At 37.1% G+C, this 72,089-nt stretch overlaps 3 protein-coding genes and 2 pseudogenes across 4 annotated transcripts; 2 read left to right on the top strand and 3 right to left on the bottom strand.

The window, feature by feature from the left end:
• Positions 1-16,806: 16,806 nt before the first annotated feature.
• On the bottom strand, positions 16,807-22,160 carry LOC113117545 (dermatan-sulfate epimerase-like protein). The gene has a single exon (XM_026286302.1). The coding sequence runs from the start codon at positions 21,325-21,327 to the stop codon at positions 17,749-17,751; it is 3,579 nt and encodes a 1,192-aa protein (XP_026142087.1). The 5' UTR covers positions 21,328-22,160; the 3' UTR covers positions 16,807-17,748.
• An 808-nt stretch (positions 22,161-22,968) lies between these two features.
• LOC113040625 (protein disulfide-isomerase TMX3-like) lies at positions 22,969-28,943 on the bottom strand (annotated as a pseudogene).
• A 1,578-nt stretch (positions 28,944-30,521) lies between these two features.
• On the top strand, positions 30,522-53,911 carry LOC113117530 (dual specificity testis-specific protein kinase 2-like). 2 transcript variants are annotated; one of them, XM_026286275.1, is made up of 11 exons: positions 30,522-30,601; positions 33,631-33,926; positions 39,777-39,898; positions 41,998-42,046; positions 47,361-47,507; positions 48,301-48,383; positions 49,370-49,454; positions 49,560-49,643; positions 49,760-49,846; positions 50,034-50,175; positions 51,900-53,911. In XM_026286275.1, the coding sequence occupies exons 2-11, from the start codon at positions 33,702-33,704 to the stop codon at positions 52,802-52,804; spliced, it is 1,929 nt and encodes a 642-aa protein (XP_026142060.1). In that variant the 5' UTR covers positions 30,522-30,601; positions 33,631-33,701; the 3' UTR covers positions 52,805-53,911. The 2 variants fall into 2 exon arrangements, with proteins under 2 accessions (XP_026142060.1, XP_026142051.1); XM_026286266.1 differs by lacking the exon at positions 30,522-30,601 and adding an exon at positions 30,608-31,132.
• Positions 53,912-54,313: 402 nt separating this feature from the next.
• LOC113040617 (target of EGR1 protein 1-like) lies at positions 54,314-56,391 on the bottom strand (annotated as a pseudogene).
• Positions 56,392-62,686: 6,295 nt separating this feature from the next.
• On the top strand, positions 62,687-65,866 carry LOC113117539 (elongation of very long chain fatty acids protein 4-like). Its single transcript, XM_026286288.1, has 8 exons — positions 62,687-63,017; positions 63,174-63,240; positions 63,495-63,682; positions 63,758-63,838; positions 63,936-63,992; positions 64,088-64,202; positions 65,202-65,329; positions 65,426-65,866. The coding sequence occupies exons 1-8, from the start codon at positions 63,003-63,005 to the stop codon at positions 65,591-65,593; spliced, it is 819 nt and encodes a 272-aa protein (XP_026142073.1). The 5' UTR covers positions 62,687-63,002; the 3' UTR covers positions 65,594-65,866.
• Positions 65,867-72,089: the final 6,223 nt, after the last annotated feature.

Here is a 72,089-nt window from a genome sequence, read left to right as displayed (position 1 = left end):
AAAAAATGAGTTCTTTCATTTGTGCTGTTATGGTCAGTCTGCTGTTGATCTTCAGAAGTGTGTTAAATATTTCCACCCATTTGAGCCGTGACTCAGTTGTGACCTCCAGCGAAAACTGTCATCTCAGCAAGATGAGCTTGAGGGTCAGTATGACAATGAAGACTCACTCACACACACATGCACACAGTAGTTTTTGGATCACCCAGCCTCTTTTCGTAGAATAAGCCTTTGTTATGTGCTCCAATTCTGTTGTGTAGGTGGCTTGTTTTTTATTGCTTAGGTATTTTCATCTTCTATAAAGCAATTTGTCAAGAGCATGTGATAGAACTGTTTATGAATAGCAGATCAAATTAGTGTCATCAACCTTGCGGTTGCAACTCATCTATTTGTATTCATACGGTGGTTTATCTGTTGTTCATTGGGATGTGGCAGTGCTGCGAGGTTTGAAGTTCTCATGAATGGCAATGCATGCTTTATTTGTTGCTTAAACATTGCTAAGCTAAAGCCACAAACGTGTCTTACAAGCATATAGTATAGCACTCTTTCGCAAGTTTTTTTTGGGGAATACGTGGCCTAGTGAAATAGAGAGTTTAACTCTTAATCCTAGGGTTGTGGGTTCAAATCTCAGGCTGGCAATACCACAACTTAGGTGCCCGACAAGGCACCTAACCCCCAACTGCTCCCCGGGCGCCGCAGCATAAATGGCAGCCCACTGCTCCGGGTGTGTGTTCACGGTGTGTGTGTGTTCACTGCTGTGTGTGTGCACACTTTCACTTTTTTTTTCACTTTCACATTCTTCTGCACAACCAAACTGCAGTTTGTTTTATTAGAGTAATTTAAGAGTTCAAGCTGAATGAAAAGTAAAACCGTGCAGTAACTAGCACTTTGCAGTGGATATTTATTATTATGATTATTTTTTTCTGGAAACAAGAAGTGCATACATAATTACAAATAAAAAGGGCTATCATAAACACGGTGTGGTCTGTTTAACTTAATAAGCTTCCAGAGGGGGGAAAAAAATGAATAATGCATTACAGTTTTCTATTTCTCTTTGTCTCAAGGTATGATGGATAATGGATAATTCAATTACTCTGAAGAGACCAGACCCAAATAATGCAATTAGATTTTTATAAGCCACACAGAATACAAAACCTGTCATAAACTTGTAATTCTGTGCGATATGATATCAGATGCAAGTCCACTGCGAGGTCTAGTCTGAGAACTCTATGGAAAACATTATGGAATTAATCAGTCAATCGATGCACCTAGCTATTGGGGTGCATGACACACACGCAGCTCTTGTTGCTTTCATGTCTGAAGCCTGCAGAGATGAATCAATTGTGAAAGTCAGCTTTGTATTGTCTCCCTGAGATTTTTTCTATTTTATTATTTTATTTATTTTTAGTTTGAAAAAGTGCAGGTGTGAATTGAAAATGCTTGAGCAACAGTAGGGGGTGGAAACCAGTAAAGGTGTAAGTTGTGGCTGTGGGGCATTGGATTGCAGGCACAGGGATGTGAACTAGTCCTGGTGACACTAAGCAAATGTTACCCGGAACATATATGAATTAATGAGAGCTTCAAATCCCCATGATAGAATGTATAATGTTATATTAATAATCTATATTACTGAGTGGAAGGATTTAATAAATAATAATCAATAAAATCAATAATGACAAATGATAACAAATTTCACTATTCATTTGTCAGGTCGGTGTGCTGCAAGGGTTATTTAAGTATCATTAAGATAATGTAATTTATATTGATACTTCACATTAGTGTCTGTTTTAGTTTTGCATTTTTAGTAATTTTGTTGTGTGTTTTTGTCATTCAGGTTTTGTTTTTTAAATGTCTCTAAATAATTTTCATTCATTTTTATTTAAGTTTTAGTTTATGTACTAGTTTTGATTTAAATTGTAAATTTGATTTCATGCATTGAAGGTGTGTGTGTGTGCTCACATATGCTAAATTTGCTTCAAGATGTTAAAAACGGGTCATTTAATGTTGTATATTTACAGTAGGCTGTCAAGGAAAACATGGTTCTTTTATGGATCAAAAGGGAGATGTGGTCTGGCTCCTCAGCTCAATAGTTTGCTCGCCTCCCTCACATTCTGAAAGCTGTGAGGCTGACTCTTGATCAGTGAAAAACAGGATCCATCACAGTGGTGCTGAGACCTCAAATGATGTGCAGGGCAAGACGTGAGTTTGTCAGTCGGATTTTCCTGTGAGAATTAAGCATCACTCTAGTTAAAGAGCTGCACACTAGCCTTCACTGTCTAGTGCAACAAATTTAAGGGTCCCAAGTGAAAATGTTGTACAGAACAAAGACCAAATCTCTCATGCTACAGTAGTTCTTTCATGAGGATTAAGATTATTATTGATGATAATTGTGACGATTGGCATCTGCTGAGGGCATTGCACTCTGTTTTTCTGAAGAATGAGCTTAGATACTATAGCTGATGGATTGTATGGTAGGATATTGCTTGACTTTACAAATTACAGTTGAATTAATGCAGTAGGTATCATAAACTAGCCGTGCACAATAACTGATTAGTCATTTTATAACATTTATTAATCATGTGTACAGTGTATAGTGCATTTATGGATTTAAACATTTTTACTAATGCATTCTGAAGTCTAAAATAACAAAAAAGCTAATTCAAACTAAAAACTAAACACGCCATTTTGAACCTTAATTTAATATCCAAGAACAAATATTTAAGCAAAATTAACTATAATGCAGATCCGCTTGTAGGAGGACCACCCTCTGTGTACTTGTGAAAATTATTAACATTTACAGAAAAGTATATAAACTTACTATAACTTATGTACTGGGAAAAACACACCTCAAAGGCCTTAAAACAACACACACATCTGTAAAGCACCAGATAAGGCAAGCTGTGTTTTTATTTGTATTTGTTAAGTGATTTAGACTTAAAAATGTGTTCGTAAAAATGTTTCAATGCATAAGTACACTATACAATGTACACTAGATTAGTAAATTTATAAAATTACTGTTCAGTTATTGTTCACTGCTAGTTTATGATACCTACTGCATTAATTCAACTGTATTATAAAGTCAAGAAATAGCCTTACATACAATCCTTCAGTATCTCAGCTCAGTCTTCAGGAAAACACTGTAACAGAGTGCAATGCCCTCAGCAGATGCCAATCATCAAAAGTATTATTTATACTGATATGATCAGATAATCCTCAAAAAAAGAATTACTGTAGCATGAGAGATTTGGTCTTTGTTCTGTACAACATTTTCATTTGGGACCCTTAAATTTGTTGCACTAGACAGTGAACCAAAAGGCAAGTGTGCAGCTAGAGTGATGCTTAATTCTCACAGGAGAATCCGTCTACCATGACAGCTTATATACTGCAACTGACTAACTCACGTCTTGCCCTGCACATCATTTGATGTCTCAGCACCACTGTGATGGATCCTGTTTTTCACTGATCAAGAGTCAGCCTCACAGCTTTCAGAATGTGAGGGAGGCGAGCAAACTATTGAGCTGAGGAGCCAGACCACATCTCCCTTTTGATCCTTAAAAGAACCATGTTTTCCTTGACAGCCAATATCAGTAGATTATCAATTTTTAACATCTTGAAGCAAATTTAACATATGTCAGCATATGAACGTTCAAAAAATACATGAAATGTAAAAAAAAAAAAAAAAAAAAAAAAAAAAGCATTTAAAATCGGTTGTGGATGAAACCTTTTAAAGGAATAGTTCAACCAAAAATGAAAATGTGTTACAAATTTCCAAGATGTGGATGAGTTGGTTTCTTCACTGGAATATTTGGAGAAATTTAGCATTACATCACTTGCTCATCAATGGATCCTCTGCAGTTAATGGGTGCCACCAGAATAAGAGTCCAAACGGCTGGTAATGAATCACAAAAACCCACAAGTAATCCACACAACTCTACTGCATGTTTCTAAGAAGCAAAATGATAATTTCTGGTCAAACCATGAGTCCATAATCATTAATAATGCTCACTCCAGTGGAAAAGTGCATCTCCTGTTGTCCTCTCGATATCCATTGACATATATGTGTATAGCTGTCTTGGACTGTTTTACTTGTAAACAGTATTTGATCTGTGCATATTTCTTTACTGATTCATATGAGAACTTTTTTTTCTTTACTGTTTTTTTTTTTTTTTTAACAGAAAAAAAGCAACATTATAGACTGAGGACTTGTATTTCAGCCAGAAACGTAAAAAATTTTTTAATGATGGATCTCTTTATTATAAACACATAGCTTGTCACTTCACAAGATGTTAACTGATGGTCTGGAGTCTTGTGTATTATTTATTATTTTGATGCTTTTGTCAGCTTCTTGAAGTCTCATTCTGACAGCACTCATTCACTGCAGGGGATCCATTTGTGAACAAGTGATGTAATGTCAAATTTCTCAGAAATCTGTTGACTGGGGGTGCGTACATTTTCTGCAAATGTAAATTTTTGGTTGAATTATTTCTTTAAAGCTCTTAAACAGGGTAGTTCAGTGCAAATGGAAATTCTGTCATTATTTACTCACCCTTGTTTAATTCCAAACATGGCATTCTTTCTTTTCAGTCGTGTTAGAGAGTCAGACTTGCAACCTGAAAGTTGCAGGTTCGAGTATCATTTCTGGCAGGAATTGTCATGGATAACCAGTGCTCTCTTCCACCTTCAATACCATGACTGATGTGAGACACTTGAGCAAGACATCGAACCCCCAACTGCTCCACAGGCGCCCCAGCAATATAGCTGTTCCACTGCATCCGGGTGTGTGTTCACAGTGTGTGTGTGTGTACACTGCTGTATGTGTGCACTTGGACGGGTTAAATGCAAAGCACAAATTCCAAGTATGGATCACCATACTTGGCCGCACATCACTTCACTTTTCTTTCTTTCATTCTTTCCTCTGTGGTCATTATTAATTGAATAAAACTAGACATTTTTCAAAATATCTTCTTTTGCATTCTGCAGAAAAAAAAAAACTGAGAGATGCATTCATTGGGATGAATACATAATGACGGAGTTGTCATTTTTGACCCCACCCAATGAGAAGAAGATGTGCCACATTATTAAAAATAAATGAATAACTGAAATTTGAAAAATCTACTTATTGTTAATATTTGTTTGGTAGCAAGCTAATCCCCGCTGTCTATACTGCATGTTCCATTCACTTGTTGTGCATTATGCTCTAAGCAGCCTGCTGAAAGAGAAAGAAACACTTCATATGAAGGTGAAGGGAAAGGAGATGAAGAACAAGAGAGAGACTGCTCTCAAGAGAAGCAGAAAAGGAGGGGGTTGTATAGAAAACAGGAGGGAGAAAGAGGAGGGACACACACAACAGTGAGATCGCCCCTGGCCCCCTCCAAGCTCTTGCTGGCATCTCACGCTTCATTAGTTTTCAACCATTATGAACAATATTTGTCATCTTCTTTGTCCCCTAGAGCTGTTAGTTTACAAGCCACCTGATAGAAATAAGTACAAGACTTCACATGGAATTACATGTGGCGCGCTTTTCTCCTTTTTCCAAAGGCCTTTTCTCTGTTTCCGCCATTTTTTTACATTCTGTCTTCTGCATGAATATTTTGTACAGGGGATTTAGAGCATTTGCCCTGTGGTCTCATGGGGCAGCGTAACCTGAGCTGCACTTCATGCTCTGCAAAGGGGGGATGTGATGGCCCCATAGTAGCTCAATTACAGTATAATCTCTAATTAAAAGTGTAACCAGCATGAAAATCATCTCAGTTAAGGGTCAGTCGGACAAACACCAACCGCTTCTTCGCTGGTGCCACATCAGAATAATAAGCATTAATTCGCCAAATCTCACCACTGACATTTCTCGAGCGCTATTCATTAGCCTGCATCGAAATTCCACCCACAAAAGAGGCTAACAGAGCGTATAATGCCTTAAAACATAATTGATTTCATAAATAACCTTTCACTGTTAAAGGAACTCCGTCCTAAGCTCAGAGTTTCTCATGTAATGTGCCGAACTGTAAGACTGAGTGAACCAATGTGCCTGAGCTAACAGATGGAAACCACATGTTCTCTGTATTTACTCTCTAAGCCTGAACGTATCAGATGATCAATAAGACAGAAAAAGCATTATTATCATATCACAGTTCATAAAATTATGTTCTTCAGGATAATATCTTCTGCCTCTGCAAATTGATTGAGGATATCTTTTAACTTGTCGCTTGGAGCTGCTATGAACTTATGAAAATGTATTTATTAGAGTAGCAGCTTCTCCTCTGGGGTTTGTGAACCATCTTCCAATGCGATGGCACTTACTTGATTTACTCTGTGTGCTCACTGTTGATTCGAGGTGTGAGGAACGAGGCATTTTAAAGGGATGTCTGTACTAGCTCCATCTGCAAAATCACTTCAAACTATTCTTAAGGATGGATGTTATTTCGCTGCTGGACCAAATTTTATATTAAAAAAGGGAATAGAATGTATACAGGTATTTCAAAATGGACTAATCTGGGAGTCCAATACATATAGATGCATGTTTTCTTAGCAGAGCTCTGGAAGAGATGGGTAACAAAACAAAATGGAGAACAAATTGGTTAGAATGTTTAAAAAGATGAAGTGCTCTTTGAAAACCATCAGTCTAGAATCAAAATTCTCCTATTAGCAAGCCGAATAGTCCTCAGATTTCTAATCAAAATGCCATAATGCAACAGTTCCAGAGAGAGAAGCAATAATGTAAAATTCATGACATAGAGATCAGAAGACACATTAGGTTTTAATCTTCACTGTTTCACCACACAGCTATTTCATTCATTCGTTGTTGGGGATTTAAAAGCTGTCAACCTCAGATGTCTGTTTCTGAGTCGAATGAAAACCGAGCCTTAGCTCATGCTTTTACATTGCATAAATATATATTCTTATTTTGAGTTCTAGTAGTTTGCCTTTATATTAGGTGAGGTTTAGTTGTTCTAATGTACTTTTTCAGAAATCTGAAATAGATTATTAGTCACCTTGACATGCTAAGATGCTAAAATTCTAAAAACAATCCCAACCCAAGAAAGCACTTCAAACAATGTGGTTTACAAAATTCACTCATTTGAAAATGCATTTGCTTACATCAACAAAGTTACACAGTTGGCACATTTTGATATGAAAATGTCTTCAAAACGACAGAATAAAAACGAAACTGATGCCCTTCCACCATATGTGCACCTTATGCAGCAACTTTTCCGACACACAAAACTAAAGCACCTGTGCTAGCTCTCTGTGACAATAGGGCAGCTTGTGAAAAGATTTCATTTTCACAAGTTGGGTGAGTCATCACCTGGAGGGTCCTGAGTGCTGCAGAGCAGATAAAGTCCCAACCGTTACAGATGGGCTTTAAAGCATTGTATGAAACCACACAGCAGGTGAACTGCTGGGTTCTGCAGGAGACTCTGCTTTTTCCACAATATTTCTACGGCTCATAATACCTGCACAAATTGGTCGCAACTGCAGGCAACCTGTAAACAATCAGCAATTAAACATACGCTACAAAAACTTGAAATCAAGTGTGAAATCAGGTGAAATTATTCTCATTTTACCACTGAAGGATAAATAACCCAAAAAGCTCCGAAAATCTGTTCAAGCTCACACACACACAAAAAAGAAAAAGTTCTTTTTTTCTAATTAATTGTAATGTACGTCCACTGGAGGCAAGATGAATAAGAAGCCCATTTGCAGTTTAATAAAATCCAAAAGTGAGCAAAAAGACAATGAACAAGATTAGACTTGGCAAACATGTGAACAAGCTCACCAAATATTGGATTACACAAACAAAGCTAGACAAGAGACAATGGCAACATGAGGGCTATATACATATATACATATATATATATATATATATATATATATATATATATATATATATATATATATATATATATATATATATATATATATATATATATATATATATATATATATATACACCAAAATGGGTCACATGTCACAATCCAACCAATGAGAAGAAATAGGCTTGTTCACGGTGCATCGGCGCTGTGCAAACCGATCAAAGATCTGTGAGAGCAATTCAAAAGCATAGAGAGTCATCTGGTCTCCAATCACTTTTTTGATTTTGTAAACTGGTCAGTCTGGGCAGCACCTATGCATCTCAAACAAGCCTAATAACATTATGACACACTGACTAAGGGAGCACATGGCAAGAACACATGAGGGAACAGGAAATCACTCGACAATGACAAAAAATACAAATAAAAGACGAGAAACCTAAACCCAAAAACCAATACATTTGTTAGCCAAGCCCTCTATGATAACACAAAACAAACACTAAAAATCAATAGAAGAAAACAAATTATACACACAAAGATACACAAGATCAGTAGTGGTTAAGCACTTCAAAACAGTCAATCAATTATCAAAGCAATTTATACAACAGTTAAAAAAAACAAAAAAAACATTTACATTACAAATTTATATTAAAGTTGCAGTCCATAAGTTTTGCCTCTTTGTCGCCATCTCTGTTTGAAAACCTGGGATTGCAGCTGTGTGCAGAATTATCTCCCTTGCGTGGGTTGTGCTCTGGCACGCCTCCAGCATGGATGAATCGAATGTTTTGAGGAGTATGTGCGGCAGTCAGTTATTTACTGTACTTCGCAATCACAGATTCTAGTCTACGTCTTGGAATATATGACCCAAATAAGAAACAAGTAACAAGCCTGCCACATTTGGTCTGATCAACTAAGGAAAAATAGATTAAAATAAATTGCGCTACCAGTGGTGATTAAGCATAATGATCGGTTAGTATCATATCAAACAGTGCAAATTACTATTATTGTTAAATTTTATTCTTAAATTATTAATGTTAACAACATCAGCATTGCGTGAATATGAGTATATAGTGTGTATCAGTGTGTGATTTCAGGTTCTCTACAGTCTAATCTCTAATTGTGATGCAATGTCATGCTCGAATTTCCCACGAAAACCTACCCGTACCACTCAAATTAGAATTATAATCTTACCGCTGTGAATCAGGCTAAAGGCGATAGTTTTGAAAACTTACCAACTGCAGATTTAAGCAAACACCATTTAAAGTGACTTATGAACTCAAGCATTAAAGTAACATAAAATGTATAAATATCAGATTTCACACTATGTCACAAAATATTATGTAGTTTTATTTCACAAAACATATAATGCAATGCAACACAGTGATGACTGAGAGATGTAGAATTATTGTTGTCATATAAAATTTGATACTTGCTGATTTTTCTATAAAAATAAAAAAAGTATGGAAAATCGAGTAAACCTAAGTTGCTTTAGTCCAGTAAATGTCCATTTTGATATATTACTAACAATATAAAAGTCATTCTTAAGTTTAAATAAAAAAGAAATCTAGGAATATTTCATAGAAAAAAACAACCTGAATCAAAACAACCTGAAAATTAAATTTCTTTTTTTTAGATTAAAATGCCTTTTACTTAATACAGTATCAACTATAAATTACAAGAGTACAAGAGGCCATGTAGAAAACTGTGAAGGTTTTTCAGCAAAGTTTTGATCATGTTGATAATTTAGAGGCCTTAGTTAGAAATTCATCCATCAGATATGACATAATATGATTTACAGGATAAAATATATAAAAAGAATGAGCATTAAATGTAGAGTATCTACCAACAAGTATCAAAATATTCTAATATGTTCCTGTTGCATTGAAACTGGAAAGGTCGCCAATATTTCTGAAATCAGTAGGCAGGCTTATTGTGCATCGGCAAACTTGTAGAGCACGTCCTATAATTCTGTTCTCCGCAGCTTCCCGCTCAGCCACGCAGCAGGCCGAAGTTACGCTACCTGCAGAGACAGTGTAGAACACGCAGTCTCCGCTCTAAAGGAGAACAGAAACACACTGAGATAGTTTAAGATGTATATGTCAAGGGGTTCTCAGGCTATTATGTTGTTATCAACACCAGTACATGTTTTCCTGGTAGGGAAAGGCGCCTCAGGGAGGAGTAATAACTGTTTGAAAGCAAGGTTTAAAAGATAAATATGTAGTGTCCTCTTGTTTGTTTGGTCTCAGTTCTTCTTTATATCTCCTTTGTACGATGGGTAATTGCACCACATACTTAATATATAAAGGTGTTTTGATAAATGCTTCCTTTACATTCATCCTCATCACATTTCACTAGCATGGCTGCAAAGAGATACGGATCATACCATCTACTATACAACCAATGTTTCAATGGCAGCCACTACCAACATATGTGGTAAAAGTGGAGTACGACTGGCTGTGATTGATAGGTACACTGGAGTAGTTCTGGCCAACAGAGTGTGGCTCTCATTCAAACGACTGCCATACCACAGCATCTCTCTTTACTCTTAAGATTTACTAATGCTGTTTCTGCCACTAGCTCCCGGTGCACTGCTGAGACCCGACGCTCTCAAACGGAAAGCTTTCAGAGAGCTCAGTTTAGAGATCAAATGCTTGTGATCCCAAATTGCTTAGTGGTTACTGTATAAATAATACCAACCTGTGCCTCCTTGTCGTGACATTTTACATCTCGCCAAATGCTGAATAGTAGTCAGTGTGACTCATATCTGTGATTTACAAATGTGTAGACATTTATACCATTTATATATATATATATATATATAAAAGATACATTGATATCATCAATGTAGCTTTTTTTTTTTTTCTTACAAAGTCATTCTGGTTTGTACCATCATGAGGATAAATAAATGATAACAGAAATATCACACAAGTTAGGGTCCAATGAGACAGAATGGATCTTTGCATTCCACTGCACTGCTTTTTCGTTGTTTTTCTATTTAAAGTGTGATATTTCTTTAATACAACAGTTCATTGAAGAAGTTAACCATAAATTAGTCTACTGTTGAACGAAAATGGTTCCACAAAAAGTCAAAGGATAATTAACTAGTAATGGAAACAAAACATTGCTTCTTGAAGCTTAAAACATTTACAAATCTTTTGTTTCAAAACAGTGGTTCGGAGTCTGTTTCAAACACACCAAATCACGTGATTTCAGCATACGCTATACAAGTTTTACACAACCTTGATTTTTTTATATGTAGATTAAATTTTATACTTTCATAAAAACATTTGCAATTGGTTTGTTAAAGGTGTTTGAGCAGAGGTTTCGCTGTATTTTAGACTGTTAAGTCTACAAAAAATTAGCCACATTTACATGGATACTTTTTGTTTCAATCTGAATGAAATCATTCTGATGATTTCGACATGCTCACACTGCATGGATATATAGAGTTTATCGCTGAACCGCATACTTACCATCCTCCTTTTGTTTTTAAAAACTTAATATTTACATTTATTATATATTACACTTAATATTTATCTATTTCAGGTCTGAATTAGGAGATGACAAGCATAATAAGTTTTATGCAATGATGCTTATATTAATATTAAGCAATAAAAATGGCTATCCCCACAGACTTTTAATCTGTATTTTAAACTGATTGTAATAGGAATACAATGCTCCATGTAAACGCACATATGGATCATTTTGCAAAGTAATTTTTTTCAGTTGATTAAGAATGTCAAAAAGCTTTGTTTTTCCTATCACGATCAACCTTTGCCCGTCTCAGAGCAACTCATTGCAGTGGTGTTTCTCAAGAAATCAGTGTTGGGGAACAAATCATTTGAGTAAATCAATGATTCATTCAAAAATACATTCACTGCATCTGAAAATGTATTACCATATATTAGGCAAAAAACAGTACGTAAAAAGAGTAGTATGTCAGAATTCATAGCATTTGAAAAACGGTATGCTAAAACTACCCGGATGACCTACTTCTACTGAGATTCTGGATTTGTGAATGACAGTGAAACAAGTACCTACTGGACAGTATGTGATTTCGGATGCATATATACAGTATTGTTCAAAATAATAGCAGTACAATGTGACTAACCAGAATAATCAAGGTTTTTAGTATATTTTTTATTGCTACGTGGCAAACAAGTTACCAGTAGGTTCAGTAGATTGTCAGAAAACAAACAAGACCCAGCATTCATGATATGCACGCTCTTAAGGCTGTGCAATTGGGCAATTAGTTGAAAGGGGTGTGTTCAAAAAAATAGCAGTGTCTACCTTTGACTGTACAAACTCAAAACTATTTTGTACAAACATTTTTTTTTTCTGGGATTTAGCAATCCTGTGAATCACTAAACTAATATTTAGTTGTATGACCACAGTTTTTTAAAACTGCTTGACATCTGTGTGGCATGGAGTCAACCAACTTGTGGCACCTCTCAGCTGTTATTCCACTCCATGATTCTTTAACAACATTCCACAATTCATTCACATTTCTTGGTTTTGCTTCAGAAACAGCATTTTTGATATCACCCCACAAGTTCTCAATTGGATTAAGGTCTGGAGATTGGGCTGGCCACTCCATAACATTAATTTTGTTGGTTTGGAACCAAGACTTTGCCCGTTTACTAGTGTGTTTTGGGTCATTGTCTTGTTGAAACAACCATTTCAAGGGCATGTCCTCTTCAGCATAGGGCAACATGACCTCTTCAAGTATTTTAACATATGCAAACTGATCCATGATCCCTGTATGCGATAAATAGGCCCAACACCATAGTAGGAGAAACATGCCCATATCATGATGCTTGCACCTCCATGCTTCACTGTCTTCACTGTGTACTGTGGCTTGAATTCAGAGTTTGGGGGTCGTCTCACAAACTGCCTGTGGCCCTTGGACCCAAAAAGAACAATTTTACTCTCATCAGTCCACAAAATGTTCCTCCATTTCTCTTTAGGCCAGTTGATGTGTTCTTTGGCAAATTGTAACCTCTTCTGCACATGCCTTTTTTTTAACAGAGGGACTTTGCGGGGGATTCTTGAAAATAGATTAGCTTCACACAGATGTCTTCTAACTGTCACAGTACTTACAGGTAACTCCAGACTGTCTTTGATCATCCTGGAGGTGATCATTGGCTGAGCCTTTGCCATTCTGGTTATTCTTCTATCCATTTTGATGGTTGTCTTCCGTTTTATTCCACGTCTCTCTGGTTTTGCTCTCCATTTTAAGGCATTGGAGATCATTTTAGCTGAACAGCCTATCATTTTTTGCACCTCTTTATAGGTTTTCCCCTCTCTAATCAACTTTTTAATCAAAGTACGCTGTTCTTCTGAACAATGTCTTGAAAGACCCATTTTCCTCAGCTTTCAAATGCATGTTCAACAAGTGTTGGCTTCATCCTTAAATAGGGGCCACCTGATTCACACCTGTTTCTTCACAAAATTGATGACCTCAGTGATTGAATGCCACACTGCTATTTTTTTGAACACACCCCTTTCAACTAATTCAACTAATTGCCCAATTGCACAGCCTTAAGAGCGTGCATATCATGAATGCTGGGTCTCATTTGTTTTCTGACAATCTACTGAACCTACTGGTAACTTGTTTGCCACGTAGCAATAAAAAAATATATGAAAAACCTTGATTATTCTGGTTAGTCACATTGTACTGCTATTATTTTGAACAATACTGTATATATATATATATATATATATATATATATATGTGTGTGTGTGTGTGTGTGTGTGTGTGTGTGTGTGTGTGTGTGTGTATATATATATATATATATATATATATATATATATATAGATATATATATATATATAGATATATATATATATAGATATAGATATATATTATATTTATTTATAGTTGTTTTTTTTTTTTTTTTTTTTTAATGCTTCTATTGTCCTCATTTGTAAGTCGCTTTGGACAAAAGTGTCTGCTAAATGACTTAATGCAAGTGAATAATTCAGTGGGAACGTTAACTGTTAATTTTATTACCTTGTGAAACTCTCTCTTTTTGGATTGTGATTTTGTCATTGTAGTTTCTAGTTAGAAAGGTGTGTGCAGATGGGTGTAACAGGTAATTGCTGTCAGATTAGAGGGGTGTCAGACTGAATCTCTGGGGTCAAACCAATGGTTTTGAGAGAGTGATAGAGTAAAGCATTATTCTAGCATCTGCTAGAGTCTCTACGAGCACAGGTGAGAGCTGGAGAGATCTTGATGAAATATTAAAGGCCTGTGAGCTGACGCAGGGCCAGGACAAGGGCACTCAGGGGGCACTGTCTCCTTAATTACTGTGTGCTGTGTTTTCACTATTTCATTTGGGAAAAATCTCAGATTGAGGTTATGTTCAAATTGCCCTTCTTCTGCCACCGAGTGAACTGGACTACGGTGCCCGGAGGACACAGCTCGCGATTTAATTAATGCTTGGGTGTGTTATGCCCTATGCTAGTAGGGGGTTTGACAAGTCATTAGATGATAATAATGGCCCCAATCTCAATTAAACAGCATATTTAAGAAACAATGGACACTAATCGATGGAATAAAGTTATAGTCAAAAGTATTTACTGTACAGTGTAAACAGTTCTTCACAGTAACGTTCATTATTTGCACAGATGAAATTAAGACACAATCTGACAATCTGGTCTTTCAGTGTGCCGAGTTTTAGAGATTGGCATAGTTAAAGACCCAGCCATGGCTATTAGTGATATTTATCCCTCTCTTCTGGAGCATTAATCCTCCAAAATGGAGTATAGATCCCACTTTATCCACTGTCTTAGAACAGTGTTACCTCACATTGTGTGTTCTGTATATCTCTTAATAGACTCATACTCTAGGTACTGAATAAGTAACTAGTAAAATAGTTATGCTAAAATAATATGTTGGAAGTACATCTAGTGAAACTTTTTTCAGTCACAAGAGAAGGTTAAAGGTCCACTGATCTCAAACAAAGCCTCAACACTCCCGTCCCCTCGGACACCAGAGGATGCGGCAGGAAATCCGTCAGGTCTAGAAGAGCTTGTTGTTGAAATTGATTAGCATTTAAATTGTATCTAGTTTGCTTCAAAGGAGGAGAGCTGGCAGACTTTGTTTGAAAGAAGCAGATTTAGAAATAGATTTTGAAAACTGTCCGAAAATGGATGCATTTCCACGCAACTCATTTCATGTCTTCTTTTAGGCCTGTGTATCCTCCACCCCCGGAACCCGGTCTGTTGTCTGAAGTCCTCATTGGGCTGTCATTAATCACTTATCATATTTTTAGTTCATAGTATTCAACAGTGCATTCATCAACTTCATGAGGCTTCTCCTCTTTTAGGAGAAGCCTGAACTATGAGGTTTGATCTTATTTACTAATTTTATAATATGATCCATTTATCTGTGTAAATTGAACATCCACTAAAGCCGCATGACCATAAACTGAATGAACTTCGTTCATCTTCTCCTTTCCGAGACCATGTGCATTCTTCATTGTAATGGATAATGCTAAAACATGTTCCTATCAGTATGCTCTTTCCAAGGGCTTGACATTAAGAAGAATAAATAGCACTGGTTTCACAACACAATCTAATTCATCAAAGTCGCTGCCACGGGACATGCCCAGTGTGAATGATCAAACACTAGCTGGGCTTTTGGCAAATGCTGAAGGCACCGGTGCATTTCAAGGTACAAGAACTGTCTGCTAATCAGGAATACTATCAATCCATTTCATGAGACGCATTAGAAGGCCACGGTTCTAGGGTTTCAATACAATAATCTGAAACCAATTCAGTTTTTCTGGCAAAATCCAGTGAGCAAGGATCAAGGCATGATTTGTTCATTTGAATGCATGAGCTGTTGCTGTAACTCTGTATTTAACACACTATCACTGTTTGGTTCTTATGAATTAAACAGATTAGCAAGTATTAGGTTAGCACCTAGGAAACCACAGGAAGACTCAATACACTGTTTAAGGCCTTGTGCATCTCAGCCTTGTAAGTGCAAATGACAAGTATTTTGGAGTGTAAAAAGGAAATGTTTAGTTGACAACAATGAGCAAGGTTTTTTTCAAGTCCCTACATGATTTGCTGCTGATAGTAGTGAAATACTGGCTACTGATGATACATTTCTGCTCAAGAGCATGTTATAGGATCTTTATTTATCTGCTGCCCTCTGCTGACGATATTTTTTATTCTATGCTTTAAATCGTAGCAAGAATCCTTCATTCTCATCTTTTGTGATGTGACCTCTGTTACTGATTTACACAATTAATTTGTATCCCCAGAAGCCAGCTAACACTGTTTTAACTCCAATGTGCTAATTTAATTAATTAATTAACAAATGTGTTATGTAGCAATGGTGTTATCCACTTAAAAGCAAAAAGGAAGAAGTTTATGTACTGAAACAAGGAAAATAACATTTAAAGGAAAATACATTTCCCTTACCTGCCTTTATCAGTCAAATTTGTTTGAACAATATCAAATACAGCATCAAGTTTAATGTGTTTATACATTAATGTACATTTTCCTTTATGGTGCAAATAAAAAAGTTCATGTTACACTGTGTTTATGCCGTGCATCATATTTTTACTTCTTGTTTTCAGAAACTCCTTTATGCCAATCATATAAAATAATCATAATAATAATAATAATAATAATAGACACCATATGGTAGACATTCTGGGGAACTACACAGCAATATGGCGTTATGTACAAACTGGTTCTACTTGCATTTAGCATTTTACTTAATATTCTTCATGCAGACTATATTCTATGAAGAATTGCTTGCTGAGTTTAGTCCGAAAGCATGCTGGGCACCCCCCCCTCCCCCCCCCCCCCCACACACACAAACAGGGACAAACAAAAAAGCAGCCTTTGCAAATGTTTTAAAAAATATTATATAAATTGTCGTTATTTTCCTCCATTTCAGTTATCCCACAGTGATGATTACTCTCCATATGCATGTGGTACCATGGAAAATCCATTTGCATTGTGGCTTTTAAAACATTTCACATTAGTTGTCTCTTAAAACTGCATTAAAAATGTACCCATTAAGATGAGAAATATGACATTTCATGGTTTTACTTGTTTGGATTATTAGATGTTCTATTTATGATTACATCATAAGTGAAACATAACATTTTCAGAAAAGTAAGATGGATTTGCTACTGGTTTTTAATATATAGTTTATATAGGGATGCAAAGAAACAACAGAAAAACATACATTCACATACAAAAATATTCAATAGACAATTAATGTGTCAAGACACTTTTTCCCTTCAAGTCAATAAACTGATTTGATTGTACAGTCACAGAGTGAACACGTTTTGCACATTTATACACTGGTACCTCATCATATTAGGTCATACTTTTCTTATTTCAGCAAACTATTTATTTTCTGCATTCAGGCCCCATCTTCCTTGTTGGGCCATTGGAATCCTAACATTCCCCACCATTACAGCACCCCTTGGATGAGGCAGACTCACAACTATGGGATTTTTAAACATTACTCTTCTAAATACAAATAATAAGGTCTCTTGGTGGAAAAATGACTATGCAAATTACATTCAGTTTGCTTATAAAAACATGACTACAATAACATATCTCACAACGTAACACTGAAAAAATACTGTTAGCCAGCCATCTGGTGAGAAATACCATATTTTCGTCTCCCAGTCAAACTGGATGTTTTTGTGACCAAGTTTTGCATCTGTTCCCCATCTTCAATGGTGAGTAATCACTTTTTGTTCTTTAGAACATCTAAACATTCTAGCCCCAGTTTTGTCTGTAAAATTTAAATAATATATAAACATTGCCTAAATATACTCAGAGCACAAAACAATTGGTCATATGACTTTGCAGAAAAGGCAACACTTGTTATTTGTCATGCTGACAAAGCCTACTTCCCCCAAAAATATAACCTTCAGGCACAGTATGAAAAATGCAAAAACGTTTACAGAAATGAATGCCTGACTGTATGTCTTTTATAACCCAGCCTCTCCATCACAGGCCAGCATGTGTCTTCAATGAGTTTAATCTCATCTACAGCCATATTCTCCTTCCAAATGTTGATTTTGGCAGGTGATATATCCCCTTCATATATCAGATTATACAGATTTGTGGACGCGGCGAATGTCAGCTGGTTTAACGCAGCTGGTGCAACGGGGATTCCAAGAAAGTTATGTATTTTTCTCGCTGTCTCTTCAGGAAAATATACAACATCTTCAAATCTGACTATAAGGTAAGTGTGTGGGGGGAGGCCAGCGCTCACCTTGAGTCCTGCTGAATTGTGAGCCAGCCATAGCTGAGCTAGAAGCTGTACAGGGTTTGGATCTGGCTGGGAGAGGATCTTCTTTAAAGGAAGGAATTGTGAGTCCACTATAGCACAGCCCTGATCCACACCATCAGTGTTCTGCTTAAAAATGTTAACGATGTGTCTTTTAATGTTCTTACGTGAATACAGACTTGGCTTGCTGCTGTAGAGCATGAGATAAATCCATGCACGTGGGTCTCGTACCACATGAACTGAGCGAAGTGAGCGACCTATGACCTCTTGAAGATACGGCAGCTTCAAGAACCAGCCTTCACTGCCCATGTTCAGCACAGGCCGGGCATTTGGATACTTCACCAGGTGCTGCCTGAGCTCTTGTATGTATCCGATGTCCATATGGGTACTCTTGCCGCCCCTTGTCCTCATTTGCTCTGACAGCAGCATTCTTCTCTTTCTTTGTCCTTTTTCTTTGACATTATTTTCTATTTCATCATTGCTCTGGTGCAATTGAATATTTTGCAGGTGTAGTTTCACATTGTGAACTATGGAATGGAACCATCCCTGAATGACTCGAAATCGTCCATTTTGCGCATCTGCTTTGGACCACTCGCAAGCGTCCACCAGAGATACGAAAGGAGATATGGGGAACCTAAGGTAGGCCGAAGGGATCCGGAGGAATACAAAGTCAGAGCTATTATCGAAAAGGTGCTGGAGGATCTCCGCGCCCGAGCCTGGCATGGATGTGATGGTGATGATGGGGAGGAGGTCACGGACGCTAGAGTCTGTTCCATCATATATGTTGCGGTCTTTTGGTTTAACATTGCACAAGAGCTGATCGCAGCCATAAAAATGATACAAAAGTTCAGTCACCCACAATAACAGCATACAGACCAGAGTGCAATGAATTAGCTTATTGAACGACACATGAAACTTCCTTTTCTTCATTACGTAACCAAAAGCAAGACATAGAGTCAGTACCACAGAGATGTTAACCACCAATCCAAAGTCAAACACAGAATCTTTTGTGACTTGACTTGGCAAGGTTTGAATCCCCCGGCCAAACTGAACTATTCTTCTGTTGTCTTCTGTTTTAGCAAAGCCTGCAAAGCCCAAGTAGTCATGTCTAGCCTCAATGTCTTCGTAGTTTGTTACAATTGACACAACAGTTTCTGTGTCATTAAGAGTCACTGATATTTTTACTCCATTTTTACTGTTGTCTATGAATCTACAATCCGAGACCTTGGCGTATGGGCCATGCATCAAATAAGCCACTCTAGTGACAGGTTTCTCCATGGGAAAGGTCACGTTTATGTACTGCGTCCATCTCTTTTTGAATTCGGCAGCCTGTTCTGCCTCTTGTATCTGGGCAACGGGGCTGGATCCTTGAGCGTCCAGCCAGAACATTTTGTAATGTGCATCCCACACATCCATCAGAGCCCCATTGTATCTTCCAAATGATCTGTGAGGAACATACCTGAGATCAATGTCAAGGTTGTGAAAGAACGCACTGAGAGAATTGAGAGGGGAGTGCTCGTGTTTCTCAATGTGGTCCAGAACAAGTAATGTTTGAGAGTTGAGAAGCACAAGTGCCCGATACACACTCTTTAGCTTCATGGCAGATGAATAGGCCGACACAGATTCTCCACTCACAAACAAAATGTCCTGATGCGATGAAGCTGCAATGACCTCCCCAGCGGTATCCCCGACTTCCTTTTCTCCCCATCGTAACCACTTTGAACATTCCCCCAACTGTCCTTCCCATGGCTGATTACACTGGCTGGTGGGTGAGGGGGAAAACACCAGTACGTTGTTAAGATAGCTGTATTTAGGACCATACAAGGCCTCAGAGACAAACACCTGTCCATTTGGTGCAAAAGTAAATGAGTTTTGATCAGGGTGTTCATGCCCGGGGTTAAAGTTCGTCCAGCCTTCTAACCAAGAGTACGGTTGTGCATGGACAATATCATACACCGCTCGCCCTCCTAATTTTCCAGATTTAAATGACACAAAAGTATTACCCTTAGTTTGTGGTAACCCTGCTCCATACGTCACCACACCCCAGTTGGAGAAAATGTGCATGGTTGCTTTATTAAAGTTAGGTGGAGGCTGTTGAGTTAAATCAGAGTCATACCATATGTACTCTGTGTGTAAAGTTGCCCAGCGTTGGGCTGCTGATTGCACCATGGGTCCATCTTTAGGACGATGATTCCTAATCTGCTCTGCCAGCCAGTTTCCTGAGCCATTTCGGAGCACGTATGCATCCAAAAACACAAGCTGGCTCTCTGGCCCATAGAACCAGTTGTAATTGGAGTCTGCAATGCCAACTGTTCTTTGAAATCCAGGAAGCAGTGTAGCAAAGTAAAACATGAAGTGAGCTCTGAGCCAGTTGTTCTGTGTGTTGTCTATCTGAAAATGACGCAATGCTAAGTAAACATACTGGGTGATGGATTTTGCTGTGTAGCTACCGTATGCAACACCTTCATCGAGAGAGCCATCGACAATGTGGCTCAGAAGGAACATGGTCTTTTCCATATAGTTGACTGATATTTGTTTCCATATCATGGTCTCTGGGTCATTATGTTCCCCCACCACAAGAGCACCAATGAGAATGGCTAGTATGTTAGTTGTCTGGTGGTTCTGTAGAAATTGTTTCCCCCATCCTCTGTGCTTGGAAAGCTCGAATAGCTCCTCTGTAACAGATCGTATTTTCTTGAGATATCGCAGTCTTCTCCGGGTGTCAAGAAAGGTGTAAATGAAATCATACGCTGTGGCAAACCCAGTGAGAGAGTGGGCTATTGGGACCTCATCATTTGGTGCGCTGGACACCGTCCAATCTGGGTACTCCACCATTCGGTCCATGTACTCAATCAAAAATTGAGAGGCGGTAGCATCCTCAGGTTGAAGCAGACAGTATAGTGCAAGAGGGGGCAAATTGTTCCCATAGATCTCATTCCATTTCTTTCCGAAATCCTCATGGCTCACCGGAGGCTGGTAAACAGCTGCACTGGATAACATAATAGAAACAGCATTTCGAATAGCTTTAAATATGTGTCTATGCGTGGTGGTGGCCCTCTGTTTCATCAAACGCAATTCTGTCTGATCAAAGTATAGCTTGGGGTGAAGATGTGAGGACAAGGTGGTATTGTCTGTTTGGTGTTCATTCAAAGGCGCATATCTGTCTGAGGCAGACGAAATTCCACAGAAAGTCAGTCCCACAGCCAAGACACAGAGCAAAACCGCAGACCTCTGCATGTTCTCCATGACCACGATCCAAGAAACAGATGTGCTGCTTTTCTCTTCAAAAGCTCCTCCTCCAAAGCGACCAAAAATGTGTTATTAGTCCAACTTGTACTCACGTGAAGAGCTGCAGATATTTTTTTTTATTTATTTCAGGCAAAAATCCAAATGACAATGGCGGTTTTTATGTAGCCAGCAGGGAGCGTTCACATTTCCTTGAGAACACATTCTTTTAACTCCCATAGACGGTTATCCGTCTAAACTAAAACTTGATAAACCCACGCAAAACAAAATTATTTCGCCTTTATTTCCGTATTATTTAGACGGATGAAAATGATGTCAGTCTCGCTATTTGAAACGATGTCCGCACTAGATGTCATAACGGAAATATAATCAAATAAATGCAGACTCTGTGTCAAAGAAACTTCCGTTTTCAGAATCCGACATTACTAGTTTGATCCTTTGATCCAGCGGGTCTCATGGAAGACAGTTTTCCAGAAAGTTGCAGCGTTCGGCAGTAACGTTCCACAGAACCTTGTGAAGTGACTCTTAACGCCTTTTAATCATCTTGTGACACGAAAATGCGAGATAATCCATTAATCCACTTTAAGGTTAAGGAAATGTCCCGCTTACTGCGTCGTTTGTCTAAGTGCTGATGTTTTGTCATCTGAAGGAAAGACAGACAGAATCCAAAATGTCATTTCAATGTCACTTTTAAGGCTCTATGGTTACAATTCCTCCATTAACTTTGTCTTCTGTCAAAAAAAAAAAAAAAACTGTGTTACAAGGCAAGTCGCTTTTTCTAACTTCCAAGTTATGTAGTACAACTCTCACTGTCGGCTTTAGCATTTTTAATATGGTCGATAGATGGCGGCGTAATATCACATGAGTGGTTTTATTTAACATTGGCAGCATTCAGGTATTTGTTATACAAATATAAAGTACATTTTATATCAAATATTTAATATAGTAAACGCAGGATAGTCAGAATTTAGTTTGAGCCATTTTTACTTTTAAGAAGAAAGCTCAAAATGATGAGTTGAGAAGCATGCACACTCTTTCAAACTTACAAATGTATTGAAAAAAATACACAGGGAGCTCCAACGGAAAGTACAATAACAAAAGTATCATAAATATGAATAAAGGTGGAGTACATCATAGAGTGGGTATGTCTATATAGAAAAGATTCATTTAAAATAATCAAATTTAAGACTCATTTAAAATAATCAAATTTTGTTGCTTTGCAGCCAGAAATGAAGTTTTTGAAATGAAGAACACAGTTTTTATTTTATCACGCTGTATTTGCTATATTGCAACTTAACCATTACTATAACACCAACATGTCAGGAAAATAAATAAATAAATAAACAATCACTGAGTTGGAAAATGTTCACCCCCTTGTGTCCATATTTTGTTGAACCACCTTTTGCTTTAAATACAACAGATTTTAGTCTGTTGGGATCGGTCTCTGTCTCTACTAACTTTTGACATTTATGTACACTGGGAAGACAATTTATAAAAAATGGAAAAAACAATATTATATTTAATGATATGTTAAAGATTACCATGATCCTAAGTAAACAGTAAACATGTTAATCCTCTTTCTTTCTGAGGTTTTTCTATGTCGTCAGGCTGCATTTCTTTTGCCTTCCTCACATGTGCATCTTAAGCTGGACTTGCTGTAGCTCCTTCCACAGGTTTCTCATCATCTGCTGGCACAGCAGTACATGTACCCCAGGTAACCAGCACAACTATACCCACTGGTAGTCCAAACACAAAACAGGAGAAGAATAGAGCAGTCTGGAACATCGACTGAGATCAGGAAGATTTATATTAGTTACTAGGACAACAGTGACCTAAGCCTCAAGTAAATATTTGATGAGGATGTGATCAGACATGTGTTTTGGCTTTGGGGTGTAAAAAATGAAATAAGAATCAATCCTTCTTCAAAAATAATAAAGACTGTTAGTTAGTCCACCACAGTAGACCATGCTTTATTAAAAACTCATTTAGTGTGCTGCAGAAATCCATTTCCTCCGAGTAGCTGATTGGGGGGGATTACCAGTTAACCAAACTGGTAATCACTTGGAGAAATAAAATAATAATAATAAAAAAATTTATAATATATGTATACACACACACACACACACACACACACACACAATATATAACAAATGTTATATATATATATATATATATATATATATATATATATATATATATATATATATATATATATATATATATATATATATATATATATATATATATATATATATATATATATATATATACATTTACATTTGCCATGACTCTGTATTCAGTTGACAGCCTTTCCATCAGAGTTTTGTAACTAAAGAGATTGATTTTGAGTGTTAGAGTGGGAAATAGTGAGAATTTTTTTTTAAATAAACATATTTTCTAATGTTGCTTAATGAATGCATTTTTTCAGACGGATTGTTCTCATCTACTACTGCCAAAGCCACAAGTTTACCTTTGAGGGAAGAGTGAGAAGTGTACAACAATACACTAAATTATGTATGAACGCAAAGCTCACGTAATCATAATATGTTAAAGCATCATTTTCATACATAAATACTGGATCTTGACAGAAAGTCGTCATGCCAGTTATGTTTTTTCACCTAGTGGCAAAAAAATATAGCAATCACAAAAAATGGTGTTAATCAATGGTGCAGCTTGTTTACTATAAAGGGTATAGGAAATTAAGACACATATATATATATATATATATATATATATATACAGTATTGTTCAAAATAATAGCAGTACAATGTGACTAACCAGAATAATCAAGGTTTTTAGTATATTTTTTATTGCTACGTGGCAAACAAGTTACCAGTAGGTTCAGTAGATTGTCAGAAAACAAACAAGACCCAGCATTCATGATATGCACGCTCTTAAGGCTGTGCAATTGGGCAATTAGTTGAAAGGGGTGTGTTCAAAAAAATAGCAGTGTCTACCTTTGACTGTACAAACTCAAAACTATTTTGTACAAACATTTTTTTTTTTCTGGGATTTAGCAATCCTGTGAATCACTAAACTAATATTTAGTTGTATGACCACAGTTTTTTAAAACTGCTTGACATCTGTGTGGCATGGAGTCAACCAACTTGTGGCACCTCTCAGCTGTTATTCCACTCCATGATTCTTTAACAACATTCCACAATTCATTCACATTTCTTGGTTTTGCTTCAGAAACAGCATTTTTGATATCACCCCACAAGTTCTCAATTGGATTAAGGTCTGGAGATTGGGCTGGCCACTCCATAACATTAATTTTGTTGGTTTGGAACCAAGACTTTGCCCGTTTACTAGTGTGTTTTGGGTCATTGTCTTGTTGAAACAACCATTTCAAGGGCATGTCCTCTTCAGCATAGGGCAACATGACCTCTTCAAGTATTTTAACATATGCAAACTGATCCATGATCCCTGGTATGCGATAAATAGGCCCAACACCATAGTAGGAGAAACATGCCCATATCATGATGCTTGCACCTCCATGCTTCACTGTCTTCACTGTGTACTGTGGCTTGAATTCAGAGTTTGGGGGTCGTCTCACAAACTGCCTGTGGCCCTTGGACCCAAAAAGAAAAATGTTACTCTCATCAGTCCACAAAATGTTCCTCCATTTCTCTTTAGGCCAGTTGATGTGTTCTTTGGCAAATTGTAACCTCTTCTGCACATGCCTTTTTTTTAACAGAGGGACTTTGCGGGGGATTCTTGAAAATAGATTAGCTTCACACAGACGTCTTCTAACTGTCACAGTACTTACAGGTAACTCCAGACTGTCTTTGATCATCCTGGAGGTGATCATTGGCTGAGCCTTTGCCATTCTGGTTATTCTTCTATCCATTTTGATGGTTGTCTTCCGTTTTCTTCCACGTCTCTGGTTTTGCTCTCCATTTTAAGGCATTGGAGATCATTTTAGCTGAAAAGCCTATCATTTTTTGCACCTCTTTATAGGTTTTCCCCTCTCTAATCAACTTTTTAATCAAAGTTCGCTGTTCTTCTGAACAATGTCTTGAACGACCCATTTTCCTCAGCTTTCAAATGCATGTTCAACAAGTGTTGGCTTCATCCTTAAATAGGGGCCACCTGATTCACACCTGTTTCTTCACAAAATTGATGACCTCAGTGATTGAATGCCACACTGCTATTTTTTTGAACACACCCCTTTCAACTAATTCAACTAATTGCCCAATTGCACAGCCTTAAGAGCGTGCATATCATGAATGCTGGGTCTCATTTGTTTTCTGAGAATCTACTGAATCTACTGGTAACTTGTTTGCCACGTAGCAATAAAAAAATATACGAAAAACCTTGATTATTCTGGTTAGTCACATTGTACTGCTATTATTTTGAACAATACTGTATATATATATATATGTGTGTGTGTGTGTGTGTGTGTGTGTGTGTGTGTGTGCGTGTGTGCATGTGTGTGTGCTATTGTTTTTGAGACATATCAGGACACAACTCTGTATAATGACATGGGTATGACACAGGTATTACTAGGAGAGGGTGACTTATGAGGACATAACCCATTTCCTCTTTTTCAAAACGCTTATAAATCATACAGAATTAGTTTATTTGAGAAAGTAAAAATGCACAAAGTTTCCTGTGAGGCTTAGGGTTAGGTGTAGGGTTGTTGAAGGGCGATAGAATATACAGTTTGTACAGTATAAAAACCATTACACCTATGGGATGTCCCCACTTTTCACGAAAACAAACATGTGTGTGTGTGTGTGTTTATAAAGAAAAACAGGCTTACTTATTTCTCCCATGTGATACATCTGATACATCTGATTAATTGATAGCAATTTGGAAGTAAGAGGGAAAACGTTCTCGATTTAACGTTCTTGGTAACACTTTACTGTCTCTGTATTCTCTTCTTAGGATTATTATTATTACAATATTATGTGTTCCAAAGACGAATGGAGCTTTTATAGGTTAGTAACGACATGGGGGTAAGTGATTAATGACAAAATAATAATTTTAGGGTGGAGAATGCCTTTAATATATATATATATATATATATATATATATATATATATATATATATATATATATATATATATATATTATTTTTTTTTTTTAACAGTAACACCATAGCTGGCCATAATGTGCACTATACAAAAAAAACAAAAACAAATCCTAAGCCTTTAAATTGTACAATTATAATTACATTTGTATTTTAGGTAACCTGTAAGATGATGATACATAACATCTCCTGCAGATGCCACATTCTACACCTTGTCTTTTAACCCTGCTACATGGATGTGCTAACTATTCATATCATGGAGGACTCGTCCGACAGCGCAGTGTTTTGGGTCCAGGTTCAGTGTGCTGATCCCTTCCTGCTAAACTACTGGCTTCAAAAGACCTTCTTTAACAATGGTGAAGTCCAGCAGATCAACACCCTGAGGATAAATGGCTATCGTGGGTTAGTGTTTGTTTTGAGGGTGCTGCATCGTTTTTCACGCCTCCCTAATTCTCATTATTGGTGCCCTTTCCTAGTGACACTCTGCCTCGATGCCCTGGCATTTCACTACCACCTCCCCTTTGTTCCCCAGTGGAACGGCACCCTTCGAGAGGCGATGACAGGAAACAGCCTGGAGCTCAGACGCTGAGAGACTATGAGATTTTACTGCTTACAGATCCTATTAGTTTCAGATGTTTGCTTAATAAAGTGATGCACTGCAAGTAGTACATCAAACTATTGTAAAGGTAGTTAGTGCCGTCTTTGAACACAGCAATGCGGGAACATCCCGTAGAGTGACCGCCTATGGAGAAAATCAGTAATGAACTGAATCTGTTTTTTTATTTGTTTTTAAGAAGCTGATTATTTTACAGAGGTATTTTACTCAGATAAGTGAGATATCAGATAAGTGGGAGAACTTCCTCAGATGCTGTAAAAAAATATGTGTGGATAATAAACTCAGTAGCAGCTTTGTAGTATTCCTTCTGTTTGAAAAAGAAAAATAATGTACATTACATTTCACTAGTAGTATATTATACTAACCAAATCAAACCTATTCACAATGTTTAGAAAACAATAAAACTTTAAAATAAAATCCTATCCAGTAGCAGTGCTAGTTGTGAACTCATGCTCCAGTGTTCAATAGTTTGTGTTTCATTCCTATTCCATCATAATCAATTCGCTCTATGTAAATGTGACCGAAATTCATTTTACATAATGTTTATCTTAAGGAGCGACTCCCCTCCAATGTAAATGTAGATTAGATCATGATGACTCATAACATGCTGGAACAACTGAACACTAGAGAGTGGTCTTATCACAGGTCTTGATTAAAGAAAAAAAGGTCAAGGGGGTAACATGAGGAGAATTACAACCAGCAACGAGATGAGACTAAAATCTATGCAGCACACGAAAGACACAAGGCAGTTCATTATGGTGAAATTTACCACAAAATTACCCTGAAACTCTGTTTGTGAATTTAATAATAGCATCCTTTGTTCTAGAACGCTCCTTTGTAGTCAAAAGACAGATCTCCTTTTAACCTTATTAAAAGAACAGAACCGAGTCAAATACATCATACAGCATTAACAATTCTTGGCTATTAATAATATGTTTCTGTGTGTGTGTGTGTGTGTCTATATATATATATATATATATATATATATATATATATATATATATATATATATATATATATACATGATGATTTGGCATTAACTCACAGTTTTATGGTTGGATATCCATGAATATTAAACTGAAGCAATACCTAAATAGAGAGATTAAGCATTATAGTTTTTGCAAGCATTATTTCTGTTTATTGTATTTATAAATCAGTAAACAAACATTATATTGGAGGGAACAATAGCAGGTACTATTCATGTTATTAGCTAAAGCGTTATGTTAGCTATACCATTAGCAAATCACAATTAATAATTGTTAATTAGCTTTGATTAAAAAAAAAAAAAAAAAAAAAAAAAAAACAGTCTAGTCTAGTCTAATTAATAGCAGAGTGTATTCATGGCGGGGAGTAAAACACAAGACATGGGCTACATTTCATTTACCCAGAAAGCTTATGTGTAAACTTAAAATTAAGAAGATTATGCAGTCGGAAGACAATGGCAGCAAAAGGCAGACACTGAACAAGCTAATTCCAAGCAACTAAAGAGATTTCTAATTGCTGGAATGCAATACATGCCATATGGCCATCTGGTTAACAAGATACAGACTCAACGCAGACTATGTATACAATTCAACGATTTGAGTCTCATGAACTAATCCCATTAAACAGCAGGTAAGCCTATCCTGCAATTTAAGTAGCAAACTAATTGGTTGCTAAGCAATGGCCTGGTGCAGCATTACCATTACTGTCATCTCAAACCAAACTACAACAGGAGACATCTAGAGGGGGTACGGCACAACTGCAGTTTTTGCTAAGCTAATGTATGATTTTGGTATGCAATCAATGTAATTAAAGCTTTCCAACATGCACACTTTTACAGACATGTGAACTGAACACACTTGAGTGCACTGTAGTATCAATCTTGCCAACATTAACAGTAGAGCCCATACTCTTCAGCTCTGCACCAACTTCATACCATATTGACTCAAATGTGTGACAGTATCGCCACCATGGTGCATCAAAAAAGCATGATATCACACACCGGGCATGACACAAATTTACAAAGTAAACATATTACACAACATAAAACTGCATAGAATAAACTGCACTCTCACCTCCACCAGCCAGAATTAATTTTTTAGGTATTCCTTAAACCTGTAAAAGGGAAATGTTTAATGCAGTCAGTCACACACACACACACACACACACACACACACACACACACACACGTATATGTATGTATGTATGTATGTATGTATGTATATGCAATAAGTAATGACAAACCACAGGCCTTAACAAATTAGACCCTTTTAGCTGTTACTATTTACAAAGCAGCAGGGCTTGTGTGCCTTATTACTTTTAAAAAAATGGTTCCAACATAATAAATATAGTTGTGATAAAGAATATTAAAACACAAATTTCCATCAAACCCACTTTTCATCAAGTGGACTCATTAAGTGCAATTTCTTCCAGTAGATCTCCACACGTTGCTATGCAGCACAAATAACGACGCTGCACTGACAACTCTTTCACTACTAAAGCAATTTTTATCCATGTAGAACACTTACGTGTCATTGAGCTCCTCCATCCTGACACCATACAAAGTCCCTTACATCATAACATGTTCTGTGATAAAACTACTGTTAAATCTTTAAATAATTTGATCACTAACTAAAACTCTCCCATTATTTAATAGAAAATTTACATTTTAAATAAATTATTTCTCCCATTATTATTATTATTATTATTATTATTATTATTATTATTATTATTATTATTATATTGTTCTTGTTGTCATTACTCCCTTTTATTTAGATGTCTTTAACTGTACTTAAGTCAAAACAAATAAATTAATTATTGATTTGGCTTAAGGGTAAATTAAGGGGCAGGAATCAACAGTTTAATTCTAAGAAATGAATTAAGCAACATGTAGTTGCATCCAGGTAGCCTATATTTAAAAAAGATAATAGTGCATTGTAATATACATTGTATCAGTTGATTAATTTAAATGTTTGAACGTTTAATATAAAGTAGGTAAATTAGTGTTGTTGTTGTTTTTGTTGTTGTTGTTATACAATTGGCAACTCTATTGCAAACTGTTTTTAGTATGGTAATTTAATTTTAATTTTACCTGCTGTAGTATTCACTGGAAAGAAAAAAAGGATTATTTCTCTCCCGAAAGATGGCGCCATATTAATCCAGCTACCACATTTTTTATTAGAAAATAAGTGGGCGTCCTTACATTGATCCTGTGTTCAATACAATTTACGAACAGTGGATTTGTCGTTTGGTTTAACAATTTCTAACGAATTAAATGCTGTAAATGTTGTCAGTGAATTTGTTTTCCTCAGCTGTTTATTGTTCTTACAATTGTTTTCGATCCCATAATAGCATGTAATGCATTCAAAGCCTTCACAGACGTTTAGAAAACGGCCTTATAACTTTTTATTATTGTGAATCTATCTTTGTTGATGTATTTTAGTATGCCATACAAGCACGCTTGTCATTGGACAGCTGTTCCTTGAGGAAACATTTTTGATTCGAGCAAGATCAAGTCAATCAATCACAATACCCGCCCACAATCTAGTCTGCTTCCGGTGATTGGTTCAAAATAGTACCGTTTAAGGAGTCTCTTTTATCTCTATGGCTGACGTAGACGTCTATCTCCATCAAATGAAAACGTAAGTTTGGTCCGTGGGGAGAGGCAACTGTTATGGAAGTGGTTGTCTCTTGAATTTACTTTATTGTATTTTCACTCACCCTAAATGGAATAACGTCTTTGGGGATCCACTGCTTGTTAATTTAGTTCGGGAAATAGAAACCGAGCGAAAGGCCTTTCATGATATAGAAAGAACTCTCTGGAAAGAGCTCGCGCGTTATTTATTTTGTGGTGACCGCTTCGTGCTTGTGGACAGCGCGACAAAACATACGCACTTGTCTACTTGTGTTTGTTAAAATTGGGTTTCTACCGGAAAGTTTGTGATAGTCTCGGCAAATTAAGTTTTAAGAAGTGCACACGGTGGTTGTGTTGTTTAATTCGTCGTGGAGTTCAAATATAGCCGACGCTTGGTCAACACAAGCCGTAATATCTGCATGTAAATATATGGATTGTAGTATATGGCCCTCGTCTGCTCTTGCAAAATGCAATGGGACTAAGTGAGGCATTTCGACCGCCAGAATATATGTGCTTCACTTTCAAGCCTGATGAGCAGGTAAGACACGTAACTTTGTGTATGATAAGGTGTTATCTTTTTCGTTTTAAAGTGCGTTCAACTTGAGAACCAGGCGCATGTGTCAATCAACAATTAAAGTGCGCTTTGGTGTCCACCTGTGTGTAACAGTTTAATGACAGCATGCAGTTGCACCTGATCACTGTTCTCTGCGGTATGCAGGCGCATATTGTTTTACAGCAACCGAGTTCACTTTCGGTCAGCATCAATCATGCGATCTCCGATTGCAACACTTGCACTTCCGATATGTTTTTCGCGCCCGCTTTGAGCTGGCTTCCCTAGTAACTACGCAAACCGTGTTAAAAATACACACACACACACACACATATCAGCATGACTAGTTTATCATATACTCACAATTAGCGTGCAAAGCTGTCTGCAATTTCATAATGGATCGCTAGGAACCGTTACCATAGTTTCCTTAAAGTATTTGTTCCTGGCAATAAAAAATGAGGAAGGGTTTGTTTACATTAAACAAAATCAATTGTATAGTTCAGTTCTAAATAAATGGTTATTGTAATTTTATATAAGTGCATTATGTCTTTAACCTTTGTAAACTGTGGTCATTAATAGGCCTATTTGAGTCTAGGTTTTAAGTGTCAAGCAGATTCATGATAAACACAGCCCTACTGTAAAGTATGTTAAAAGGATGCATGCAAAAAAAAATGTCTGGTATGAGCTGAAAAATCTGTACAAGATGTTCAAGTTCTTATTTCTAATCTTTGGAATGCCCGACATACTGTTTGTTCACCTCATCAATGAGTAAATGGGGTTGCAATGTCTAATCACCTGATTTAAAATACCTGTGAATGACCTGTAGAATGTGAAGGCATTACAACCTCTTTTGGAATTTTTGTCTTTTTGGTTGCTAGAGATCATGAGATATCAGTTAAAAATGATAGTAGTGCTGCTAGATCAGAATAAGGTCTTATTGTGTAATGTTTGCAGTCAGCTTTCTGCCATTTCTGTTGTTTTGGTGAAACCCCTTTGTAGTAACCCAGTGCATAATTTTTGACCCTACGTGACATGCTTATTTCCAGGCGGAGTGTGTTATTTTGGGAAAATAGTGATTTGTATGTGGGTGCAATCATGCAGTAAGCTGAGCATTGAATGTTGGCTGGCCTTAAGGCTGTCCCAGCTGAGGGTCAAGCTTGAAATGAGCTCTATGGAATGTTGCCACTGGAATCATGACCTTAAACAGTAGTCCTGCCATTCTTACACTCTCTAAATCCCCTAGCTTTCTACTGTAAATCGCATAATTTATTGTATGTTTATAGAAATAAAAATACAGGGACCGTCCACCTTAACTGTTATTGAAGGGTAGACATATAGTATTGGCTCCTTCATTACAAGGGAGGATGGGGGGTGGGGGGTTTACAGATATGGACTGAGTTGATTCTGTAGTGAGTGAGTAGAACCAGCTATTGAGCAGCCTAAAGTTGATGATACATGGGGCAGCTTTTATGAGCAATGCTGCTTGAGGACTTTCCCATTGAGAATAGGCAACACATAGGCATCTGGATACTTTAGATGGGTTGTGGGCCCTGTGTCTCACCTGGTTACTCGTTGACGGCAACATTGCCCAGCAACATATCTTAAAAAGTTGCCTTATGTGTCATCACCTTTAGGCCTGAATGTTTGGCCCTTAAAGTGGCTTTTTACTGGGGTGTGTGGCACTCAAATGTAAGTGGGAGGCAGTGTTTAGATCCTGGCCGAGTTTTGTGTTATTTATTTATTTCCTTATTTCATTCCTAAGCTTACAACTGGAATGTTGCAGGGGACAGTTTATCCTGTATCCGTTCTGTTTCGTTTTTCACGTTTAGTTTTTTTTTTCCTAATGACTGAGGGGAAATGAATGTGAATGGTTTGATTCTGTCTTCATTTACAGAAAATATAGTCAAGATTTATTTTCATACCATTGGGTATTGTTTGTTTGGATACTGTAAGAAATGTAAATTTAACTCGCACTTGGCAGATGTTTACTATAGATGTTTACTATAGGGTTGCTATTTTCACATGTTTTCCTTAATTTTGTCTGAAACAATTGGGCAAAAAGTGTTAAATAATCAAATTAAAATCAAAAGTATAGTTGATAATGGTTAGTACATTAAAAGGTGTTTTTTAGAATTTCTTTCAAGGATTTAAAAGCTATTAAAGAAAATGTCTAAACAGTTTTTTTATTCTCAATTAAAGTTGGCATGGAATGAGTCTTTATTCCCTATTAAATATTTTTCTACTTCTGTTTTTTTTTTTTTTTTTTTTAAATAGGAATAGGATATTTTCTGGAACTTGGATCAAGAACATCCATTTTCATAATCAACTTTTAAAGTCTACCATTTATTTTAGTTTTTCCTTCATTGTTGTACGCATCAAATAGAAGCCATACAGATGTTCAGTTATTGTAAAAATGGGAACTATAATAGGACATGGTATTGTTAACAATGTTTTACTCTTCCATTTATCTGTTTATTCCTTTGTAGGTCTAGCAAAGACAGTCAAAAATGTGATCCGGTTATTGATACGCTACCAGATTAGTTGTGCACCAGTACCAATGGAGCGGAGCAAACGCAACTCCATTGCTGGGTTCCCCATGCGGTCAGATTGGCTGGAGGACCCGGATTTTGGCGGAGGAGGAGCAGAAACCGGTCCGGCTCCGCTGGACAGAGTGTGTCCCTCATCTTACCGAGCCCTCATCAGTGCCTTTTCTTGCCTGACCCGACTTGATGACTTCATCTGCGAGTGGATTGGCTCTGGGTTTTTTTCAGAGGTCTACAAGGTAAGATTGTGTGATGACTAAGTCATTTCAATTTCAGTTATTAGTCACTTGGTTTTACCAAATCACCCGCAGAGTTGAGTTCAGAGATAATTCTTCTTTAAAAGGGAACATGAAAACATTGATTATCTGATTCAACAGTTTGATAACTCCTACAGTTTTTGCACACCAGGAGGTGAGAGTTGTGTATTTTTTTTTTTCAAAGAAAGACAGAGATTTAGTGGAAAAGGTCCTAAAGGATTCAGTTGATGACTGTCATCTAGGTTTTAATGTCAGATAGGTGTTCTTATTTTGGCATGTAAAATTAAATTTTGTTGGCTTAAAAGTGATGATATTACAGTACTTGCTATTTGATTACAGCATGTCGTTAACTTGTGCAAAGGAAGAATAGTAGCCTATAGGCTAGTACAGATCGCCATAATGATGGTATATGCTTAAGAGAGTCTTTCAGTATTATATGATATCAAAGTTAGAAGTTAATGAAGATGAAACATTGTGGTTAACGCCTGGAAAGATTCAGGTTTGTGTCCAAGTTTAAATGCAGTAAATCTGGCTGCTTTTAGTCCATTTACATACTGTTGGGCCTGAAGTATTGCATAGCAATGTCTGCCATTGGCTGACAGTGACACAGTTTAAATCCGGCCTGATATCAGTTCATGTCCTGGTATCATTCCCTTCTCTCTAACCCAATAGTTTCCTGTTTTTCCGCACTTTATCCTATCAAATAAAGTCATTAAAAGTCCATTAAAAAGCCTGTTTAGATACTATTACCTATTACTATTGATTTGAGTGACAAATGTTCATTGAATCGATTGTAAAATCCATTTTGCATGTCTAAAGTTTTATACAGCAAATAACACCAAATATAGGTAAATCCACGGACAACAGGCAGGAGGAATGTAAAGATTCAATATATTGGTAAAGACCAATATTTCTGATGACTTATTGGCGTGAAGTTACGTGCGCAATGACAAACAGGAGTGCAACATTTTCGAAAGTAGTATCTGCTTTTCTCATCTTTCACCTTGTGTACGCACACCAGATGCGACGACGATGTATGTGCCATTGCATAATAAGGTTATGTTAGCCTATCCAGTTGAAGCCACTAAAAAAAAAAAAAAAAAAAAAAGAACAACAATGTGGAGAAGATCTTGTTTACATCAAAACTGAAACCAACCCATTCACACAGAACGCATACGCTATTTCGCGCATTTTCTAGAGGGACACCGTTGGACTCGCGTCTCGCACAAGAGAGCAGCATGTTTAGAAAGACATGTAAAATGAATGTATTTAATTTAATTTTCTAAAAATATCTCGAGACTTTATGTTGGGCTTTTGTTCCCCATCCCACTGCATCTCATGTTTTTCAATGAAAAATTGTATTCTGTGTGACTGGTTTTCTGCCCTTTTTATTTATTTAACAATCCATTCATGATGCTGTTTTGTTTATAGTTCTTTAAGCAACTTAATTAATAAAAATTGGCTCATAAACCTTTTTAAATATTATGTTTTTTTTCACAGTCATGTATACTGATGCTTTGAATAAACATGCAGTAGGCCTAATATTTTGCTCGATGCACTCTTGAGCCTCAGAAGAGAATCAAAAAGCTTTTCTTCAACCTAATTGAAATTATTAATTTAAAATTCAAATACAATTCGAATTTTGATCATATTTAAGTAAAAAATTTGAATGTAGTTTTTCAGCTATTTTGACAGCCCTAGGCGATTCTAACCCGAATCTGTATCTGTATGCATGAGACTGTCTGAATACCGGCAGAATTCACATTTCTGTTGTAAAAAGAGAAACGGTGTGCGTATTTGTCCGAAGCTGCAGTTGCTGTGTGACGCCTGTTAAAAAAAAAAAAAAAAAAAACACCTGGACGCGCTCCGAGAGAAGGTCGTTAAAATCAATTTCTTATTTTCGTTTTCTAAACTTGTGTTGGTTGATTCGTGCAATAGATTTTCGAACATAAAGTGACAGTCGACACGGTCACGGTTTTAGACTAGACGGGAGAAGGGATGGGAAAAGATCTGGGCACAGTTTTTCCAGAACTTCGGTGTCAAGCTGTTTTAATGATTTTTTTTTTTTGATGTATTATGGTGCCCGAACCCATATGACTTTGAACAGTGACCGCAAACATTTAGTTTACTGCAGCCGCAGCCATCATTACCAAGCGCGAACCGTTGACTCTGACAGTGAATGAGAGGAGACAAAGCGAACGCACAGGCCACGTGTAAACACAGATGACGTCAAGGTTTTTTTTTTTTTTTAATTAAAGAAGATAGCCTTTATTTGTATGTAGGCCAAGGCAATTTATATATTTACAATAGTTACTATAATTAATAGTATTTTATTGCATTTGTATTAGTTGTTTGAAGAGTTAAAAAAAAAAATTGGTCGGTCTTAACGCAAATTTACAATCGGCAAGTCTGTCGGACTAAAAGCAAAAAAAAAAAAAAAATTGAGTCGGTGCTAAATTAACAGGGTCGGTCGGGTTACAGCAAACAGGAATATTTTTAAGGATGGCCTTAACCTTTGTTTTTTACAGTAACATGCACAAAGTAGCTTTCAGAGTTTGTGAGAGTCAGTGCCTCATCTGTGATTTCTCTGTGTTCTTCAAACTAATGTAGCAGACTGGTATCTTTCATTGAAACAAGCATTACAGGTAACACTGACATGTCAAATAATTGCCATTCCAGATGATTAACATGATGCTGAGCATCAGTAGTACAGTAATGTATTCACTGTGAATAATTAAATGAAGTTTGGGGGTCAGACAAGCCCTGGGAGAACAGCGCATGATGATGCCCATTACCAAGATCAATTTCTTTAACATAGCATCAGCATGTAACGGCCACTTAAATACTGTTCCTGCCACAAATGTCAACGTGTCTTTAAGAGAACTTCTGTGGTTGTATGCTGTTACTTTTTAATGCACGCATTGTGTTGTGAGTGCACACAAAGAGTCTAAAGTGAAGAGAGATGCTCGCTCTACCACTGTGTACTGCATGAATGTGTTTATTTCTTTGTTTGTGATGGAACTAGTGTGTTTTGTTTCTGTTTTGTACTCGCTCTTTTACATGTGAGACGAGTATGACGATGAAGAAACCTCTATAAAGGCTTGTGGTACGACTAGCTGGCTGCCTTGAGTTTTCATTCTCTCCCTCCTGCCTTCTGTTTTCTCCGGGTAGACTCTAACTTTGGCACATTACAAGCAGTGAACTCTTTCAGTCACAAGCAGTATTGGTCTCAGCAGAGCGTCTCTGTACATGCACGTGCTGCATCAGGTTTTCTTTTAGATTGTGGTTTTGTCATAAATGGGCCAAGTTTGTCCTCTAAGGCAAGGTATAAGTCATTTAGAGATCAGAGATCAGCCAGTTTTAGATCAAACTGTGTCTGGAGAGATGCAAGAATTGTAGACCCTGCAACTTCGAAGCCTCTATTGGCCTAGTTTAATTCTGTCCATATAGAGTTACCTGCACTAGAATGTTTTGTGTTTGTTATAAGCAGATAAATGAACCAAGTTTTTTTTTTTTTTTACTGCTGATAATATCTGTAAGAAAAAAACTAAAAAGAACTGTGCAAAAATGATGCAGCAGATTGTCACTAAAGCAGTACCCATATGTATAAGCAGTAAGACTGTTTAAATATACATAAAATATTTTCCTCATGATCTGCATCCTAAAGATAAATAAGTTACAAAGATTTTCCTTTAAGGGTAGTGCCCCAGTGACAAGCCTGTTGTACCACTAAATGTTTGCACATTTTCTGAGAGGGAAGTTTTTTTATGCAGTTTGTTTGGTGGCATCCAGTTGCGTATTTGGATTTTCTTTTATGATGTTTGTTTTATAATGTAGACACTCTCGCTGGTAGGAATTAAGCTCCCTTTACTTTTCTTGCAGACTCTTTCACTTTTAACATTAGCTTTTATTTAATGAAGCTAGTGTCCAGGAAATGCAAATTCCAAAGCCGTTTGTGAACTTTGAATTGAGCATGCGAATAGTTTTTTGCAGTTTAAATAATAATAAATAAATAAATAAATAAATAAATAAATAAAAATATTTAAGTCAAACTAGTATTGCCTCAGGTCTGTGAAGCTAAAATTATTCGGACAAAAAAAGGCAAAAGTTAATTGTTTACATAGTTATTTATATCCTGGAAAATAAAAAGTGCAGTGAATTGAAATCAAAAAGTACTTCAACTTTTGTTTCTGTGTAAATAAATAATTATGGAGCCCTTGTTGAGCTATGGATTTGAACCCCGGAACCTGCTCCCCTTAAGATCGATAAACATTACTTGTTAGTGATTTGTAATATGTCCATTTAGAATATTTCCACACAGGTGGCTGAGATTTAAAGCAGAGTGAGTGGTTTTAGGATGACAGGCAGGGGGTGTCTGCATATGAGCCAAATACCAGCTGTGCCGGGGGTCTGAAAGAGCCTGTCTGGGAAACTAATTCAATAATTGTCTTTTTAGTTTATTTGAACAAATGAGTTTCGATCTGTACCAATGTGGCAGGCTCAAATAAACATCTAAAAACCCCACAGCAATATGTCGATCCCTAAATAATCATATTGCTCAATGCTGCAATCCATCTGCATTTGAGGAACCAAAACATTGTCCTAGGATGCTGGATTTGTTGCATGCGCAGCAAGCTGTGATTTGAAAATGGCAGAACAGATTGAGAGATGCTTTAGCGGAGGCATCTGCTGGGTCCATGTCTGACAGGTGGCTCTCACTGTAGGTGGGCACATGGAATGGGCTCTTCATAGGCTGCTGATTCCCCAGACTGAGATTGGTTGCACTACGGTCACCAACATGCATTTAAAATAAAAGGAAATGCTCAAAAATGTTTGCTATGTGTTATAAATACAACATACAACATTCACAGTTTTCAATGTTTTGGTTCCCTAGCACAGAATTTTGAGTAGTTCATTTTGTTGAGTCTTTTCAACACTGTTTGAAACACCGTTTGAGGAAGTCAGCATTTTACAGACATAGAAGATTATTATTTTTTTGTACTCATGAGGAAATCCTGTGGTTGATATCTTTTTTCCTAAATGTCCTTTTATTGGTCAGTGAGATGAAAGCACAATGCGGAAACTGATCTGCAAAGCAGATTTCAGAAATGTTGTGAAATCCCTAACGATACATGGCCAAAAGTCCATCGTGCAATGTTCGTCTATTTTCTTTCTTCACCATGTGCTAAAAAATAAATGGCTGTGTAATAACGATATTTAATAATGACTGTTCTTTCAGATCTCATTTGCTAAGGCACTTCCACTCTGAGTAGTATTGTTGGTCCGATGCCGTGGCTTTCACTTTCTTTGATGACATTTTCAGATAGTAGCACGTGAGAAGCAATGGTCCGAGGTACACTTAACAAAAGCCGCAGTATTTGCATTCCTTTCAAAATGAACATTCAAAGCATAAATGAGTTCCTCTTAAGCCTGTGTTATACTTTTGGACAAATACGTGCGGTCAGTAGGCCACTGCATATGCGCAGGCTGTGTGAAGAAGCCCGTTGCTACTCAAACCTGTACAATCCATCGATAAAACTATATAAAGACAGCCAGATGTGCAATAACCCCGGTCAATTGTTTGTTCACGTTTTGTTTACTGTTTAAGCCAATCTACTGCGCATGTATGGAACACATTCGCGGAGCAGACCAACCATGCATGTTTTCGGTAGTATAAATACAAGTAGTCCGTGTCGCGCTGTCAATGTACACGTCCTGATTGCTCAAGCGGAATATAACACAGACTTTACATTTTTTCATTTTGTCTGTATGGTTTAGCTTAATTCAGAGTAAGACTAAATGAACATTTCTCATTTTCTTTGTTTGTTTTAGGTGCGTCACAAAGCTTCGGACCAGGTAATGGCCCTAAAGATGAACAAGCTGAGTAGTAATCGTGCCAACATGCTGCGAGAAGTTCAACTCATGAACAGACTCTCTCACCCCAACATACTCAGGTTTGTTTCAGTACCACACCATTGTCACAGTGCATTAACGCACTTTTGATTGGATTAAAATGAATGTGCTGACAGCCTTTTTGCAATGTTTATTCCAAAAAGAGAGTATATCAAATGATGGGCCGAGAGGTGTAACAGGATTGCAAAATGTCCAAGGCTCCGAGCTAGGTCACGGCTTCAATGTGCAAGGAAGGTTTTATTGCAAATTCCAGGCCAGTCTCCTTTCAAATTCTCTACTGCCGTGTGTCTCTGTGTAGTTACTTTACGAAGCTGGTGTTTGCAGTTGTGGTTTACGTTAACAAGAAACTAAGGAGCTAATGCCAATAAAAGTCAATTTAATGAGCTTGTAACTAAACGGGAAAATTGAAATAACATGTTTTTCAAAGAGAAACTTGACTGCAGTATTCATATAAAGCAGTTGCTGATGTAGCTTAATATTATGTTTCGTACTCTTTGAACAAGGAGTGTGCCTTGCTTTATGCACTGCCAGTGGCTCAAAATGAATGCAGTCTTTGAAACTGTGAGACTGTGGGAGTGTTGCTTTCAATGTGAATCTTTCTCTCCTTTGTAATGGAAAAGCAGAGATGACCTCTTCCTCCTCATTCTACAGAAATCCATTAACAATAGATGAAGTGAAACGACATCCTGAGTTTAGATTTCACTGAGATCAAAAAGCTGTTTTCTTGATTCTCGACTTTTGCTCAGTGAAGAATTTGTGAGTTTTGTCAACTGAGATAGCACGTACCTGGGAAATAGGATCTTTTTGTTATTTCTGTTTGTTTTATTTTATTTATTTGTTATTGTATTTTTAAGATTGGAATCAGTGCGTTTTTGTGACAAAATGCCACCCAGAATAATAAAGCAGTTGTCTTTCAAACAATGCTGCAGTACACATTTGGTTTACTGGTTAAATATGTCTGGTACTGCTTCCATTTTTGTGATACTTGGCTTGTTTGTAGAGCAGAATTTGAGTCTGTGGGTGGATAAAGGAGTGTGAGAGGGTCTGTGTGTGGTTTACAATCACACCATTGTTACATCTTATTGAACGGGGGTGGAGGGACTCTAGTGCAGACAGGAGAAAGCTAAGAGGAGCTTTGTTGAAGAAATCCCAACACAGACCCGCAATAAAAGCCAGGCCTGGGCTTTTATGGGGCCATAACTTTGAAAACACAGACAAATTTGTATCCTTTCTAATGACTCGTGTGAGGTGGCCATTCAGAGACACATCGATACATTGTGTCATTGCTGAGAACCAATTAGTGAAAGGCTACTGCACGTCTATATCGTCTGGGACTCACACTGCCATTTCAGAAGCCATTACTCCAGTCTTCAGGGTCACGTGATCCTTCAGAAATCATTTGAATGCTGATTTGTTGCTCAAGAAACATTTCTTATTATCAGTGTTGAAAGCAGATGTTGCTTAACTTTTTTTCCTTCGAATTAATAGTTTAAAAGAAGAACATTTATATGAAATGGAACAATTTTGTAACCAGTTTACTGTCACTTTGGATTAATTTCATGTACTCATGCTGAACAAAAGTGTTAAATTCTTAATGCAATTGACAGATATATTGTAATGTTGTGACTATTGTAATGTACAGTATTACTGTTTTGCTTCCCTTTAACGAAATTACACTTGTTTGTACTCTTTGCTACATCTTCCATCTCTGAAAGATGAAGCAGACATTTGTATTTATAGCAGAAATCTTGCCTTTACTGTGCCATTGTGCCTGTTTACATCAGAGTTTCAGCCTTCAGTTGACTGGGGACAGTCTCAAAGTTTATAGCTTGTGTTGAAGTACAGCACCATAAACCTGTCGGAGTTTAGGGTGTCATTTGTAAAAGCCATTTTTGACACAACAAATGAATGTAGATCATAAAATAAGCCCGTTGGACAGCAGCCTCCGAGAAAGTCAGCGCTGGTGTAGACACCAGCAGCTCATTCTAGTTGATAAATGCTGAATTTGCACTTACGCCATTGACTGCACATTGCACATTTTCAACGTCCTAGAAATCTCCTCAAACTCTTAACTGCTGCTGATTCAGAACATTAAACTGACATCAACCTTTCTTCTTCTTTTTTTGTTTTTGTGGTGTAGATTTATGGGGGTGTGTGTACAGGAAGGTCAGCTCCATGCTCTCACAGAGGTAAGTCACATCTGAATCATGTGTTTCATTCACCACACATCTCCTGTGAGACAGTTGACTTTTCTTCAGTAGCTGTACCTAAAACAAAACTTCTTTATAACAGTGATGACATTGCAACATGACTTCCTTCTAGCTTGAAAAAAAAAAGCAGAAGATAACTTTTATAAGATAGCCTTTTGTACCAATTGTATTGTGTTGAATTTATGCTTGAATAATACTTGCACTACTGGAAAACGTTGGCCTGAGAGTGCTTGCAGGGCACCTTTTGATTCCTAAATCTGTGCCATTTCCCTCTGAATCAACTGTGACCCTGAACAGTTCAGTCTTTGTTCGCAATGGCCCGAGGGGAAGTATACTATTAGAGAGCCCTCTGGCAGTCCCCTAAAGGCATGCTGTATTTTCACCATCTCAAACTGTGGGGGTGTGTTATGCTTGTATGAATGTTACTTTGCTATATAGTCTTATGCTCAAGATGAACACAGATTTCACAGGAAAGAGGGTTTTACTTGTTAAGCAGGAAGTGTGTGTGTGTGTGTGTGTGTGTGAGTGTTTATATATATATATATATATATATATATATATATATATATATATATATATATATATATATATAATGTATGTATCAATGTTTGTGTGTAACTTCTGTTGTGATTTATAAAATATAAAACATTTTCAAAGATAAATCCTGGGTTTTAGGTACCATGTAAGTGGCTTGGCTTTTAGCGGCATTCATTGCCATAGTAACTTACGCTCCACAGCTAACCTGCTCCGGGGCAGATTATGTTCTGAGTTAGAGATCTCAAACTGAAGTTGGACCAATCAGATGTGAGAGAAGTGACACATGTCTGACTCAGTCACTCCAGTTTATCTTGCTCCAAATTAAAGGTCACTAATGCTAAAAAAGAAAAAAATAGAAGTCTGGCTTTAATGATAATTACAGAGTCGTTTTATGATTTATATAATTATTGTGATTCATATTATTATTATTATTATTATTATTATTATTATTATTATTATTATTATTATTATTATTATTATTTATCTTTTACACACAAGCAGTTTTAGTTTAACAGTTATTATAAATCTTTCTCTGTCACTATATATTTTCAAACGTATTTCACTTTTGACTGCACTAATAGAGCAAGATTATTTATTTTGTTTATTCTCCTTCGTATTTCATATGATATTTAAATTTGTCTTATTCTTCAATCTCTTAACCTTTAGCAAAACCTTAAGTTTTTAATCTCGCTTGGTCTCTAGAGAGAAGTAAATCAAACTTGCTTTATGTTGCAAGGCTCATGATTGGCTGTTCGCCAGTGATGTCACACATTCATGTGCACGTGCTCCACAAACTCAGGATCAAAGTTGACAAAGAAAGTTGATGAACCGCATCATGGTACCAACAAAGCCGGATTGGAGAGGTTTGGTTTTGTCAACTCAAAATTAATCCTGTAACTCTGAATTTGTTCAGCTACCATCATGGTACAGGCCCCAGGTCTTGGAGGAAGTTTAGTTAGTTTAGTTTTCACAACACAGAAGTATACCAGAAAAAGCCTGGTAAACACTACTGTAATGTACTAGTTTGTAATGTTATTGATATCTGACATGAGTTCTACAGTTCACATTCTGTATCAGAAGGTCTGTTTTTGTTTTGGTCTGTTTCCGCCCACTGCCAGTTTTTCCAGTAGTATTTAAAACACTTTACCACTCACCATCAATCTAAAAAGGTCTAAGACCCAGAGGCATATTAAAACAAAGATAAATCAACTCATCAACTTTTCTACTCATTTTCTACGCCTGCCATTGTCAGTTGCGCTCATTCTTGTTGCGTGTCTTCAATCTGACCACTCGCTGTAGCACCGTGACTGAGGAAAAAGCGGGTGTATCTCACGCGTCCTGAAAAGTGAATCTGCGGGCTCTTTGATCGCCCCCTGGTGGTTGGCTGCAGAACAGGTAATAAACCCCGCCCTCTCCCTGTAAACAAATGGGACTCGAGTTAAAATAAACAAACTAATTACACTTCCAATACAACTTTCTGAAAGATGGTTTCGATCATTTAAGGTAGATTTTATCACGCTTCTATCTGTTCAGTTGTTCATTTCTGTGATAAGTCGATTTTAGCTAGTATTTTAATGCTATAAAAACGGGGTGTGTTATGGGTTGATTTGGTCTGTGGGAGTTTGATACCACAGCTCCACCTCACAACACACTCAACAATCTCTACTGCGCAGACTCTGGCTGCAAATGGCGTAATTTACTCCAGATGGCAGCAGCCATACTGAGATGCTTTGGCTTCATTTTTCTATAGTGGAAGGAAGTGGAGACACATCGTCCATCTTTTTTTTACAGTCTATGGGAGGAAAGGGCGGGAGAAACCATATTTTGAATTTGGATTGAAGTACCCATTTTGGCTACTGCTAGCTGTCAGTATTACATACTGCATCTTTAAATGAATGGTTCTCTTTCATTTACTCACCCTCCACTTGTTCCAAACCTGAGTTTCCTTCTTCTGTTATCACAATAGAAGATATTTAGAAAAATGTTAGTAACCGAACAGTTGATGGGCATCATTAACTTCCATAGGAAAAAAAATACTGCCCATAAACTGTTCAGATACAAAAAAAAATTTTTTGTGTTCAAGAGAAGGAAGAAACTCATACAGGTTTGGAACAAGTAGAGGGTAAGTAAATGATGACTGACTTTTCATTCTGAAAGTGAACTACTCCTTTAAGTCATTGAAGGTCACTTGTTCTTACATCGCCCTGTGACCTTTGCTCTGCTTTTTTGATGCATGTTGACAGAAAGAGGTATTAGTGCAGTGGTAATCACTGGCCTGCTAAGGGATTATACTATTTTTCGAAGCCACTGAGGCCTTATGTTGCTCATGCCATTAAGAATTCCTGGTCCTGTTTTTCCCAATAAAGACACTTCATTTAAAGGCCACTGAGTGAGTTGCCAGTGTATTACGTAAGCTCTCTCATCACACAACGGTTCTGAAATCAGCCCCGCAGGAAGGTTTTAATCCTTTGTTGTAACCTGCATTAGCACCCAACACATTCAATGTTACTGATTCACCAAGTGGATTAGCTCTATATCGGCATGCACATTAGTCACCTAATCACCTGGAGAAACACAGCTTTAGACCTAACCTGGGCTATTCCTTTTTGTTCCGTTTAATCAGTCTGGCAGTAATCGTATAGTAAACGCTGACAAAAATGGTGTGATGTTGGATTAGTTTTAACCCACTGAAAGATGAAGCCAAAAGAGATCACAAAAGCAGAGCACTTCCAAATGAAAGATTTCCTGACCTGGGTTTGGAATAGGTGCTGGGCATGAGATCAGGTCTGTAAGAAGAGAGGCAAATAGGATTAGACGGAACTGCCAGGCAGATTTGGCTTAGCTGATTGTTTACCATTTACAAATGAGAAAAAAAAAAGCTTGGTAAAGGTTTTAACAGAACTAATTAGTATTTCTGCAAAACTGTTGAATCCAGTCATAGCAACTCAGCTGTTATATTTTACATTGAGTGGGTCATGTTGCGATCACATGACCAGCTACTGTAAATACTATTTGCTTTGAGTGACCTATTATAAGACACCTTTTTCTTACAGAATAATTTACAGCTGCTTGCAAATTGTTCATTTCTAAAATAGCATTAATAACTGAAAAATTTGCTTTTGCTTTATGCTGCTATGTGTCCTTGACATTTTTGTCGAGCTTTACAGAGCACTATAAGCCAACATCCCACGCAGGAAAGTGTTGACTCATTTGAGGAACGAAAGGGCTGTGCGCGCCAGTTGGGACAGGGCTGAGTGTTCATTTTGTCAACTTGAAGTTCCAGGGAATTCAGATAATTAGATGCTTTGCTGGTGTTTTTTTATAAATGTTGATCTCCATGTTATGCCATGGACCGCAAATTTTGAGAGAGTAACTAGAAAGTGCTGTACCTCAAGATTTTACTTTTGCCTGTATATGTGATACTGAGTCCTTAGACTACAAATACACAACCCTATTTTGTTATTTTATTCACTCTGATTATATGGTAGGAGCCATTATAATGGATAAGGGGCCTAGGAGTAGCTAGTTGTAGAGATGCTGTCATTTAGACTCAGCCGTCTTGTCTGCCTGTTGATATCTCGCCGTGCTTACTGCATACTAAGATCCCCCTGTGATTAGTCATCCATGGCTAATTTTGTTAGCTAAATGTGGAGCCCTTTATCTGTCAGCACAGATCATTTCAGGCAAACCAAAGTTAGGACACTGTTGAGTCCAGTGCCCTGTGGTGAAAGCATCAGGCTGCTAGTTAGTAGCATGTGTGCCACATTAACTAATCTTTTAGACTTGTTTTAAAGTTAATCACACACAAACCATTCACTGCACTGCAAAATAATAGTTCATATGTCTCTTGCAGAATAATTGCCTAATAGATGGTGCTGTCATCCAAATTCACAATGTGAAACAGAAGCACTTAAAGGGTTCCTGCTGGGCTCTGCTAATCTGCATGCTTTTGGGACTTGAAAACCAATCCACTTGAGAGTTGGCATGAAATACTTTTACCCACAGGAAACTGATTGGATTCACTTCAGTACTGTAAACACAAAGTACTAAGACCATCTGAATAATTATAATCCCCATGTTGCTACAGATTTCATTATTGCACATTATTGTTGTACATATCAGATCATTTTTTAATCCGATTCAGAGTTGTGTGCATTGTTTTTTTTATTTTTTTTATTTTATTTTTTTATTTTTTTGCATACTCTGTCAAATTTAACCCATCATCCTATTTATTGTACCCTCCTGAAAACAAAATGGACCATTTGTGAACTTCAAAGAGATGCAGACCGTGAAATCTGTTGCATGATATGTGACCCTGGACCACAAAACCAGTCTGGGTTAGATTTTTAACAATAGCCAAAAAAACATTGTGTGTCAAAAATATCTATTTTTCTTTTATGCCAAAAATCATTAGGATATTAAGTAAAGATCATGTTCCATGAAGATATTTGATACATTTCCTACCGTAAAAATGTAAAAACTAAATTTTTACATTACATGCATAATATGCATTGCTTAGAATTAATTTGGACAACTTCAAAGGCGATTTTCTCAGTATTTTGATATTTTTGCACCCTCAGAATCCAGATGTAGTTGTATCACAATAGTTGTATCTTGGCCAAATTTTTTCGCATCGTAATAAATCATACATCAATGGAAAGCTCATTTATTCAGCTTTCAGATTATTGATATATAAATCTCAATTTCAAATAAATTAAAAAAAGTATTTTTTTTGTCTTCTCTCTTTTTTTCTCAGTATATTAATGGTGGCAACTTGGAACAACTGCTGGAAAGCGATAAATACCTGAGTTGGGCCACACGGGTCAAACTGGCCTCAGATATCGCCATGGGACTCAGTTACCTACACTCCAAGGGCATTTTTCACAGAGATCTCACCTCCAAGGTACAGGACACTGTCCTCCTATTTATTGCATTCAGTCATGACATTTGAATGTATTTTAAAATGTCATTTATTCCTGTTGAGAGCTAAATTTTCAGCATCATTACTCCAGTCTTCGGTGTCACGTGATCCTTCAGAAATCATTCTAATCTGCTGATTTGGTGCTCAAGAAACAGTTGTGCTACTTAATATTTTTACACAAGTCATGCTATCTTTTTTTCAGGGTTTTCCATTAAAAGATATTTCAAAAGATATCAAAAAATAACTAGCTTTTTTTTTTTTTACATTTTCACATGACTTTTGGTACATTTAATTCTTCTTTGCAGAATAAAAGTATTAATTATTTAAAAAATCTTACTGACACCACACTTATGAATGGTAGTGTATGTAATGTCATAAATAATCATTACATTGCTAGATTTTATTAGCTTTATGAAGGTAGGCAATTGCCGGGTGTACTGAAGGAACACTTGTCCTGTGGGTTAATGATGCAACTTTATAAACAAGAAGACCATGTCAGTCAGCACTGAAACAGGTGCTTTTGATTTAGTCTTCACAGTGCTCTTGCAGGTGCCATGCGCTGACATGCTTTCTTTACCTCCAGCTGTTGCGTTCTCTCCTAAGCACTTCTGGGACTTCCCATAATTATACGCTGTGGGAATCACCCTATGGCTTTTTTCACTACATCATTACTTTCCGTTTAAGTGATTCTAATTGACTGAATCTCAGGTGTAAAGTATCCTGTGGGAGGAGCAATATGTTCTTCTAGTTACTGTTTCTTTTGATGTTCTTTCAGAATTGCCTGATCAAGTCTGATGATAATGGATACACCGCGATCGTTGGAGACTTCGGCCTTGCTGAGAAAATCCCCAGTCATGAGTGAGTAACGGGCAACATGGAGACTTGCAAAACAAGTAAAACATGCACTAATTTCGCAATGTGCTGATTATAACAACAGCAGAGTGGGCATCCTTCTGTTTTGCTAATCTGAAAGGAAGCAATGGTGAGATGCAAACTGTACTGGCAGGGGGTGGTGCTATCTGTTTTGGAAGGAACATACCATCCTCAGTCAACTTTTAGGAGCGCTAATAATACCAGAGCAGCTCAAGACCCTTTCTCTCCCATGACCTTCTCACTACTAGTGCAATACTACATATTTTCAATAAAAACGAATAGTCGATTAGTTTACCTGAACAACTAGTCAAGTAATCTCTGTAAACTGAAAGCTCTGATTTCAGGTTCACCGGACCACAATTGGACTCATTTTTTGTTAATGCTTGAATAACATGTGCTTTTAAAAGCTGCTAGACTGAGCATGACAGAATAGAGACAACTGCAGGATTTGCTTTTATTTTTAACCTATAAATCCTTTTGTACATTTTAAAAGGGTCAGTTCACCCAAAAATAAAAATTGCCATATAGGTGTGGAACAACATAAGGGTGAATAATATAAGACTTTGATACATTTGTGTTTAAAAGTGAACAAATGTTTTTGTAATTGATGACGGAATACATTTTTTTGGGTCAACTTTCCATTTTAATGTGCGCTGAATGCCAATGCCAAAACGTGCAAGACAGTCTTATGTAAAACGGTCAGACAAAGTTCTATTTAAAGCACTGCCACTAAAAACATTGAAACTAAAAAAAGGGGAAAACTCAGACAAAGCTACTTGAGAAGACGTGCTGTTGATCAACTGGTCACCCCTTCCCTATTTAACACACATTGTTCCAAGACTTCCCTTTTCAAAGTACAGCTGCCTCAACTGAACTTTCAGGTGCCGTTTAGTCATTGTAAGGGCCTGTATTTCTAGAATGTGTGAAAGCATTTTGACATTGCAGTCTTTTGACCAGTATTCTGTGTTCAGTTTTGAGGGGGAAAAGCTGTCCGTGGTGGGATCCCCATTCTGGATGGCTCCAGAAGTGTTGAGAAACGAGCCGTATAATGAAAAGGTTGGATTCTCATTTGCAGTCAACACCATCTAGGCACTATCACAAGGCTTGTTTCTTGCCAGCCTCTTTCAGAACACATGATCATTTCTCTGTTTTAATTTCTAGGCTGATGTCTTTTCGTACGGCATTATTTTGTGTGAGATAATTGCAAGGATACAGGCTGACCCTGACTACCTACCACGCACTGAAGTGAGCAGTCATGTTTAATTAGAGATCAACTTTGTAACGACATCACTTGTTGTGCTAGTCATTTAAAGCCTCTTTGTCCCGAGTATGACATTTACCCCCACGTTTGCTCCTTGCAGAACTTTGGCCTGGATTACCATGCCTTCCAGCACATGGTTGGAGATTGTCCCCCAGACTTCCTGCAGCTTGCCTTCAACTGTTGCAATGTGAGTTTCTATTTTCAATCCATTAGTGACTCTTGTAATACTTTGAGAAAGCACCAAGTAATTGATCCTAACTATATTATTAACATGTACTATATTTTTACTTAATAGTTATATTATTATAGTTTCCTAATAAATAATACCATGCTGATGTGTTTTTATGTTCTTGTTGTCTCCACTTATATCCCAGATGGATCCAAAGCTCAGGCCCTCGTTCCCAGATACAGTAAAGAGACTGGAAGAAATCCAGAAAAAGCTTAAAGATGACGACTCTGAGAGGGAGAGGATGCTACTAACCGCCGGAGAGGTGGAGAAAAAGCCCTTGTCCAAAGGTGTGTGTTTATTCACACAGTTATTTCACTCCCAGTATTGATTTGTCTAAGCTGCAAACTGTCAATGCGATCATGAAAACTACAGGTGTCCATGGCATAACATTTCCTTCTCTATTTCTGGCACTAACCCAAAAGCTTTGCTGTGCTTTGAACACATCTTTGATGCGAGTTGTTTTGACGGAGAGCTAGTACATCCTGTCACCCCCTGAGGCTTGCTCATATCATCCAGCACTCTCTTTCCATGTAATACCAGGAGGCCAATGACTTCTAAGTGTAAGGAATCTGGAAAACGAACAGGATTGGAGACATTAAAACTGCAAAGAGAATACTTTTTGTTAGTGAAGAAAACAAAAATAACGACTTTATTCAACAATTAGTCTTTTCTGTCTCTCCCCACATCACCGTTGCACAGGCTGCGAATACTGTTCTGTGTCAGCTGTGCCACAAGGATGCCCTGTTTTCTCATCACTTCACAGCATTACTTGGCAGTTTATGGGTCCGTCTCAAGCCTCCCAGTTTTCATCCAAAATATCGTAAATTGTGATGTGATGAACAAAGCTTTTACAGGTTTGGAACGACATGAGAGTAAATTATTTAATGACAAAAATAATAATTTTGGGGTGGAGTATCCCTTTAAAGGAACACTCCACTTTTTTGAAAATAGCCTCATTTTCCAACTCCCTCAGAGTTAAACAGTTGTGTTTGGATCCATTCAGCTGATCTCCGGGTCTTTAGCTTAGCTTAGCACAGATCATTAAATCTGATTAGACCGTTAGCATGTCACTCAGAAATAACCAAAGAGTTTTGATGTTAAACATGATTAAACTCTTTGCCTTCCACGTAAGTAAATGAACATTAGTGATTGTCACCCCCTGCTGTTCAAGATTATTATTTCATGCTCAAGTGGTGTCTTCTATTTGGTGACTAGCAAAAATATTGTTTTTAAACAGGGTTTCGGAACATTCCTTGCGTCTTCCATTGCTCAACAAATAGTTAGCTACACTTTAAACTTACTCCATTGGTTGAGCCAGTACTGTTATATCAGGCTCTGGTCAATATGTTCGGACTAACACAGCAATGTTTTTACACTTTTTCAGTGCTGTACTGTGTTTACACTTTTCAAGTTAATGAATAAATATCAGTACATTAGCTAATTAATTTGGTATGATCATACACTTACTTAAGATGAACATCTATTCTTACAGTATTTTTAAAAAATACAGTAAAAACAGTAATATTGCAAAATGTTGTTACAATTTAAAATAACTCCATTTTAATATATTTTAAGTATAATGTATTCCTGTGATGGCAAAGCTGCATTTTCAGCAGCCATTACTCCAGTCTTCAGTGTCGCATGATTTTCCAGAAATAATTCTCATATGATAATTTGCTGCTCAAGAAACATGTCTTATTATTATCAGTGTCTCAAACAGTTGTGCTTTTTCATATTTTTGTGGAAAACATTTTTACTTTTTTCAGGATTCTTTGAACACAAAATGTAAAAGAACAGCATTTATATGCACTTAAATCTTTTGTAAAATTTTAAATGTCCCTGTTGATCCATTTAATGCATCCTTGCTGAATAAAATAATTTTAATAAAAAATAAATAAATAAAATACTGACCTCAAACTTTGGAATTGTGGTATATTGAGTTGAAATGGTAAAATGTATTAGTATAAATATAAATAACTATTAATTAATTTATTTCTTATTGTTGTTCTAGGTCCAGCTGAAAAGGATATAAAGAGGTTAAATCCTCTTGATTTTCAGGATGACAAGATTTCACCCAAGTCCCCCCCTCCACATCGCAACATCTGGCTTTCCCGAAGCCAGTCTGACATTTTCTCTCGTAAGCCCCCCCGTAAAGTGAATGTCCAGGACCCCTACTACAACCCAGGACCTAGAGGCTTTATACACGGGCAACCGAAGGTCAACCCTTTCAGTGCCAGAGAGGACTTAAAAGGTGGCAAGATCAAGTTTTACGACATGCCCAGCAAGTCGGTCTTCTCGCTCATGTTTGATTTGCACTCGCCTCACGGCAGTCAAAGCTCACACCAGCCTCACCTCAACACCAGCACAGGAGTCTCCGGCAACAACTGCTTCCCATCCTGGCCAGAGACCTGGCAGCTGCCCGGTCGGCAGTGCTATTCGCTTCCCGTCTCACCTCTGCTGCCCCACTCGGATGTCTTATTCCCATCGCACCTCACGTCCAAGAACGAGGCCGGACAGCCCGGTGCTGAAAGCAAGCAAAAAGCATTGAGCAGCTGGGCTAAGAAGTACGGTGTTACTGAGATCCCTCCATACAAGCTGCCAGCGGAAAGACAGGAGGAAGTGGGAGCGGCTGAGGAGTGGTCATCTCTGGTACCCTCTGAGGGAGGAGAAGCGGAGGCCATGGACAGAGGAAGCCCTCCAGACGATAAAGACACAATCCTCAGCCAGATACAGAACGGAAACCTCGGCGGCTTATGCAAGGACATGAAGGCTGAAGACCAGGATGGCTTGATGATCTCCAACAAGAACTCACTCACGCTGAGCATGTCTGTGGAGCCACAGGAACTCTGTCCGATTGTCCTCACAGCCTGCAAAGCTCAATCTTCAGGAGAACGCATCTCCAGATGTGATATCTAGATGGTTGAGAACACTTACTCAAGTTTGAATTGATCAAATGCCACGCAAAAGACTATATTCATAAAATATTTAATATGATTATAAGTTGTATTTTTTTCTTTGAGGGAAAGTAAACCCTTGTAACTTAAGCTAAAAGGGTGGCTTGGATTGAACAAAAGAAAACGGTGTGCAACACTGATCCGGTCCATCACACTATGAAGAACTCCAGAAGTGGGAGATACAGTGGACGTCACCTCACACAGGGCTCATGATGAGACACATTCTGTGATGGTTTTTTTCTTTATAATACATGCACATACCACAAATGCTGTTTTTGTTGTTGTTTTTTTGTCCACAAACAGTATCTAGTGCTTATTTAGGTGAGCAGCTTTGGCCATTTCTACATGATTTTATTTATTTTTATTTTTCAGAAGTTAACGAAGAACAAATCTATTTGGAGGAAGGTGATCGAGTGTTTATTTTATTTTATTTTTTTGCACTGCATGGGCCTAAAAAAAATCATTCCATGCCATCTCGCATCTTAAGAAGGTCCTGTTTTGATCCTATGCTAACGGTGTGTGCCATGGTAATTTCAAAACAAAGATCATATTCACTCTGACCTCTCAGGTCTTCAAAAAAAAAAAAACCCATGTCTGTATCTACTTAATCTATAATTGCACTTGAAATAAGTTGAATGCTTTGAACTTTTTTTTTTATATATATATATTTGTCACTACATTTCTATGCAATAAATTTAACCAAGGCATGATCGTTTTACAGAGAGATTTATTTTGATATTTATAAGAGAAAAAGTAATTTTACTATGTCTTCATGTCTGTGAACTGTTTAAACTGTGTTGTTGTTTATACAATCTGATGAATAGAGATTTCTGTACATGTTGAAAATGGTTATTTCTTGCTAGTTTATTCTCTCTATTTTTCTGCTTATTCAGTCCTGACTGTTTTCTCAACACTTTTAGATTGTAGATTTGTAACCGAATCAGAGATGTATATTTCTACAAGAGACAGGTCAGGACTTCAGATCACCTCCCCCATTTATATGAGTTTAATTCTTTAAATGCATATGTATTCCCATTTGTTTAAAATAAATTCAGAATGCCTTTGTTGATTTTTATTGTGGCTTTGCTTTTTGTACTTTTTGTTCATTAACCATATACAGTTCTGCAAATAAGATTGGGCAAATATTGCAAAGTCTAGATGTGCAAAGTTAGCATAAAAACAGATCCCAACAGACTAAAGACTGTAATTAAGCAAAAGCTGGTTCAACCAAATACGGACAAGAGGGGGTGTTCCTTTTTTTCCCCCCAACTCTGTTATTATTATTTTTTTCTATTCCCATTGTAGTAAACCTTGCATTTAAAGGCTCTTTTATAGTATCTACTAAGTCTACTCTAGCAAACTGTTAAGAATACTGAATTTAGATTTAAAATCAGAAGACGAAAAACAGCCATGCCCTGGTCAGAAAACGGTAAAAAAAAAAAAATATATATTTTATTTGAACAAAAGTGTACACAAATATGGAAATCTGAAAATCAAAGGTTTCTATGCTGTTCCCTCAGGTTTTACAGCAGAGCTTTTTCCCCAGACATAGTCCATCTTGTGCACATGAGCCTTTGAAGACTTGGAGAAGGTGCTTTTGGCTACATGTAGAGGAACAGACTTGCCACTGAGGAAGAGTTTATTGAGACATGCGGGGAGCAGTGCTGGGTTCTTCTGTGTTTTTTGTCAGATTTCTGGCATAAGCAAAAATATAGACCGTTATGAAAGTGTCAAACCCTGCTCGGTGAGTTCCTCCTTCCACTTTCTTCTCTTTTGGTCTATCAGGACTTCAGAAGGTGCTTCTGGCTGAAATTCCTCATTTCCTTTCTTGCTGGCTGTTTTCCCAGGTTCAAACGCATGCACAGCATCTGTTGGCTCAGAACTCGCTGTCTTCTCCTGATGTTCAGGGAGTGCTGGTTCAGATATGGACACTGCCTGGTCCACAATGGCCTCTTCAAAGTGTGACTTTTTGCCCTGAGGGGAACTGCATGTCTTTGGAAGCTTTCTTTTTGTTATTGTGCTTCCTTTTCTTCCTCTCTGGTCTCCTCATCATGCTGAATTCTAAGGTCTGTGTCATGTGACATGGGGCACTGCGAGCCGTTAGGACACCATCCATACGCCTAGAGCAGAAAACATTACCAAGTGTCACATACAAAATGCTGTATTTTTGTGGTATAACATCCCTTCAGGCCATAAGGTATACAATCACAAAGGGATAAGTTAAAGTGAGACCTATTATAATTCTAATGATATGTATTTATATTCACAAAATACCACAAGTGTTATCATTTACTAGTGGTTTTATTTGTTTTGCATGAATCTCAAGGCTTGAAAGTGGGGGGGGGGGGGTCACAGACAGCTCTCATTCAAACAGCACAGATCGAGTGATGACCGAAACATCATCTGGAGTCATTTCATATTTAAGGTGAATGCATATTTGTTTTAATGGGTTTATGTAAATTAAGTTACAAGATTCATACAGAAGAATATTGTGTAAATGTCAGTAAACAAATCTGATAATTTGCCGTTCATTGATACTTCTATGAAATCAAATATTATACAAGTATCATTATTGACAGTACTGACCTTGATCTTTTATAGCACTTATTAGTAAAAAGCGGCCATTTAAAACATTATTTAAACTATTTTTCCTTATTGTTGACTCTATATCAGTTTGAGAATTAATAGAAAAGTTTTGATTTCTGAACAGTAGTAGTAGTGTTGAGGCACTCACAGAGAACTGAACACAGATGTTGAGGGCACCATGCTGATTCTGGTAGTCCGAGCAGGGCCTGTAGTCTATGTAGCTCTGCATGTTGCCTGTATATTTACAAAACTCTCTGAACACATGACTCCCATTGCCACCTCCTGCGATGGCTTTGCTATTTTCCAGCTTACTGTGGAGGACAAAGAAAATGCCTTACATTTGAGGTACTGAACAGACATGTACACTTTGTTGTACTTTTGACATAGAGATATTACACATACCACTTCTTATAGGCATATTCCAGGTATGAGGCTGTAAACCTCAGCTCATACTCTGTTGCATACTTAGTGTCATAGATGCCTAAGGGAAACATCTGGGACAGATCGGCAATACATGTGCCCAGTTCCTCAGGTAGATGGGCATAGAAGCACTGGTACAGGAAGACCATGTCTATCAGACCATTATGGACCACTAAAGGCTTGTTGGCCCTGAGCAGTTCTACGAACAAAGAGCGCATGTTTACCCCATGGGCATCACCTCCCTAAAACAAGCACAAAACACACTTAAGCTTCCAAATCTTAAAGTTCTTGATAAAAAAAAAAAAAGTTTCAAAATTTTTTGAATAGGTTCAATCATACTTTATCATTACCCTTATAATAAGGAACGCCTCCAGCATATAGTTTGTTGAAGTCAAGTATTTAACACTTAAATGTCCACATTCGGTTTAGTTTCTAGATACAGACCGTATCAAGGGCAATGAATGAAGATGTTTTAATGGCTATCACCATTGCTGCCCACAACTCCTTAAAGTTGTTTGCCTGTACTTCGATAACTAGGACCATCATTGAGGTTGACATTATATAAATCCCCTAAATAAACTAACATCTGCTAAACACAGCGACTTTCTTACTGGTCTTTACTAAATCGCAAACTGTCGCTCTAAACGACGACAAGAAGTCACCGCTGTTATTTATAAGTAACGTTAATACAAGATGATAGTGCTGTCGATGCAGATACTGTTGGCAAAGTTTCATTTGGGGGCGTAAATTAGAACCGAATAGATCTATAATTTACATGTCCCCGTCATTAAGTGTCTAGATTTCACGTTTAAACAACTGCTCCTATATGTACTCCTTAAACGTCGTTAATGTGTTCTTCACACTATTATAAGTTAAGTTACCCGTGTTTGTAACATGTGAGTTTGTTTGTACACTTACGACTAGAGTTTCTTCTATGCTTCATGAAGATTGGCATGAGGAGCGTTTCCGCCACCTACTGGACTAGAGTGTGAAGGATAGACGAGAATATAATACATTTAGTAAATACTATTAATTTCTTGACAGTCTAAGAAATATGTATATAACATGAATATACTGTACCATGAATATTTTAATTAGTTCAGAAAAATGTTATGTACATTAAAATGTACATTGACAAGTCAAAAATATCTCAGAAACCCCTTATATCTATACTTTTAACCCCTTTTAAATATGAGAACATAAAGCTTAATATTTACAACTGCTCATAAGTACAACTTTTTTTTATTCCGTAATGTTGTTGTTCTTCTTCTTTCTATTACAGTCTTTGTAATACAGTCTTTTTTTTTTTTTTTTTTTTACTTTTTGTTCTGTATTTAACTTATGTTACTAAACTGAATGCAATACAACTATTAATCAGGCCAGTTGAAAAATACAATGTGATCATTTAACTCGGCATCTAAACTTGAATGAGGAACAATACAGTCTACTTTAAACGATTGTTTTGCATCTTCGTGAAAACTTGTTGAATTATAACTTATATAAATATGCTGCGCATGCATACGTATGTATAATCATTTACATCTGCTAAATGTGGACGAATTTTATACAGGCATTACTAAAGTCAACTCTGAGGAAACACGTAATCAAGTAGCCTACCGAACTGACTGACGCCATTTTGGCTCAAACAAATTCTGCATTTCACATTTTAGTAAAACAAATCGTCTTAAGGAATCGCATTTTATATTCAAAGCATTAAAGAGACTAAATTCATTGCGCACGTCTGCTAAAATGACTTGCGTATCTTTTTCTGACGTGTAAAGTATTTTTAATAATACACCTGCTGAGTCGTATACAGTGTAACAGTCCGCTACGTGTCATCATTGTTGTGCCCAGATGATAAGTTAAACATTTGGCATATGTAAATAAAAATGGGTGGATGCTCCGCTCCAAACTGCTCGAACTCCACAACTATTGGAAAGCAGCTCTTTCGCTTTCCGAAAGACCCCTTGCGCATGAGAAAGTGGCTTGTAAACTGTCGGCGTGATTTTGTTCCCACTCCCCTGCTCCAGACTGTGCCAGCCAGTCAAGTGAAAAGCATGCGAACATTCAATTCTACAAAAGACGACAATTAAAACATTAGTATATTAGTCTCTTTTTTATGTAATATTATATGCATTTTTTTTTTTTTCATAAAGCTGTATTTTCATTTTCATGACGTGCAGGACCACTGCCAGTTTGAGGAGATCGCCAGATCACCAGCAGGGGGAAGGAAACTCAAACCCAACGCCATCCCCACACAGTTTGATGTAACCGACCCTCCCTCTCCTGTCACCCCACAAACAGTGTTAACTGTTAAAAATGAGCCAGTTAAAGTTATTAGTACAGAGCCTCTGAGGGGACACGAGATTGGGGAAAATCAGTGCTTTTGATTTTATTAGTAAAACTTTTGAATTCCTTTTCTTCGTTATTGTTATTGCATTTCACTGTTCTCTCACAAAGGTATTGTGTTTCCTAGAGAAACTTTGCATTCGCTCACAAAACTTTTGGATTACCTACAATTTTGCATTCAATGGCAATTTTTTTTCTGCTCTTGCAAAGGTGCTGTTTTTCAAATAATTCTTGCCTTCACAAAATTTTTGTTTTGTGAGGTAATGTATTGTTTTAGACTGAGAAACCTGGGATTCGATCACATAACATTTGTAGTCTTTAGTGTTCCCTCATTCCCTCAAACATTTGTGTTCTTCTTTGTGCTCACTCCTAAAATTTTTGCCTTCTCTTGCAAAGTATTCAGTTCCCCCAACATACTTCCCATTTGCTTTTTGCATTCTCTTTCAAAAGTATTGGATTTCCCCATTTATCAACAAAATGGGGGGAAAGAATGCACAATGTAAAAGTTTTCTGATTCATTTTTTGTTAAAAAATTTATAGTTTAGGTATGTATGTAAATATCTGAAATTAATTCATATTATGCAAGCATAAAACTAAATAAAACACCAGCTTCAGTATCACCAGCAAATCTTCACATGGTTCAGTGATTCCCCACAGAGCAAGTTAGCATCAATTAATGGTGGATCTGATGAGGAAGATGCAAAATGTTGATTTTGAAGATGATGAAAATGTTTAGAGATTAATGCATCAAAATGTTTACATTTACATTTTACATATGAGCCAGATGCTGAATGTAAATGTATGTGATTATGATAGCAAAGCCATCATCATTTTGAGTATCTCAAGAAGCCGTCCCAAATTTCAACAGATAACAAAAGAGCTGCTTTATTTTATTATTTTGTAATTGTTATTACAATATCAGGGCAATTTAGAAGCCCTTCTGTATTAGTAATACATTGTGGGTTCCAAATATTTACAGACGCATCTCAATAAATTAGAATATCTTGGAAAAGTAAATTTATTTTAGTAATTCAACTCAAATTGTGAAACTTGAGTATTAAATAATTTCAATACACACAGACTGAAGTAGTAAGTCTTTGGTTCTTTTAATTGTGATGATTTTGGCTCACATTTAACAAAAACCCACCAATTCACTATCTCAACCAATTAGAACCATAAGACCAAAAAAATGATGTCAGCATCAGCAGCACACAGTCAGACTACAGAGAGGGGTAACATGTATTCTTAGAAATCATCATGGATTGTAAAAATTAGCAGTTGAAAGCACAGCTTACATTTTGTCTTTTCTTTGTTTCACAGGCATAGGAAATGAAGAAATGCCTTTACAAACTGAGTAAAATAGAGAAGGGGCTACAGGTTTTTCTGTTTGAGGATCAGATACGTACCTTAACGTTAACGTCGGAGGGCAGTGTGGTCCCGTGGAACTTTACTGACAGCCCGTAAAATCCGCTGCGTATTAAAGGATACGAGTACATAAGTGAACTGGGCTACCCTTTGCCTACCCTTTGGACGCTGTGTAATCGCCTAGAGCCCAAAATGATTTTGACCACAAGTGTGCAGGACAAACTGGCAGAGCTGGGCCTGGGCATCATAACAGCTTGTGACAGTCTAGAGGGCAACGTGATGAGTGATGAAGGACTGATTGGAGTCATGACCTGAGACACTTTGTTTGTAAGAAACTGCACTAATGCTGTTAAACGGTTAAACCACCCGAAGGCCAAGCTGCGGCAGGACTCACAGAGGATGCTTATTTACTGGGTTCAGTTATTTTGGATTGTTGTTGTTGCATTTAAAAAGCATTTGCAATAATACCACAACCGTCTAGAGTTAATTCACTATCATCCAGAAAGAAATATTTGTTCTTGCTGCAGCTGGCTATGTAGTTGAAATCTCTTGATTCAAATATTGCATCTGTTACCCATTTTTGAGAAAATTTAGCTAAACTGTTATATTTGATATAACTGGATAATTTCAATTGTTCGCATAATCATAAACGACTAAGAATGTGCCCTGAAAACCAAAGATTATCACTCTAAACTTAATTTTTACTACTGAGACAAAGATAAGTTTTCACTTGTTTCAGTGAGAGGAAGTTGACAAATGAGACTTGGACTTGTGTAAAGTCACTATTTTAAAGTGGGATGTTGGTAGTGGTGCTGTTTTAAAGTGGTGTAAATCAGGTGTATCAGTAACTTATTTATAGAGCAATCACGCAAACAAATAATGCAGTTTCCAAACTGAGGGGGCTGTTCTAAATAATAAACTTGCGTCTTCAAACCAGAATTTCTGGTTCTGTTTTTTTTTAGTTTTTCCTGAGTTCCTTTTTGCCACCCCTGTCTGTGCAGTTTTTTTCAACAGCTCTTTGATGAATCCCTTGTCAACTATGTGTTTTAAAGGCATAGTTCACCCCCCAAAAAAACTTTTCTCCCCCTACTCACTCACTTGTCCCTTGTCCATGAGATGGTGTAAGAGCTTTCAAGAATATTTTGTTAAGTGTAAATCTCAGATTGTTCACTTTGGTGTAACTACAGCGAGGCCAGACAACAAATAATCGATCTATGTTCTCATTTATTTACTGGAATCTGAGACCCCTGATCTTTTTTAAGGGTTTTAAGGGAAAGGTATGAGCCGAAAAGTACATTCACATATATTTTAATATCCATGCTGAATTACTTTTCAACAGACCTGTAATAATTGGTAAAACACTTGTCACTGAGGGATCCATTGCATCGTTTCAACATGACAGTAAATCTATAGATATATATATTTTCACATGACGTGATCAATGAATGTTTAGCTCAACAAATATTGCTAGAAAGAAAGAAACTCAAATACAAGACTCATGAACTGGCACAATTTAAAAACACTTAAGTATCTGTAGATGGATTTATGTTTTAATATAAAAGAGAACACAGAAAGCTTTAATTAACTGATGTTAAATATTATTCACCCATGACACAAAATTGGTTCAATATATATGTTTTTTTTTATTAGTATATTTTAAATACATTTAAAATTTTAAGAATATCTACACATTTCAAAGCATATAAAAGGCTTAAAATATAAAATACAGTTATTAAAACATTTATGTATTTAAAGAATTAAGACAAAATAATGTATAAAATATATACAAATTTTAGTATTTAGTAATCATATAAATTACAGTAGGCTATATAATTATCAAATTAATTAGAATATGTAATAAGCATAACAATATTTATGAGGGACACAATTACAGCCATTTTGTAGAATGACCCTCCTCGTAGTAACAGTTTTTATTTCTAGTATAATTTCAGTGTTTTTGCTTTATTCCATTTGTAAACTACTGCAATGCAAAAATCTTGGCTGCTCTGTCAGTTAAATCTGCTTGTGTTCTCTTCCTTTTGTTTCGGAAGGTTGGGAGACCTGTGAGACAAGCTGACTAACATATCATTCCTGGTTGTCTCCCATATACTGGGAGCTGTAGAGGAGGACGGCAGAGGGCATCCCTGTGTATCAACAGAGCCCACTGCAAAACCATGTCTGGGACATCTTGGAGGGAGACACAGATGATTTCTTAGTTTATGACAGGTATGAGCAAAACACACTTCTAAATCTATTCAGTGATATGACCAGTCTGACTAGTTTTCCTTTAGGGTCATGTGATTCTTTTGAAGCTTCTCCAGAAAAAATATATATATCTGAGAGATTTTTCTCAAGCATTGTTTTCTGTGTTCAGTGTCATGGTCATTCTTTTGTATTTCCTTTCCACACAGATGTGGACATCTCAGCTTCCACATTGTCCTCCCCTTCCGTTTCCTTTCACGTCCCTTTTCAGAAGCTGCCATCAGGGTTACATACCACAAAAATATATGCAACTGCTCAGTGTATGAAAATATTCAACAATATGATGCTTCAGAAAGTACAACATTTATCAAATGTTTGCAAAATGTTCATTAACAGAAACACTCTTCCAGTTAAAAGCAAATTTCTCCATATCAGAAGGCTTTGAAAACAACGAAGACGATGCAAACAAGCCTACAGAAGATACTAGGAATACAGAGCATCATCACCATCAACATAAGCATCATCATCATTACCATCATCACCAATATTTGCATTATCACCATCTAAATAACAGTAACCGCACAGGTGTCACCAGATGTCACCAGATGTCACCGGTGGTCCAAAGGAGCCAATGCAGCATTCACATAATCATTATAACTTTGTTTTCTTAAAAATTATTTAAACATTTATGTTAAAAAAAAAAATTAACAAAACTTGTGTCACTTTTTAAGAGAACAAAATACAGCCTATAATAAGTGCTGAGAGTAAAGCTGTAATAAACTGAGAGTAAAGCTGTAATAAACCCAGTCTAACTCCTATAAGTGAAGTCATTTGCAAGTTACTTTATAAAACTGATTAAAATCAGTATTAATTCCGTAGCCTTTTAAATTAGGCTTAATTAATAATGGCTTTAAAAACAACAAGTGTTAAATGGCTAATACAGTACAACGCTCAAAATAGCAGATGGTAAAGAATAAAGTCATCTAGGGGATTTTGGTAATCCGTCTTGTGGAGGATGTGAACTCCTTAACTCCTCATTGAGCCACTGATTCATGCTGAACAAGGCCTCTGTTGCGTGATTCCATTAATAACATCATGTCTTGTCTCTCTTGGAAATGAAATAGCGATCATAATTGACATTTGTACACAGTTACACCTGTAGTTACACCCTTCAACGAACTCTCGCGCTGTTCCTAGATGTAACCGACGGATGGCGCTGTCTGGGCATTACTGAATGAATGGCAAGCGCAATGGTAAGGCATCTACGCGTAATATACAATTTCACATATATTTATTGAGTGACTAAAATACTTTAGGGTTTGTTTGTTTGTCTGTTTGTTATTTTCATTTACAGTATGTCCATACGTTAACAAACTCCTTATTCATCTCTTCTATTATTAATCGCTCAGGTGTCTGTATCTCCGTCGACATGGCAAAGCCTCCAGATATTTTACCAATGGGTCCTAGAAAACGGGGGTATTTTTCAAGCAATTGCATGTCTGGTGTTCTACTTTAAATCTGCTCTTTATCATTTTTATACGATATAATGAATTACATCAGAAAACGCAAGTTTTAGACTAGGCTACCGGTGCGGTGCGGATAAACTGCGTTTGACTAATTGGTCCTTACGAAACCAATAGACTGTGAAAATACTTTTATAAACTACTTTAACCAAAGGCTATAATGCGGTTTAACGAGCTAATGAAGCCATTCGTTGATTCCCTGCACAGACCAGAGGACAGGTGGATGGCTGTTGGTGTATTCTCCGCTCCCTGTCGGGGGGATCTTCCTGTGTTACCTTCTCATCGTCTGGCTTGGCCCCAAACTCATGACTAACAGAGAACCAGTCAACATCAAAGCTCTTCTTATTATTTACAATTTTTCCATGGTGTGCCTTTCTGCCTATATGTTTTATGAGGTATGACAGCTAAAATATTAAATAAGTCTACTTATGTCCCATTCGTTCATTCGTTTATTCAAGTTTTACTTTTAGTTCGCAGCATCATCTTGGTTGGCAAATTACAGTTTGGTGTGTCAGCCTGTGGACTACTCTGAAACCCCCTTGGCAATGAGGGTAAGCTATATATATATATATATATATATATATATATATATATATATATATATAGTTATTGCTTTTATTAATTTTGTGTCATTTTAATGCCATGCAGATGGCCAGAGTGTGCTGGTGGTTTTACTTCTCCAAAGTTATTGAACTTACTGATACAGTAAGTGAATTATCCATTACCTTGATGTCAGATAATTGTTTATGAATGTCTCATGATGTTTTATTACATTAATTTGTAAATGTCATTATCATCAGATGTTCTTCATTCTGAGAAAGAAGAACAATCAGCTGACCTTTTTGCATGTGTATCACCACGGCACCATGATTTTCAACTGGTGGGCAGGGGTCAAGTATGTTGCAGGAGGCCAGTGTAAGTATTCTTTCTTTGGAGCAAAACAGATTATTGTATTTACACTCAACAGTCCACTTAGCAGAATATAACAATCAGTGTCGACTTTTTGAATAGAGTGCCATAAGAGTCAAAGTCCAAACAGCTGATAAAAACATCACCCAAGTTCACAAGCAATTCACACAGCTCCAGTCAATTAATAAATGTCTTTTGAAGCAAAAAAGCTGCATGTTTGTAATAAACAAATCCATTATTAATCCCTCATAATTTTTGTCCTCTCTATTAGAATCCACCGACATATTTCTTCATAACTGTTTTGGACTGTTTTCATTTGTATGTTACTTGATCTATGCATAATTCTCAATATTATGAATAGTGGACTCATGTTTTAGCTGTAAGCAAGGATTTGAAGTTAAAAACAATTCATAATGAATTTGTTTATTACAAACACGCAGCTTTTCATTCTGACGGCTCCCATTCACTGCAGCGGATCCACTGATCAATCCACTGAGCAAGTGATGTAATACTAAATTCTCAAAAATCTGTTAAACTCATCAACATCTTGGAAGGCCTGAGGATGAGTAAATGTTCAGCAAATTTTCGTTTTTGGATGAACTATTCCTTTAATCAGATTGTAAATTAAACAATAAGGTTAAACTATTGTTGGTCCAAATGTCTGAGACAACATTTAAAATATTTAAATCTTGTAATAAACTACAAAAAAATGTCTATTGAAACTTGAAATCCTGAATGGATTATGTCAAATCATATTCAGCTCCTAAATGGGCATCTTCATATCGGGGGTTGATTTAGTTGCAATGGCACTCAGACGCCACTAGGTGATGTATTGCTTCAGAAATACACAATGAAAGTATTCTGAAATGCATTTGTTATTGTAGGCTATTGATATTAAACAGCTGATATCTCATGGATTTTGCTATTTTATCTGTTTCAGAGAGCCATATGTTCTAAAGTGTCAAGGCAGAGAATAATTGACTAAAGATGTTCTCTCTCCCTCAGCGTTCCTTATTGGCCTCATAAACTCTTTTGTTCATGTGGTGATGTATATGTACTATGGCCTGGCAGCATTGGGCCCACAAATGCATAAGTACTTGTGGTGGAAACGCTATCTCACTTCCCTTCAGCTGGTGAGACTCTTATTTTATTTATTTTTTGAAGGGAATAATAACTTAAAATAAAGGCTCAGTCACTTTTATGTAACTGTCTTTCTTTGTCCCCCTCAGCTCCAGTTCTTTATCGTGACCATTCACACTGCAGTCAACTTCTATGCTGACTGTGACTTTCCTGACTCCATGAATATGGTGGTGCTCAGCTACGCTTTCAGCCTGATCGCTTTGTTCAGCAACTTTTATTATCAGAGCTACATTTCCAAGAAGACCAAGATGGCATGATAGCATGGAGATGGAAGATATTTAAATATACATATATATATATATACTTTGAATGTTTGAATAAAAATGTGACATCCATTGATCCTGAATGTTGTGGATGAGGTTGAGACTGTCTGAAGGACTCGGTTTAATCCTTTATCTCAGATCCGTTTGTCTCTGTACTGTCCCCTCCTCCAAACAAGAGCCCATACAATCTCTTCTCTCCCATCCCCCTCCGGTCATTAGGGATTGAGACCCTGCAACGCTCTAGTGATCTGGCCAAATTGAAATAAACCCGAGTCCACCTTCTGCTCCTCACTCACGTATTTATCTAATCTCCCACTGTGACACTTCATTTGTTTTATCACTCATTGGATAAGGACAGCCAATCACAGTGTAGCTTGGGGGGGTGGCTTATTTAGGGCTCTGCCTTCTTTACAGCTGCCATCTTCTACCTTGTCTCAGCCCTATGCTTTATTAAATATACCTTTTGTTACCTTTAATTTATAGTATTTGCATTTAATACATTATGAATGGCACACAAGCATGAAAGCTTGCCACACAGAAAAAAAAAATCAATGGTGTAGAGAGAAGATTTCTCCTGAAAAATTGTTCCAGCAAGCTCTAAATAGCAAGTGAAGGGCTACTCCAAAAAATAAGCACTCTGTCACCTAAATGACATGTGTCGAAACTGTGACAATGTCCTTTCATTGCAGTGGAAGGTAATGGCTTGGAATTGCGGACTATTGTGCACTGGAACATGCTATACCCCTGCATAAAATTGCATGACATTATAGACGTCTAAAAATCGCAGTGCTCTTCTAAATGACCTCTTAAATGTAATGCATTTTTATTATTTGTTCTATTGATAGCTTCTTAAAATACCATTTTATTTGTGAGCAATATTTTTCCACAGAGCAGACATAGGTTTGTGCCTCAGGTTCGGCTTTAATGCAGTCTGAAGAATTCATTGCATCCATTTGAATATGTGTAAGCTCTCACCTGTCTCTCGTTCAAATAAAAGTAGCACACGCTTCTCCGACATGTCAGTCATCTGACAAAATGTGCCCAGGTTGCATTTCACCTGTTGAAGCTTACATTCCCCACAGTGCCATCAATGTGCGACTCTTCATGCATCCCACAGTCCAGTGTGGTAAACAGACAGCTCTCAAGGTGCACCTCTAAATGTCACTTTCCCTGCAAGATGCCAGATGAAGGCCATCATTTCAGTTTGCTGTCACTTTAAGTCGCAGCCATTATTTCCTCTGCCTCTCTTTGTTAAGGCATATAAAGAGCGAGCAGCAAATGTCTCTGATGCAAGCTGACAGAAATGGAAGTACTTGTAAAGGTGAACAGAAGATGAGGAATCTATTCACCTCCCTCAACATTATTTGTTTAGAATTAGGCACATTTTGTTTTCAGGAGCAACAAATGATCCCAGAAGAAGATGGTTGTAGTCTTTATGTAGTAACTTGTTAGAATCTTACTTTATATTAAACACAAAAGTTTCAACCGACCAATAGAAAGACAGACAGATAGATAGATAGATAGATAGATAGATAGATAGATAGATAGATAGATAGATAGATAGATAGATAGATAGATAGATAGATAGATAGATAGATAGATAGATAGATCTCTATATTGAGCCATGCTCTTCTGCTTTCTCACCACACATGAAGCAGAGTGTTCCTTCTGCTGTAAACTTTAGAGTGGTGTTGTGTTCTGGCTGAGGTCGGTTTCCTCTCAGTCTGAACTGTAATTAGTAATCACCCAGAGAGGGGCTGAGACCTCCTCACCACTGCCTGTCAGTAATCACACATGCCCTGAGTACCAGCAAATGAACTGCTGATGATGGTGCTTTAGGTTCGGTACGGTTTTCTCACACAAAGAGGGTTAACAAGAAGGTTAGCAGAGCTCAGCCACTGCCACACTCAGCTTCCCTGAGAATCTCCAGCAGCGGTCACAGCCACTACATGATCAGAGCGGTCTGGCGGATGTGGTGTCAGCGAGGTGGAGGCCATCACGCTCATGTTATTGTGTTTCATTTCGGACTGCAGGAAGATCTGCTTAAGATAGTAGTGAGTGTTTTATGGAAACCTGACGACCTGACCTGACCTGTACACACACACACACATAAACCTGATCGCTTAATAAAGTGTTGTTGATTAAGTGTGCTTCTTATCTTAAAAAAGCAAACCTTAGATGACATTAGCATTTTAGCAATTATTTTGTTTTTGTTAAATTATGTAAATTATAGGAAGGGTAAAAAAATAATAATAATAATAACGGGGACATTAATAGTCTAATTATCACTTTTTGTTAAGAAAACATCCTTACAGAAAGTACTGCGGTGTGGTATATAATATAGTACAAAATCACTTCCATTGATATAGCATATTAGTATTATTAATATAATAAAAATAAAATTATTTATGCACATACAGCAATAAAATTAATTATAAAATTATAAACACTTGGTCAAAATCCACTGGACTGAAACATTGCAAGGGAGATACAATTTTTTATTTGCATTTAGGCTATGAAAAAATGGCATTATTACCATAGTACTGTCAAAAAAAATGGACAAATTACAGAAAGTTGTGGAAAACCCAAATGGGGTACAGACACATTGTAATGCAGCAAACAAAAGAGTTCAAAAGAATGCGTTGCTCAAGACAAATGTATTTTAATTCTATGGTAATACTCATATGTATTTATATATTATTTGAATCTTAGCATATGCTGAAATTGACTTTTTGTTCAGTTCTTCATTTAGACCTGTGACAGCAGAACTTATATATGTTATTTATGTGCTCAGTGTACATATTAAAAGATCACATGGCTCAGGTTTATTTGCTCACTCTTCATGTTTCTCACAGGGGAGGATTTATTATGGTGTTTTATTTAAAGGGGTCATATGATGCAATTTAATTTTCTCTTTGGAGTGTTACAAGCTCTTGGTGCATAAAGATGATCTATGAAGATGCAAAGACTAAAGTCTCAAATCCAAAAAGGTATACTTTATACAAGTTTACAGTCAACCACGTCCCTCTAAAATGGCTCGTTTTAACACGCCCCCACATCTCTACATCACTGTATTTGCATAATGCTGCACAGATGTTCATGCAAAGAAAGAAAGTTCTCTAGGCTGCCTGCCTCCGCCCCCTCAAGAGGAGTTTCTCAATGTCAAGGATACTTCCTTGGCAGGACTGATCCTTCCAAGTCACTTCCTTCAGAGGCTAGGCGAGACTCCTCTTTAGCATTCGGAGAACACGTAAATGGAACAGGCTAGCAAGTGCACGTAATTACGTCATTACTTCAGTGAAAAGGTCCGTTTGAATTAACGCTGTGAATGGTATCGTTAAATTACTTTGGACAACTTAACTAGTTATTTATAAAAGAAATGCTGATGACGCAACCAAGTTAACAATTTTAAAATGACATGTCTGGTTCAGTTAACCATTTGTATTTGTATAATTTACAATATGAATATGGTATTAATTTGTACTGGCATTTAAACGTTAAACTTTACTTATATTTACTACAGTTATAACAAATGTTTGGTAACATAAATAAAAACCGTTAACGCTCCGACATTTCAACATTTTTGAATTTTTGAACAAGATAGCAAAGCTGCGCGCATAGGATTGTGGGTGATTTGAGAGCGCGAAGAGCGTGAAGGATACACATATGCATCTTTTCTTGTGTATGGCATATTTTTCGAATGAAGGACTCTGTCCTTGGTTGAAATTCCGAGGATCCTCGACATTGGAACAGTCCTTCGACGGATGTCCATGACGTAGCATCCTCTAAATACTGGCTTCCGAGGATCCTTCCTTGACATTGAGAAACACCTAAGGTCTCAGTGTGTGACCCTGTTTCGTTGAGGAAGCAAAACGACTTTGTTCGGCCTTCCAAAAGAGGACACGACTAGAAATCATGTTTACATCACGTTTATAATGGGTTTTATCTTTACATCTTGTCGCTCTGGCCGGACAGGGTATCACAATAAGTTACGGGGCGTAACATTTCCATCACACGCTTGAGGTATTCGGCCAATCACAACGTGCTGGATAGCTGGCCAATCACAGCATACCTCTCTTTTTAAACCGATGAGCTTTGTAAAAATCTATGCGTTTCAGAAGGCAGGGCATAGAGGAGAAACAATAATGTACAGTATGTGGAAAATAATGTGTTTTTTTAACCTTAAACCGCATAAACACATTTCATTACACCAAATACACAAAAGAATGTTCTTTTTAGCAGCCTCATGGCCCCTTTAAGAAAGAATGAGGACTCCTCTGTCTTATTCTATGACACAAATCCAATACAACAATGCATGTGACATGCTTTTCATATGCCGCCGTTGATTTTGGAAAGGCAGCTGTGGTCTGTGGATGATTCTTCTCTCCCAAGTATGTCACAGGATTTCACAAAAGCTCCAAATACAGGTATTGCACAGAGATATGCTCATACTAGGGCCGGGACTTTAACGCGTTAATTGAGATTAATTAATTACACAAAAAATAACGCGTTAACTAAGATTAATTAATTACACACACACAAAAAAAAAAAAAATTCCCGCGTTTTTAATAACTTATTTTTGCACCACGGAACGTTTCTCACTGGATGAGTTTCGGCGGGACCGATTATACTGGAGCACCAACTAGCGTTCGCATATCACCGGTAGTGATGGGAAGTTCGATTCTTTTCCGCGAACCGGTTCTTTCGGACGGTTCGATTCAATAAACCGGTTGAAAAAACCGGTTCATCGGTTCTTTCACGCTCGACGTAATGACGTCATTGGCGATGACGTAATGGCGTCACGTCTATCAAACATTCAAATATATAAAGTCAGTAATCATAACTTTAGTCAGTTAAAACCTCATAATCATGAAAAGTTTACATTTGAGTTTTGCAACAACACCTAAATACAGTAACAGCAATAATGTGCATATGAGGATTTAAGTCTTCAAGATATAAAGTAAATAAATTAGGTGTCATCAGTGCAGAAACCATGATCCACTTACTAAACATAATCCATTGTGATGTATTTGTTATCAAATGAACTTACGTTTCGCCAGATTGCCCTTCATCCAAGCCCTCGAAATACCCGCTCATAACGTTACTAGTACAGAATCAGAATCAATCACCAAAAGAATCCCTTCGGTTCAGACATGCTGTGAGTCAGTTGGCTTCACGCTGAATCGCGCATGCGCAGTATCATCAGTTCATCGGTTCTCAATTCGGACGCGTCCGACAGAAACGATTCTCGGTTGAGTGTACTGGTGATCCGAAAACCGATGCAACCGGTTCTTGACTCGAGAACGAGAATCGCTCTAACCGGCACGTGCTACAGTTCAGTGTCATCAGCTGCTCTACTCGTGTTCATGTTCTGTTTACTACAAACTCAATTTGTGAATGTCATCATTATCTATAAATACAGTACAGATATCTCATAAATCATCCCTTATTCCTATTAAACATAAGAGTCTTTAGAGTCTTAATTATTGTCCAACTTCCCTGAAAACCCATTTGGCCTATACATTATATACAATATACAGATTGGAAACATTAATCTAAAAAAAAAAAAAAAATCAAAATAAAATTTAGTTATTTTATCACACTTTCCGATGTTTAACAAAATACTTACAAAATTACACGCATGCGCAGTATCATCAGTTCATCGGTTCTCAATTCGGACGCGTCCGACAGAAACGATTCTCGGTTGAGTGTACTGGTGACCCGAAAACCGAAGCAACCGGTTCTTGACTCGAGAACGAGAATCAGCTCATCGGTTCTCAAATCGGACGCGTCCGACAGAAACGATTCTCGGTTGAGTGTACTGGTGATCCGAACACCGAAGCAACCGGTTTTTGACTCGAGAACGAGAACTGCTCCAGCAGTGGGCGTGTTCGTTCATTATCTGGCTCGGCTCGGTGTTCATCTTCAGTTCGGTCTTCACAGCATTTCATTCAGTGTACTGTTTGAGTAAATGGATTACCCCGGGATATTGGTTTATTCTGACTCAGAGGGAGTGTCAGTCATGTTAAAAAAGTTAACAGCTTAAGTAATTTGTAGATTTATGCTTATTGGAGACGTGAACCGTTTCAAACGATTCAGTTCGATTTGGTGAACTGGTTCAACCGGTTCACTAAGAAGAACCGGTTAAATTGAACGATTCGTTCACGAATCGGCCATCACTAATCACCGGCAGCACATCGAGCCTCAAGTATCACCTCAACGCAAAACATATAGCAGCTAGCGTGGACTTTACACTTTATGTTGAACTATGTATTATTTTGTTGGTGCAACAGTTTATGTTGAACTCTTTATTGTTATGGCCAAGGTTATTGAGAGTTGGACTTGAGTATGTTATGGCCTCTGAAGCAACAGAGAGATGTTTTCTAATAGTCAGGGTTTCCAATGTTCTGAATGTAATTGACAGTATTGTGTTTTACTTAAAAAAACACTTTACAGAAGGTTCCAGCACCTATAAGCTTCCTGAATTTCT

The sequence above is a fragment of the Carassius auratus genome, chromosome 2 (genome assembly GCF_003368295.1).
Source record: "Carassius auratus strain Wakin chromosome 2, ASM336829v1, whole genome shotgun sequence".
Lineage (NCBI taxonomy): Eukaryota > Metazoa > Chordata > Actinopteri > Cypriniformes > Cyprinidae > Carassius > Carassius auratus.
This window is presented reverse-complemented; position numbering and strand designations above follow the sequence as displayed.

Coding starts and splice junctions, on each gene's coding strand:
- LOC113117545 (XM_026286302.1), bottom strand. CDS start 21,327: ATGGAGAACATGCAGAGGTCTGCGGTTTTGCTCTGTGTCTTGGCTGTG.
- LOC113117530 (XM_026286275.1), top strand. CDS start 33,702: ATGGAGCGGAGCAAACGCAACTCCATTGCTGGGTTCCCCATGCGGTCA. Junction 47,508..48,300: donor ACAGAGATCTCACCTCCAAG/GTACAGGACACT, acceptor ATGTTCTTTCAG/AATTGCCTGATCAAGTCTGA. Junction 50,176..51,899: donor GAAAAAGCCCTTGTCCAAAG/GTGTGTGTTTAT, acceptor TTGTTGTTCTAG/GTCCAGCTGAAAAGGATATA.
- LOC113117539 (XM_026286288.1), top strand. Junction 63,839..63,935: donor AAACCCCCTTGGCAATGAGG/GTAAGCTATATA, acceptor AATGCCATGCAG/ATGGCCAGAGTGTGCTGGTG. Junction 64,203..65,201: donor GTATGTTGCAGGAGGCCAGT/GTAAGTATTCTT, acceptor TCTCTCCCTCAG/CGTTCCTTATTGGCCTCATA.